The sequence below is a fragment of the Salvelinus fontinalis genome, chromosome 4 (assembly GCF_029448725.1).
Source record: "Salvelinus fontinalis isolate EN_2023a chromosome 4, ASM2944872v1, whole genome shotgun sequence".
NCBI classification, from domain to species: domain Eukaryota; kingdom Metazoa; phylum Chordata; class Actinopteri; order Salmoniformes; family Salmonidae; genus Salvelinus; species Salvelinus fontinalis.
The window spans coordinates 35,525,185-35,597,273 of record NC_074668.1 but is presented as its reverse complement, the minus strand read 5'-3'; the positions used below and the strand labels follow the sequence as shown (position 1 = coordinate 35,597,273).

The window sequence follows — 72,089 nt, the reverse complement described above, 5'->3', positions numbered from 1 at the left end:
CAGCCTCCCTCTCTGCTGTGAGGAACACGTCTGCCTGCAGGGGAGAGAGGGATAGAGACACTATCTCTTCATACTCTGGGCTTCTGTGCCTCAATGTGCAGAGCTCTCCTCTCTTTTCCTATCCCCAATTATTCTGTCTCTAATAGCTGAAATCGTAGCAGAGAGGAGGGGAAGATGAGATGTCACCCCCCCCCCCCCCCCCCCCCCACACACTCTGAAAGCATGGGGAAGCCAGCTGACAGGGGAAGAGAGGAGAGAAAAGGAGAGTGTCTTTCATAGCAGTGTGCCTCTTATTGTTTTCCTCTCTTCTTTTAATTGTGTTGGCATGGCGATGAACAGTGGTCATAATGGCAGCAGCTGGGGGTCATGTGGGAGGAGGGAGGGGGCATTGGCACTAGCAGGAGTGCATCTGATGGGAGTGTTACCTAACTTTGGGGGCAGGGACTCAGGGCCAAGCGCTCAGCATGCTGCCCCACATGTAGGATTTACATATCTATTGACTTGATCTGCGGTCTGTGTGGTATCGCACCATGTCACTGGGTTTAAACATCACTTCAGTTTTTTAAACAGTGTGTGTGCTTTTGTGTGTAAGTGTGTGCCCGAGTGGTTGTGTATGTGCACATGGTTGTGTGTTTGTACGTGTGTGTGCACTAAGCTTCATAGTATCAACTCTCTCTCTAGTCTTCATTATGAGAGTGCATGTGTGAATGGATGCTATGTTTGTCAGTGTTGTAACCTTGTCTCTCTCTCTCTCCTCAGGTCCTACGTACTCATGTGATGGTGCGTGTGGGCGGGGGATGGGACACGTTAGAACACTATCTGGACAAGCATGACCCCTGCCGCTGTGCCGCCTTCGGTGAGGTCACCTCTTCCCAAACAACCAGCCCTTTACACTCTATAGTCACTGAGTTGTATTGTATAAAATTGTACTCTATTGCATCTCATTCTCAGTCAGTATGGGGCTCACAATTGGTTTACATTGTATCCATTTGAGCAGGTTATGTGATATAACTCAGGTCAGGAGTGGTACACAAGCGTACACTGTAAGGTTTATGCAACCCTGGGATTATGAGATTGGTTCCTTTGACATAACCTCAGTACATTCACACACACAGTCTTCATATTGTTACCATAGTATTATCATAGTGTTATCATATTCCTACTATAGTGCTACCATAGTGCTACTATAGTGTTGCTATAGTGTTACTATAGTGTTACCATAGTGCTACTATAGTGTTGCTATAGTGTTACCATAGTGTTACCATGGTGCTACTATAGTGTTACCATAGGGCTACTATAGTGTTACCATAGGGCTACTATAGTGTTACCATAGGGCTACTATAGTGTTACCATAGGCCTACTATAGTGTTACCATGGTGCTACTATAGTGTTACCATAGGGCTACTATAGTGTTACCATAGGGCTACTATAGTGTTACCATAGGGCTACTATAGTGTTACCATAGGGCTACTATAGTGTTACCATAGGCCTACTATAGTGTTACCATAGGGCTACTATAGTGTTACCATAGGGCTACTATAGTGTTACCATAGGGCTACTATAGTGTTACCATAGGGCTACTACAGTGTTACCATGGTGCTACTATAGTGCTACCATAGTGTTACTATAGTGTTACCATAGGGCTAATATAGTGTTACCATAGGGCTACTATAGTGCTACCATAGTGCTACCATAGTGTTACCATAGTGCTACCATAGTGCTACCATAGTGTTACCATAGTGTTACTATAGTGCTACCATAGTGTCACCATAGTGTTACTATAGTGCTACCATAGTGCTACCATAGTGTTACCATAGTGTTACTATAGTGCTACCATAGTGTTATCATAGTGTTACTACAGTGTTACCATAGTGCTACTATAGTGCTACCATAGTGTTACTATAGTGTTACCATGGTGCTACTATAGTGCTACCATAGTGTTACTATAGTGTTACCATAGGGCTACTATAGTGCTACCATAGTGTTACTATAGTGTTACCATAGGGCTACTATAGTGTTACCATAGGGCTACTACAGTGTTACCATGGTGCTACTATAGTGCTACCATAGTGTTACTATAGTGTTACCATGGTGCTACTATAGTGCTACCATAGTGTTACTATAGTGTTACCATAGGGCTACTATAGTGTTACCATAGGGCTACTACAGTGTTACCATGGTGCTACTATAGTGCTACCAAAGTGTTACTATAGTGTTACCATAGGGCTACTATAGTGTTACCATAGGGCTACTATAGTGCTACCATAGTGCTACCATAGTGCTACCATAGTGTTACCATAGTGTTACTATCGTGCTACCATAGTGTTACCATAGTGTTACTATAGTGCTACCATAGTGCTACCATAGTGCTACCATAGTGTTACTATAGTGCTACCATAGTGTTACCATAGTGATACTATAGTGCTACTATAGTGTTATCATAGTGTTACTATGGTGTTACCATAGTGCTACCATAGTGTTACCATAGTGTTACTATAGTGTTACCATAGTGCTACCATAGTGTTACCATAGTGTTACTATAGTGCTACCATAGTGTTACCATAGTGTTACTATAGTGCTACCTCAGTGCTACCATAGTGTTACTATAGTGCTACCATAGTGTTACCATAGTGTTACTATAGTGCTACCATAGTGTTACCATAGTGTTACTATAGTGCTACCATAGTGCTACCATAGTGTTACCATAGTGTTACTATAGTGCTACCATAGAGTTACCTATTGTGCTACTATAGTGTTACCATAGTGTTACCTATTATGCTACTATAGTGCTACCATAGTGCTACTATAGTGTTACCATAGTGCTAACATGGTTTTACCATTGTGCTAGTTACCATAGTGTCACCATAATGCTACTTCTTTTTTAAATTAAATTTTCCCCTTTATTTCACCAGGTAGGCCAGTTGAGAACAAGTTCTAATTCACAACTGCGACCTGGCCAAGATAAAGCAAAGCAGTGCGACAAAAACAACAACACAGAGTTACACATGGGATAAACAAACGTACAGTCAATAACACAATAGAAAAATCTATATACATTGTGTGCAAATGTAGTAAGATTAGGGAGATAAGGCAATAAATTGGCCATAGTGGCAAAATAATTACAATTTAGCATTAACACTGGAGTGATAGATGTGCAGATGATGATGTGCAAGTAGAGGTACTGGGGTGCAAAAGAGCAATCAAATAATAATAAAAATAATAAAAAAAGAACAATATGTGGATGAGGTAGTTGGGTGGGATATTTACAGATGGGCTGTGTACAGGTGCAGTATAGTGTTACCATAGTGCTAACATAGTTTTACCCTTGTCAGAAGGTGAGTGTAGCTGGTGCATGAAGTCAGGCGCAGGAGAGCAAAATGAGTGAGCAACGTACTTTACTCAAAAATGAAGGCACAAGGTAACAATACACTTGACCCAAAATACAAACTGTAAAATATTATGCACGGGTGAAAACAGCACCCGTCACAAAACCAGCCATCATGTACAGAACTGAACATAGAAACAATCACGCACAAAAACCATAGGGGAAACAGAGGGTTCAATACATGAATATGTAATTGGGGAATGAAAACCAGGTGTGTAGAAAACAAAGACAAAACCAATGCAAAATTAAAGGTGGATCAACGATGGCTAGAAGACTGGTGACGTCCGAAAGCCGCCCGAACAAGGAGAGGGACCCGACTTCGGCGGAAGTCGTGACAACCTTAGTGTTACCATAGTACTACCTTATTCAGGATCATGTCAATGGCCTGTTCAACCTCACTTTCGTATCGTCTGAGATTCCCAAAGATTGGAAAGCAGCCGCGGTCATCCCCCTCTTCAAAGGGGGAGACACTCTAGACCCAAACTGCTACAGACCTATATCTATTCTACCCTGCCTTTCTAAGTTCTTCGAAAGCCAAGTTAACAAACAGATTACCGACCATTTCGAATCCCACCGTACCTTCTCCGCTATGCAATCGGGTTTCAGAGCTGGTCATGGGTGCACCTCAGCCACGCTCAAGATCCTAAACGATATTATAACCGCCATCGATAAGAGACAATACTGTGCAGCCGTCTTCATCAACCTGGCCAAGGCTTTCGACTCTGTCAATCACCACATTCTTATCGGCAGACTCAACAGCCTTGGTTTCTCAAATGTTTGACTCACCTGGTTCACCAACTACTTCTCTGATAGAGTTCAGTGTGTCAAATCGGAGGGCCTGTTGTCCGGACCTCTGGCAGTCTCTATGGGGGTGCCACAGTGTTCAATTCTCGGGCCGACTCTTTTCTCTGTATACATCAATGATGTTGCTCTTGCTGCTAGCGATGCTCTGATCCACTTCTACGCAGGCGACACCATTCTGTATACTTCTGGCCCTTCTTTGGACACTGTGTTAATTAACCTCCAGACGAGCTTCAATACCATACAACTCTCCTTCCATGGCCTCCAACTGCTCTTAAATGCAAGTAAAACTAAATGCATGCTCTTCAACCAATCGCTGCCCGCACCTGCCTGCCCGTCCAGCATCACTACTCTGGACAACTACAAATACCTAGGTGTCTGGTTAGACTGTAAACTCTCCTTCCAGACTCACATTAAACATCTCCAATACAAAATTAAATCTAGAATCTGCTTCCTATTTCGCAACAAAGCATCCTTCACTCATGCTGCTAAACATACCCTCGTAAAACTGACCATCCTACCGATCCTCGACTTCGGCGATGTCATTTACAAAATAGCCTCTAACACTCTACTCAACAAATTGGATGCAGTCTATCACAGTGCCATCCGTTTTGTCACCAAAGCCCCATATACTACCCACCACTGCAATCTCTACGCTCTCGTTGGCTGGCCCTCGCTTCATACTCGTCGCCAAACGCAATTGCTCGAGGTTATCTATAGGTCTTTGCTAGGTAAAGCCCCGCCTTATCTCAGCTCACTGGTCACCATTGCAGCACCCACCCGTAGCATGCGCTCCAGCAGGTATATCTCACTGGTCACCCCCAAAGCCAATTCCTACTTTGGCCGCCTTGCCTTCCAGTTCTCTGCTGCCAATGACTGGAACGAACTGCAAAAATCACTGAAGCTGGAGACACATATCTCCCTCACTAGCTTTAAGCACCAGCTGTCAGAGCAGCTCACAGATCACTGCACCTGTACATAGCCCATCTGTAAATAGCCCATCCAACTACCTCATTCCCATACTGTATTTATTTATCTTGCTCCTTTCCACCCCAGTATCTCTACTTGCACACTCATCTTCTGCACATCTACCATTCCAGTGTTTAATTGCTATATTGTAATTGCTTCGCCACCATGGCCTATTTATTGCCTTACCTCCCTTATTTTACCTCATTTGCACACAATGTATATAGATTTTTTTCACTTTTTTTCTACTGTGTTATTGACTGTATGTTTGTTTATTCCATGTGTAACTCTGTGTTGTTGTATGTGTTGAACTGCTTTGCTCTATCTTGGCCAGGTCGCAGTTGTAAATTAGAACTTGTTCTCAGCTAGCCTACCTGGTTAAATAAAGGTGAAAAAAAGGCCTTTCATACAACATTACACCTTACTCAAAGTACATGAGGTTGGTGGCACCTTAATTAGGGAGGACGGGTTTGTGGTAATGGCTGGAGCGGAATTAGTGGAATGGTATCAAATACATCAAACACATGGTTTGATGCCATTCCAATTGCTCCGTTCCAGCCATTATTGTGAGCCGTCCTCCCCTCAGCAGCCTCCACTGTCATAAAGCCCTTATCACGCCCTCATAAACATGACCTGACGGCTGCCATAACCATTCATATCACTTAATGTTTACCCTTGCGTGGTAGGCAGGCAGTAGTGGAATAATGCCTGGTGTCAGGGCTTTAAACCCTGTGGGTAGAAGAGCTCTTCCTTCTCCATGAGTCCACACTGCCAGACTGATGATGTCAGTGGCCTTGTGTCTGGACAGCTGACTGAGGCTGTAGTAATGCTTGCACTGAAGTAATGCTTGGCGTTGCATTTCTAACCCATGATCTCCTCAACTTCATAGATATGACATGTATTTACAGGTCTTCAGGTTATGAACTGTAGGTCCACTCCAAAGTCAAGATCATCATGCCTTAAATGATGAATCTGATTCCTCAGTTGCTTCATCTCCTGCAGTCATAAATCATAAGAAGTGCATATGCTCTGAGACTGCCACCAGTTGTGAGGGGCCTATGCTATGTTGATCCCTGGATCATCCCTCAATCTATTCTATTCTATTTCTATACTGAATGTTGTCTGTCTGATGCTGGAGTAATCTGCACAGTTGTTCTTATTATCTATGGTATGGAACCTAAGCCTTACTAATATTGTGGTATTGTGTCTGTTCTTGTTCCTTGCAGCTCACCGGTATCACCAGGCCAAAGCCAGCGGGCAGGGTGCCCACAGCAAGTCCTCCAGCGCCCACTCCTCCCGCTCCACCAGCCCAGGCCCACACTGGCGTAATGAGGGCATTGCCCCCTATAAGCCGCCTGACAGACGTTCCCAGGGCCTGGAGCCTCCGTGTGCCCCCTCGTCCACCCGGCCTGGCCGCTCCCACCACCCCTCCCTCCCCACGGAGCTCGACTCCAACGCAGGACGCACCCCCCTGCTACCACGACCACCACGGGACCGCTCAGAACCTCGACACTTCAACCCTCTCAGGTGAGTTGTGTTGAGCTAATGACACTTCATCATCTTTGTCTGCATCACCAGCACTGATCCACTTTTCACCACCCACCCACCCACCCACCCACACACCCATCCACCCATCCACACATCCACACACACAATCACAGCACACAAAACTAGGAAGCGACAGATTACACAAAGCAGATTTTCCTAATCTAATGTGACATTGCGCTGACACAGTCCTGCCCTACCAGCCATACCACTCTGCCTCCTGGTGGCCAGACTGGCACACACCTTGATTGCTGCTGTCACCCCCCCCCTCTCCCTCCCACTCGACCCCTCTTCTCCCTCCTTTCCTATGGCTCCATTAATTACACTAATGACTGCCTGAATTTAGATTGGATTCAACATCCAACAGTGTTGCAGTTGTTGATGTTTCTGTTCTCTCTTTCCAAGGCCCAGGGCTGATGGATAGAATTAGGGTGCTTGTTGACTGTACTAGAGGAAAAACACATCTCTCCCTTTTTCTGCTGATGTCTTTCACGGAAATGACACGACAGTCAGAGTGTTGGTATTTTATGGCCTATAAAACTTTTCTGGTTAGTAAAGAGAGTGAAATCCTTCAGCTCTCCACATAAGGTCCATTGAGTGTTGTTGGTCTTACATACCTCCCTCATACGTCAGTGTGTGGAGATGCCATTGATCAACACGATGAAAGCCTATGGGCTTGTTTAATTTGGCTCACGGCCAATCAGTGGCTGAGTATCCGGAGTGAGTGATGGCGTCATGGCAACAGACCCTGGTACAGGTTAACCCCTTCAGGGTCAGCACCTCCAAATGCACCAGACTAGATAAGGTTTAATCTGAATGACGACCCCCCAGATCCTGTTGGTCCCCCCGGAAGTAGGTCTCAGGTGGGCTAATCTGGAGGGAAAACCCCATGTGCTTCGTTATTTCAAGCTTTCAGAATGCTGTCATTCCAAAGTCAATATTTGTTTGACTAAGTCATTATTTTAAATGGCAAAGTCAATATTTGATAAAAATGTCAAATCGGGTCACTCATATTTATTGAGCCCTGTTTTATATAATGTGCAATACTAATTTCTTGGTTGTTTGCTATGGTTTCACAGAGCGTTATAGAAGTGGTTACATAAAGAATGTCAATAAAGAAAGCGGATAAAGTTCATGTTTAATACAGGATATTGCCAGAGAGCACATGTCTATCATGTTGTTGTGGCCACCGCTACAGAGCTCTACTGATTGTGTTCCTATCTTACTGTAAGTCAATGGTATCCTGTCTCGGATGGTAAATTGTCCTGAGGGGCCCACTGGTGCGTGACAGTGGTGTGGTGAGCTCTGGGAGTGCAGGCAGCGCTCTCTAAGGGTGTATGTGGGGTCAGTAAATCCACAGGGCCTATAATCCTGCCCCCACTTGCTCTCATCTTCCCTGTAATCCCTGAGCCTGATCTAGCCCAGTGTTTCCGAGAAGCACCAAGCCCTACGTGTGTCAGTCATGGTAGGCAGCATGATCCTCATGATCCCTGGAGGTCACACACAGGTCACAGGCCCCATCATGGACTGGAGGTGGATGGTGTTTACTGTAAACCTGTCAGGGCCAGGAGAGTGGGCAGACGCAGACACTGTGGTGCTCGGATGGAAAATGGGCATGTTGTTTTTCTCAAACTGTTATGAATGTTCAAAAAGTTGTGTTGGTCAGGATAATGTGATATTTATTTTATTGCAATGATAAAATGTACGAAGGCCAGAAATAAATCAAAGATAACTGTAAATAACTCATTGTCTGTCTTCCTCCCTCTGTGTTCTGCAGGTCTAAGGACTCGTCATTGATGCCAGTGACCCGCCGTCTATCAGGGGACAGCGACTCCTCTACAGCCTCCTCTAAGGGAGGAGGAGGGGCAGGGGGAGGCCGCTTCTCTCTGGGAGGCACCCGTCGCGCCGGAGAGGAGGTGGTCCTGCTGGTCAACAGGAAGGAGGGGAAGCATTTGATCGAAAGGCCTGGAGGAGGAGGAGGTCAGATCCCAGCCCTGTGCCCCCCAATGCCCCGCGCACGCAGCCACTCCCGGGAACGCCCTGCCCCTGCTGCCATCCTCAAACCCAGCCCCCCACAGGGACCCTCTGACGGGCTCAGGACCAGTCGTGGGGACAGAGGCCGCTCTCTGGGGCCCGAAGGCCCCCGCAGGCTCCAGGCCCCGCGTTCCCACAGCCAGGGGAAGATGCCCAGCCGGAGTCGAACCAACGATGCCAGCCCTGGATCTTGTCCCCGTCACGGGGCCTCTCAGCCCCCATCCTCTGACAGACGAGAGGAGCTGAGGGCCAAACAACTACCCCCTGCCTCCCCCAGAATCAGTGGAGGTTTCTCCAGGAGACAATCGTCCTCCTGCTCTAATTCGCCTATCAAAGGACTTCAGAGCAGCAGCCCCAGTAAGAAGACTATGGTGGCTCCCAGGCCCCCTGCTCCACGCTCCCCCTCAGTAGGGAAGAGTAGGCTGCTGCCCCCAGTCTCCCAGGCAGGCCGACGCTCTCCACACTCCACTTCCCCCCGCTCCTCTCACTACCATGGGCATGGACCCCGCTCCCCTCGAACCTCCCACGGCCCTCGCTCCAATGGACATGGCCACAGGGGGTTGGCCGGCTCTGAGCGACAGGAACCCGAGGAGGAGGGGCTAGGCTATAAGTTCCAGATGCTGCCCAATCTGGACCCCCAGAAGGAGCAGGACCTGTACCGCAGCTTCGAGGCTGAGTTCCTGGCTAACACAGGGCAGGGCAAAGTGGGGCCCAGCAGACCAAAGGGGGGAGGCAGCTTTCAGCTGCCCGCCTCCTCACATCCACAACAGGGGGTTGGGACCCAAAACCTCCCCACACCTGCCTCTGCTGACCCTAACGTTACTGACTCTGCCTACTCCTCATCCAACTCCTCCACCTCCTCAATCAACGTGGGGGGGAAGGTAGAAGCTCTGCCTGACCTCCGGGAGTCCAAGAGAACTAACCCACATTCCTGTGGAAGACTAGAGAATACCCTGGCCCCACTGCATGGCCATAGCCCGGGCGGATTATCTAACGGTGGTCACACAGAACCAGTGCGCTGGAGCGGGCGAGGTGGAGGTCTCAGGAAGCTCCCTGCCATCTCCAGTTCCATGGAGGAAGGGGAGCTCCTGTCCTTCCCTGGCCAGAGAGACTCAGAGCTGGGCATAGCTCTCAGCCATACCCCCTCACAACTTCCTTTCAACCCCAGGAGCATGAATGTGGGCCATGCCAGTGGTGCTCCAGCAGAGGTGCTGATGGAGAGCCAGCAAGGTCAGCTGGGCTGGGGCTCAGGGCCTGAGGGAGACGTTCCTCTGGAGGATCAACAACCAAGCTTCCCCTATGACCTGGAGGATGGAGACCCCAACGATGACCTCCCTCCCCCAGAGTTTTGTCCCTCACCCATCCCCCTTCCCCCCTCTGAGGACTGCTCATTCCAGGAAGACTCCTCCAGTGAAAGCTCCTCCATGTGCTTCAGCCTGAGTGAATCACGCTCAGAGTCCTCTCCTCCACCTCCCCCGCTAGCCAATAGGGATGCTGTTGATGGTGGTGTGGTCCTCCGGCCGAAGAGGGTAGGTAAGAAGGCTGACAGGATGCCCTCGATCTATAAACTCAAGCTGAGGCCCAGGGTCAGGCCCCGTACAGACAACCGGCCAGAGAACAGCCCATCACGTATCCCCACCCCAGTCAGCTACAGAGACCTGCAGGCCATGGCCAACCTCACCCCTCTCCATACCCCTACTCCGCCACAGTCCCCTCAGAGCTCACATTCCAACGGCCACCCAGCCTCACGCAAGGCCCTGCACCAGGCCTTCGGCGACCTAATCCACCACCAGTCATGCTCCACCGCCATGGGCAGCAGGGACCGCACCTACTCCGTAGAGTCAGGGAGCGGCCTGGACACTGAGGCCTGGATGTAACACACAACTAACTCATCATGATGATGCTGATACAGAACAGTTTGTTGTCAAATTAAAACTGACTACTGTCTAAAAAAGACTGGAGATCGGGCTGCAGACTATTTTTATAGAACATGTCACAGTCGCACACTCACTCTTTTTGTCACTTAGGCCCTTTCCTGTCTATAATGGTCAGGGTTTCACTATCCCGTTCTATTATTTGCACTCAAAACCAAATTATTTATTTCCAAAGGAACGATCCAGAATCTAAGGCTATTGTTTAAGTTGAATGGTTTCTTTGTAATTATGGGGATGTTTTGATGAATCATAAAGTGTCTAATACAAGGCAGGCAGCTGTCTTGAATGCCCCATGTTTTGCTGCCATACAGAGAGAGAGAGAGAGAACATATGTGCTGTTATATGCATCACTGAGGGGCATGAAGAAGTGCCAGGGCCGAGGAAGAGGAAAGAACCCCAGGCAGGAGCAGTGAATCACAAGCGTCATCAAGTCAACTGGACTGGCTCCCTCTAGTGGACAGTGTATGCCACAGCATCTCTGTCCGCTTTGATAAAATACTGGTGAGGTGAGCAGCACTGTAAAATATACTTTCTTGCTCTCATTCTACGTACTGCCACTCACCCTCTGCTAGTTACCCCCCGTCAGTGGACATCTTTACAGATCTAATCTGTATTGGACTCATATATAAAAACAATACTCTACGATACTTTACTGTACAATGTTCACAAATAACAGTCTTTTGGACTTTATATACACTACATATTCCATATGTGCACTGCTACTCACCTTCCGCCACCAACCCCCTGCATCCTGAGTTGTTCATTGTCATACATGTATGATGTCACTTTCTCACTGCCAATCCATATGGCCATGATTGAGTGATGTCTGTTTTTTGAGCTTTTAGTGTGAAAATATACAAAGCATTTTCTATGTGTTAACTGCAGTCTGGGGTAAGAGTAAGATGATTATGTGTCATTGTCACTGAAACAGCAATGTTGAATACTTCCAATGATCCAGAGTTATCTGAACTTGGAAATCAACACTAAAATATGTATACAAAAGTGGATGAATATGCATAAATGTGTACATGTGTATATACAGTTGCAAGAAAAAGTATGTGAACCCTTTGGAATTACCTGGATTTCTACATAAATTGATCAACAAATGTGATCTGATCTTCCTCTAAGTCACGACAATAGACAAACACAGTGTGCTTAAACTAATAATACACAAATTATAGTATTTTTCTTGTCTATATTGAATACATAATTTAAACATTCACAGTGTAGGTTGGGAAAAGTATGTGAACTCCTAGGCTAATGACTTCTACAAAATCTAATTGGAGTCAGGACTCCGATAACCAGGAGTTCAATCAATGAGACAAGATTGGAGATGTTGGTTAGAGCTGCCCTGCAATATAAAAACACTCACAAAAAGTGAGTTTGCTATTCACATGAAGCGTTGCCTGATGTGAACCATGCCTCGAACAAAAGAGATCTCAGAAGACCTAAGATTAAGAATTGTTGACTTGCATAAAGCTGGAAAGGGTTACAAATGTATCTCTTAAAGCCTTGATGTTCATCAGTCCATGGTAAGATAAATTGTCTATAAAAGGAGAAAGTTCAACACTGTTGCTACTCTCCCTAAGAGTGGCCGTCCTGCAAAGCTGACTGCAAGAGCACAGCACAGAATGCTCAATGAGGTTAAGAAGAATCCTAGAGTGTCAGCTAAAGACTTACAGAAATTTCTGGAACATGCTAACATCTCTGTTGACGAGTCTACGATACGTAAAACACTAAACAAGAACGGTGTTCATGGGAGGACACCACGGAAGAAGCCACTGCTGTCCAAAAAAAACATTGCTGCACATCTGAGGTATGCAAAAGAGCACCTGCATGTTCCAGTAGTTCTGTGGACAGATGAAACTAAAGTTGAGTTGTTTTGAAGGAACACACAACACTGGAGAAACAGCTCACCAGGCCTCGGCCTGGACAGCTTGCTACGCTATCATTGACGGAAAAATGAATTCCCATGTTTATCAAGACATTTTGCAGGAGAATGTAAGGCTCTGTCTGCCAATTGAAGCTCAACAGAAGTTGGGTGATGCAACAGGACAACGACCCAAAACACAGAATGGCTTCAACAGAAGAAAATATGCCTTCTGGAGTGGCCCTGTCGGAGTCCTGATCTCAAACCGATTGAGATGCTGTGGCATAACCTCGAGCGGTTCACACCAGACATCCCAAGAACATTGCTGAACTGAAACAGTTTTGTAAAGAGGAATGGTCCAAAATTCCTCCTGACTGATGTGCAGGTCTGATCCGCAACTACAGAAAACGTTTGGTTGAGGTTATTGCTACCAAAGGAGGGTCAACCTATTATTAAATCCAAGGGTTCACATACTTTTCCCACCCTGAACTGTGAATGTTTACACAGTGTGTTCAATAAAGACATGAAAACGTATAATTGTTTGTGTGTTATTAGTTTAAGCAGACTGTGTTTGTCTATTGTTGTGACTTAGATGAAGATCAGATCAAATTTCTTGACCAATTTATGCAGAAATCCAGGTAATTCCAAAGGGTTCACATACTTTTTCTTGCCACTGTACATGTATACTTGCATAAAGATGTGGGTATAGTGTATATAACAAAAATGAATTATGAAATGTGTAAATATTCACTGTATGGGGTTTTATGCTGCCTTAGCTATGCAATATTGCTGTTGGAAATGCCTTGACAATTCCCTTGGCCTTAAAATGTGTGTGAGTTTGGTTTGAGAACGTTGGTGCCCAACAACACCCATTCATTCTTGAGTGTGAATTCATTGTCATCGCCATCAGTTTTTTTCTCAATGTAGAATTGCCCAAAACATTCAATAAAAAGCACCATATTATTTGCAATGGATTTGTATGATAGATACGTAGACAAACCACTCTCTCATCAAAGGATATTTAGTGACATCTAGTGGTTGAAAAAATATGTTCTCATTTGAATGAAATTCCTTCACGGTGGAATGACAGGGACTGTGCTGCAGTGGGTTTTCAGTAAATGGATGGCACAAGCCGAGTGGAAAGAGTTTGTTTGTGTGTGTACGTCTTTCAGTAAACTGAATCGAAGTGTACATTCTGTATAGGATTATGTACCAGGTGTCAATGGGAATGTGGGTAGAGTTGAAGAAAAGCAGGGAGGGATGTTGTTGGTCTTGTTTATTTATGAATTGGTCTCGAGTGACGGGTGGGGCTCTAAGTGAAAAACAACACTGTATGTAGAATCTAAAGCCAGTGAGAGCCCAAAATAAGTTATAAAAAAATACATGAAAAAATGGTGTTAGAACTGTGGCTCTCGATTATCATAATGGTTTTAGCCAGAGCCAATAGTTTAGTAATGCACAAGGTTCCAGGGACCTAATCCAATCTCTGCAGACAGTTGAGACCATTTCTGAGGAAGTTTTCATGTATTTTTGTCTTTGACTTGGGGATTTTGATTGTTAAAAGATTTGCTTTTAACATGTTTTATTTTGCCAATTAATGTCCACACATCAACCAAATAGAAAATACAGCAGAAGCTGTTATGCTTTTAAAAGATCCAGAATCTGAATTTATTTGCCATATAAAGGGAACACTCCAGCAATGAATATAGCCAATCCAAGAGGGTCAAAGGTTTTGTTGATGACTACACAGGAATGAGCCAACCTACACACAGCCTAGGCTTTTAACTGCTCAAAGATACAGTTCAAACATAGTTAAACCTCCACTGCCATAAAGGCTCTGTTTGCATTATTAGCCAACGTACATTTTCTCTCTTCTCTGACCAATGAGAAGTTGATCAACCTTTTCATTTCATTGCTTTCACGTGTAGCTGTCTTTAAAAAAAAGATGTCTATATGTGTTTTATTTTCAATTAAATTGTTCAATTATGTAATATGTTTAAAATATTAAAACATGCATGAGTTAGCAGGTGACAGGTTTTACCAGTAGTTTTACATGTTTGTGACATTAAGAAAACCATAGGCCAATGATTGAATTTGTCAATTCAACTATGATTGCAAAATTATTATTTGGTAAAAAAATTATCTTAGTGTGCAAAGTTGCATGTCAACTCTTACATTGTGTGCTTGGTTTTTGTTTGTCAAATGCTGCTTTGTAAATTCCAGAACTTTCTCTCTCTCTCTTTTGAGCTCCCTTTTTATCTCTCTGAAATCTATGTCTAAATGGCATAACACAAAGTAATGAAATGAAACGGATCATAACATACATTTTGAATGTTCATTTGAATTTATTTTAGTGTTTAAGCGTTATCTGCTGATGTTATCTTCTATCAAACAATGACTTAATAAATGTACTGAAGAGTGCTTGACATTGTGCAATTTGTCTGTATTAATTAGCAATACTGCAATACCAAGACTTCATTTGTTCCTTGAAAATGAATTGCTGTCAAGTTGTTCTTGTAATAAAATATGTTCTTTTGATTTTGTTTATACATTTTGTATGGTCTTTTATTAACTGCATGTTTTGTTGTTGATTGATTACAACTTTCAGGGTAGTGAAATTGTGGTGAAAAGACCTCTAATTATTCCAGTAGTGACTGAGGTTAGAATCATCTTTTTAAATGAAACTAGAAAGTCTATATAGCCTTCGTGCAAACCACCGTAAAACTCCAGAGAAGATAAAGAGAATGAAGGGAGAAGCGTTTTCATACTTATTTAGTTTTATACATGTGCTGCATGTGTGTCCCCAGTAAGCAAAATTATGTTTAAAATAAGTATTTTCCAGACGTTGAAGTAAGGTTCATTTTAGGTTCCGATTTATCCAGAAAATGATGGAACGCCGTTTGGGTCTTTGCGTGTCAAAAAATATACACGTCAAATAACACTATTTGACGTGTCAAATAAGCTTGTTGACCAATCAGGACCTGAATATGACTGCACGTCACACAATAATTTAACGCGTTCATAATTTTTTTACGTAGTTATTACAAATGGATTACACTATCACTCGTATTTCATGTCACAACCTTGTTTAAACATTATCTAGTCTAAATATGGCATGATTCCACCAACTGTAACCTAATGCATCACTTTCAAATAGGTACTTTTATTTTAAAGGCAAACCGCAAATTCCACGATTGTGCCTAATCCTTGTTGTGGCTAGCATCACAACACATAACCCGGTCCGTTTCTACTTGTCATTGTTTTCAGTCTGGTTGTATTGGTGCTAGCTAATTTACACCAAAAGTTGCCGTCGAACAAATAATGCTTTATTACCAACGCGGTAATTTAAATACATCGTTCGTGGCCGGTGTTTGCAGAGTTTTTTGTACATCTTTGACAGTGCTGTCGATAGTAGTGATGACGCTTGGCTTGCTGACGTGTCAAATGATTTGACATGTATCTTTTTGACACACAAAGACCCAAACGGCGTCCCATAGAAAATACATAATTTCCGGATGTTGAAAATGCTTATTTCCTGGACGTTGAAAATATTTTTTTTCTTCCAGAATATGTAAATACATATTTTATTGTCATTGATTCTATGGCCAAATTTCAACTGCACATACATTGTCAATGAAGTAAGCATTATATCAAAATCATGTTTTTTATAAATCCATTTAATATAGGAACGCAGTATGGAAATAGGAACCAATTGAAGATTGCGACAGAATATTTACTATCGCTCCCATCTGTCACGTGCACTTATGTTAGCTTTTCCCAAAGCTTTTAAACTGGCAGCGAAGATGTTCAAAGTAGTCCAGCCTATAAAATAAACCAATACCACTTCAACTACAATAACATTCTCCGTAACTGTTACAGAAATGTTCTTGTTAGGACTGTGATATGTTGTTGTTTATACAGTGCATTCGGAAAGTATTCAGACCCCTTGACATGTTCCACATTTTTTTACATTACAGCCTTATTTTAAAATTGATGAAGAAAACATTTAATTTAATCAATCTATACACAATACCCCACCCATAATGACAGAGAAAAAACTGTTTAGAAATTCTTGCAAATGTATTACAAATAAAAAACAGAAATACCTTATTTACATATGTATTCAGAGCCTTTGCTATGGGCCTTCGAAATTGAGCTCAGGTGCATCCAATTTCCATTGATCATTCTTGAGATGTTTCTACAACTTGATTGGAGTCCAACTGTGGTAAATTCAATTGATTGGACATGATTTGGAAATGCATACACCTGTCTATATAAGGTCCCACAGTTGACAGTGCATGTCAGAGCAAAAAACAAGAAATGAGGTTGAAGGAACTGTCCATAGAGCTCTGAGACAGGATTGTGTCGAGGCACAGATCTGGGGAAGGGTACCAAAAATGTCTGCAGCATTGAAGGTCTCCAAGAACAGTGGTCTCTATCTTTCTTAAATGGAAGAAGTTTGGAACCACAAAGACTCTTCCAAGAGCTGTCCGCTCGGCCAAACTGAGCAATCGGTGGAGAAGGGACTTGGTCAAGGAGGTGACCAAGACCCTGATGGTCACTCTGACAGATCTACAGAGTTCCTCTGTGGAGATGGGAGAACCTTCCAGAAGGACAACCATCAATGCAGCACTCCACCAATCAGGCCTTTATGGTAGAGTGGCCAAACGGAAGCCACTCCTCAGTAAAAGGCACATGACAGCCTGGTTGGAGTTTGCAAAAAGGCACCTCAAGGACTCTCAGACCATGAGAAACAAGATTATCTGGTCTGATGAAACCAAGATTGAACTCTTATGCCTGAATGCCAAGTGCCACGTCTGGAGGAAACCTGGCTCCATCCCTACGGTGAAACATGGTGGTGGCAGCATCATGCTGTGGGGATGTTTTTCAGCAGCAGGGACTGGGAGACTAGGCAGGATTGAGGGAAAGATGAACAGAAAAGTACAGGGCAATCCTTGATAAACCTGCTCCAGAGCACTCAGGATCTCAGCGAAGGTTCACCTTCCAACAGGACAACAACCCTAAGCACACAGCCAAGACAGCGCAGGTGTGGCTTTGGGACATGTCCTTGAGTGGCCCAGCCAGAGTCCGGACTTGAAACCGATCAAACATCTCTGGAGAGACCTGAAAATAGCTGTGCAGCGACGCTCCCATCCAACCTGACAGAGCTTGAGAGGATCTGCAGAGAAGCGTCTTACCCAAGAATACTTGAGGCTGTAATTGTTGCCAAAGGTGCTTTAACAAAGTACTGAGTAAAGGGTCTGAATACTTATGCAAATGTGATATTTCAGTTTTATTATTAATACATTTGCAAACATTTCTAAAAACCTGTTTTTGCTTTGTCATTATAGGGTATTGTTTGTAGATTGAGGGGGGGAAACAATTTAATCAATTTTAGAATGAGGCTGTAACGTAACAAAATGTGAAAAAAGTAAAGGGGTCTGAATAGTTTCCTAATGCACTGTATACCTTAGTTGAATGCACTGACTGTACGTCACTCTGGATAAAAGCATCCGCTGAATGACCGAAATGTTTTTAAAAACTTGCAAAGCATGCTGGGTATAATTCTAATGAGCTTTGCCCCCAAAACAACTACCAAATCTTTACTAGTCATAGATGTCTAGGCTATGTTTCAGAAGTTTGAACAGTAAGTCACAGTTCAGTACTGTAGAGCAGAGTAGTATTGTACAGGACAGTAGTTGCATACAGTAGAGTTTAATTCAGTAGAGTACAGTTCAGTAGGATATTGTACTGTCCTCTACTGTATTTTACAATTTTTCTTTAATGTACTGTACTCTGCTGTGTTCTACTGTATTGTATGTGATGTACTGTGCTGTCTGGACCAGATCAAATCTGAACCAATCATAGATGTCTATGTTTAGGCCAACTCAAGTCCAGACTGCACCAAACATAGACATCTATTGTTGAGCCAAATCAAGGCCGGTCCAGACTGGACTAAATCTGAACAAAACATAGACGTCTAAGATCGGTTCAGATTTGGTCCGGACCAGACTAGATCAAATCTGAACCAATCATAGACAGGACTGAAAAAAGACATCCAAGAGACTTCGGCGTCGGTCCGTGCTCAGTGCGATGTGTGAGGGAGAGATTTGTTTTCCAGATACATTTTTTCCATATTTTTAAATCATACTGTGATCAGGCTCCATCTCAGTTTGGGCATATATCTAGTTGTTCAAGAAAATGGACTGATTGGTCTATACTGAACAAAAATACAAACGCAACATGCAACAATTTCAAAGATTTTACTGAGTTACAGTTCTTACAAGGAAATCAGTCAATTGAAATAAATAAATTAGGCCCTAATCTATGGATTTCACATGACTGGGAATACAGATATGCATTGGTCGGTCACAGATGCCTTAAAATAAGTAGGGGCATGGATCAGAAAACCAGTCAGTATTTGGTGTGACCACCATTTGCCTCATGCAGCGCGACGCAGCTCCTTTGCATTGATCAGGCTGTTGACTGTGGCCTGTGGAATGTTGTCCCACTCCTCTTCAATGGCTTTGCGAAAGTTGCTGGATATTGGCGGGAACTGGAACACGCTGTCGTACACGTCGATCTAGAGCATTCCAAAAATGCTCAATGGGTGACATGTCTGGTGAGTATGCAGGCCATGGAAGAACTGGGACATTTTCAGCTTCCAGGAATTATGTACAGATCCTTGTCACATGGGGCTGTGTATTATCATGCTGAAAAATGAGGTGATGGCGTTCATAACGTTCATAACGTTGACATGAGCAAACCGCTCGCCCACACAACGCCATGCACGTGGTCTGAGGTTGTGAGGCCGCTTGGACATACTGCCAAATTCTCTAAAACGATGTTAGAGGCAGATTATGGTAGAGAAATTAACATAAAAATATCTGGCAACAGCTAGCGCCGGTGGACATTCCTGCAGTCAGCATGCAAATTCCACACTCCCTCAACACTTAAGACATCTGTGGCATTGTGTGACAAAACTGCACATTTTAGAGTGGCCTTTTATTGTCCCCAGCATTGTCATGTTGTATAATCAGCTTCTTGATATGCCACACCGGTCAGGGGGATGGATTATCTTGGCAAAGGAGAAATGCTCACTAACAGGGATGTAAACCAATTTGTGCACAAAAGTAGAGAGAAATAAGCTTTTTGTGCATATGGAAAATGTCTGGGATCTTTTATTTCAGCTCATGAAACATGGGACCAACACTTTACATGTTGCATGTATATTTTTGTTCAGTGTATATCATGTGAAAATAGTGATCTGATATCCTAGTTAATTGAAGAAAGATATTATTCTCACCAAATGAGTCATGTTCATATAGATGGGTTGGTAGTTTGGCTACAAAACCAATGCATGCCCAACTATGGGGTAAAACAGATGGGGTTGGCTTAAAATATAGTTTACATGTTGTCAACAATTTATTTCCAATGTTTATTGAAAACATGAATAAATGTGCACAATGAGCACTTGTCTCTCAAATACATTGTTACAGCTGATGGTTAGCTAAGCTAGTGAATTTTAGCCATATTAGATTAGACATGACATCAATCAAAACACCTCAAAACAAGACATGGTATCATGTTGGAGTGGCAGGTAGCCTAGCGTTGGGCCAGTAACCAGAAGGTTGCTAGATTGAATCCCTGAGCTGACACGGTAAAAATCTGTTGTTCTGCCCCTGAACAAGGCAGTTAACCCACTGTTCCTAGGTGTCATTTTAAATAAGCACTTGTTCTTAACTGACTTGCCTAGTTAAAAAAGAACATGATGAAACAAGCCAGCTACGATTCCCCGCTTATTGTAATTGTTGCTAGCTGTCTCGTCATCCAGAATCCCCAAAACACACGGACTTCTGTCCCATTGAAGCGTAATAACCTTATTACGGAAGTCGGAAGTAAAAAAACAACATATGATGGCGATTTTCAAGTGGGAGGGAACGAACGAAGCCAGGACAAATTAAACACACTTCGCCACGGTAAGCTGCCTGTCGATTTTATGTTCCATTTTACTCTGTGTCGTGTCTAATTTTAACTTCAGTAGGTACGTTAATTCTGTGGAGTTGGATTTGAAAATAGGTCGATAGATTAAGAGCTTAACTATCCCGGCAAATGCTTCCTTAAGCCCCTACATTAGAAGGTCATTTCTTTAGCCAGACTGCAGAGCATCAGCTAGCTAGCAAATTGTACAGTCGTTTAGCAGCAGGTTCATTCAGCAAACAAACATGGAGTGGGCTAATCAATTATGCGTGAGTGATCAATCGAAGTTAGAAAGATAACTATGTTCAAAATCTAATTTGTGCCATTCCATTTGTCTTGATACAAGTTAGCTTTTGAGGTGAATGAGAGTAGAGCCGAGGTAATGCTAACCATTCTGGCTAACTAGCTAAATGTTGGCTAATGTTAGTTAGTAATCACAATGAGGAAGTGTGAACGTGTTAGTAGTTAGTTATGATGATCATATTTTGCCAGGGCTTTTAACATTGTACCTTATCCACATAAGTAGCTCATTTACAGGGTATTTCAATATGTTATGGCCCCGGGTTTATTAAACTAGCATCTGTTGTAGCTAAGCAGCTAGCGTGCCATCTAGCTAACACTATTAGCAACCTAGCTAGTTAACAGTTAGGTAAGTTTAATAACAATCGGTCAAACGCTTGATTTTGACAGCTGTCGAATGGCTCCTGTTCTCTGTCAGATGCCACGCATTGTTTGTTAGTTTCAACTCCTTTACTAAACCTTTGAAAACTAGCTAACTAGTTGTTAAAGAATAGTGATTAATTTACAGCAACTTGTATCTTTGAATAATTGACTTAATGCTAACGTTAGATGCAAAGGCAGTCTGTATCGAGGCAACATTTGCATTATGACAGCTGGCTGTTGACTGCCAGTTATTGCCATAACACAGCAATTAGGCCTTACTGTGAGCATACTCAGTTCATATATTTGTTCCCAAAGGGCCACAGATCTGGTGGTCATGATACAGTAGTAATACAGTTCCTACACATTTGAATGTAGGTAACAACATTTTATTCATGCACCTCAAACTATAACATTTTAGCTAACATTACTCTATCAGGGTTTGAGCTAAATCTAATCTCAGAGTAGTGACTTTTAGTCCCAGGGAATTTGAGGGTCCTGTCAAATGAACCACCACCACACAGCACTGCAATTTAGAAACTTGTCCAGCCAGTGTGACAGGGCGGTGGGCAGCAACATTTATCTTCCACCTGTCATTGTTCTCTTTGCCCATCCAGACGGCCTCTCAACAGGCATTGTGCTCTCTGCGTTATCACTGTGGGAGCAGGATGTGATAACATGGTGGTAGTAGTGGCATTTTTGTTTTTTTGTTCATACAGTCAAACTTTACATTGACGTCTATAGAGCTACCTTGTGCAGAAAAAAAGTATTAATACTGGGCGTTAATGATGATTGATGAAATGGTCCATGGAGTCAACGCACTGACTGCTACAGCACCATTCATATTGCATCAACATGTGAGACACATTGCCAAAACTCATCATATTGTTCTAAAGTTGGGGGGGTTCAGTGAAATAAGAGACAAATGCTTTTGTTTTCACAGCGTTGTTACTTTCAAAGCCTGCTACTTTCAGTGTTGCTTTTTAGTATAGAGTAGTGTTTTTTAGTTTTTGTGGGAAGACCTTTAGCATAAAGGATAAAGTGGAATTCAACAACAGGAAATGGATAGTGCTGTGCGCTGCAGGGCTCCAGGGCTGCTTACTGAGATTCTGTAGACCCCAGAGGACACCACCAGTCAGGCTAGCTGATTTGACTATGTGCTGTTTTTTAGTCGACCAATGTGTTTTTACACATTGTCCATTGTGTTATCTCATAGAAAAACATCACAGCCAAGTGTCCAAGTGATGGAAGAAAGAACGTCCTCCTATTTTGCCTACACTTGCACTTTTACAGTTTCCTGTCTCCTTTGTGGATCCCTCTCCTTTTAGGGAAAACAAGTTTTTCTCTCTCGTTCCCTTGCAGGAGAACCGACAATTTGGATCCAAGATGACGGACTCCAAGTATTTCACCACTACAAAGAAAGGTCTTATTATTTATTACTTTCCAAAGTGAATTTCAAGTTGGCCTATTTATTGTTAACCTTTATTCAGAGCTCAGCTTTAGGCTACTCTTGTCATATTAGTCATGAATCATGACTTGTTTTTAGGCACTAATCCAAATGTTGTGTAATCAGTCAGGGAGACCTAAAATGTTATAGAACAAAAATGGCTCCCAACCACAAATGTTTAAACAGTTCTATGTCAACCTAATCTCTATAATAATTAACGTGTTCGTGTCGTGTCTGGTTATATGCAGGGCACCCTACAGTGACTGGTTATATATACCAGTCTTGATCTGCCGCATTATGTATGACTACTCCACGTACACACACTTCTGCTATCTGTTATGCTCCGTTTTCATGTGTGCGCAGGAGAGATCTTTGAGCTGAAAGCCGAGCTGAACAGCGATAAGAAGGAGAAGAAGAAGGAGGCTGTGAAGAAGGTCATTGCCTCCATGACCGTTGGGAAAGATGTCAGGTGAATCCTGTTAGACGATGTCAGAAACTCATGGTCAAAACATGCGCTATAACATTGTCCATTGCCACCCTCAGATGGCACTGTGTCATCTCTGAACATGTGAGAATGTGGTCAATATTTATGGCCCATCCTGACTCTGCTCCCACATAGAGATCCTATAATTCACTAGTAGCTGATTTCATAGATCCTCATGATCTATGGCTCCCCCTCCCCCAGTGCCCTGTTTCCAGATGTGGTGAACTGCATGCAGACTGACAACCTGGAGCTGAAGAAGCTAGTCTACCTGTACCTGATGAACTATGCCAAGAGCCAGCCCGACATGGCCATCATGGCTGTCAACACCTTCGTCAAGGTAAAGCACAAAACCAGGGCAGGTCCGACAAACAGTACTGACCTATTGCTCTAAAGGGTTTTCTCACTGTCTGTTAAGTTAGAGGACTGGTAGCGACATCTCAATACTCCTCAGTGTGTGAAAACTAACATAGAGACTCTCCTCCCCCTTCAGGACTGTGAGGACCCTAACCCCCTGATCCGGGCCCTGGCTGTGCGTACTATGGGCTGCATCCGCGTGGACAAGATCACTGAGTACCTGTGTGAGCCTCTGAGGAAATGTCTGAAGGACGAGGACCCCTACGTGAGGAAGACTGCAGCTGTGTGTGTGGCTAAGCTCCATGACATCAATGCCCAGCTGGTGGAGGACCAGGGCTTCCTGGACACCCTCAAGGACCTTATATCTGACTCCAACCCTATGGTGAGGCTCCCATGGCAGGGTGACCAGCCTGCTAGACTACCTGACCTTGGGTTAGCCTACTGGCTCTAGAACTAAAGTCCTACTTTTCAAGAATGAGAGGTGTGGGGAAGTGTCATGGCTGCCATTCGGCAATGAATGACCTCTGTTACCCTAGTGGACTGCAATGAGATATGTGCTCTTGCAGTCTAACTTGCCCACTTTCTGGCCCTTTCCTTCTCTTTCAGGTGGTTGCGAATGCTGTGGCAGCCCTGTCTGAGATTGCAGAGTCCCACCCCAACAGTAATCTGCTGGACCTGAACCCCCAGTCCATCAACAAGCTGCTGACGGCCCTCAACGAGTGCACCGAGTGGGGTCAGATCTTCATTCTGGACTGCCTGGCCAACTACACCCCTCGCGACGACCGCGAGTCCCAGAGGTCAGAAAGCACCGGATGCCTCCTAGTTTATTGCTTTATCTGACACACTGATTCTCCCTGTCAGTGTCCACGTCCATCTGCTGTATATGAAGTGTACATTTCCCCACTCTCTCCTTCCCTCTATCTGTACTCGTCTCTTGTCTCATCTCTGTCCTCCCTCTCTCATTCTGTAGTATCTGTGAGCGGGTGACCCCCCGTCTGTCCCATGCCAACTCTGCGGTGGTGCTGTCGGCGGTCAAGGTGCTGATGAAGTTCATGGAGATGCTTCCTAAGGACCTGGACTACTATGGCACCCTGCTGAAGAAGCTGGCCCCGCCCCTGGTCACCCTGCTGTCTGCAGAGCCCGAGCTGCAGTACGTGGCCCTGAGGAACATCAACCTCATCGTACAGAAACGGTAGGAGGGACAGAGGGACTACTAGCAGAAATGAGTGTCGCAGCTTAATACAGTTATTCAGTGTGTGTGCTATCCTAATAGCGCTCTCGTCCCTATATCAGGGCTCTCCAACCCTGTTCCTGGAGAGCTACCCTCCTGTAGGTTTTCACTCCAACCCCAGTTGTAACTAACCTGATTCTGCTTATCAACCAACTATTAGAATCAGGTACGCTAAATACGGGTTGGAGTGAACCTACAGGACGGTAGCTCTCCAGGAACAGGGTTGGAGAACCTTGCCCCCCTATATAGTGCACATATTTTGACCTGGGCCCTGGTCCAAATTAGTGCACTATATATGGAATAGGGTGCCATTTGGGACGCTACCAGTGATTCCTCGGCACATTAAATAGTTTGGATGTGTTGGCTGTATTCTGCTAATTCCACCGTTATTGAAATGACAAATAAATGTTCTATTGATGGCAATCATACTTTTTTCTCTGCAGCCCAGAGATCCTGAAGCATGAGATGAAGGTGTTCTTTGTGAAGTACAACGATCCCATCTACGTCAAGCTGGAGAAACTGGACATCATGATCCGCCTGGCATCTCAAGCTAATATCGCCCAGGTGACCCACACACACACTACTGTTACAGTTAGAACCTTTAGAAGCCATGTTTTTTTAATTCAATAAGTAATCATTTGAGAAGTAACATGGACAAGCAGTAATGTGATTCCTAGACAAGATGAAAGCCAATATTGGTGACCCCATGCTGGTGTATTTTTTTAGGTGCTGGCAGAGCTGAAGGAGTATGCCACTGAGGTGGATGTTGACTTTGTGCGGAAGGCAGTCCGAGCCATCGGCCGCTGTGCCATCAAAGTGGAGGTGAGAGAGGGAAAGTAGATGTAGCTGTACAGTCGTGGCCAAAAGTTTTGAGAATGACACAAATATTAATTTTCACAAAGTCTGCTGCCTCAGTTTGTATGATGGCAATTTGCATATACTCCAGAATGTTATGAAGTGTGATCAGTCCCTCTTTGCCATGCAAATGAACTGAATCCCCAAAAACATTTCCACTGCATTTCAGCCCTGCCACAAAAGGACCATCTGACATCATGTCAGTGATTCTCTCATTAACACAGGTGTGAGTGTTGACGAGGACATGGCTGGAGATCACTCTGTCATGCTGATTGAATTTGAAAAACAGTCTGGAAGCTTCAAAAGTAGGGTGGTGCTTGGAATCATTGTTCTTCCTCTGTCAAGCATGGTTACCTGCAAGGAAACACGTGCCGTCATCATTGCTTTGCACAAAAAGGGCTTCACAGGCAAGGATATTGCTGCCAGTAAGATTGCACCTATAATCAACCATTTATCGGATCATCAAGAAATTCATGGAGAGCGGTTCAATTGTTGTGAAGAAGGCTTCAGGGCGCCCAAGAAAGTCCAGCAAGTGCCAGGACCGTCTCCTAAAGTTGATTCAGCTGCGGGATCGGGGCACCACCAGTACAGAGCTTGCTCAGGATAGGCAGCAGGCAGGTGTGAGTGCATCTGCACGCACAGTGAGGCGAAGACTTTTGGAGGATTGCCTGGTGTCAAGAATGGGAGCAAAGAAGGCATTTCTCTTTCCAGGAAAAACATCAGGGACAGACTGATATTCTGCAAAAGGTACAGGGATTGGACTGCTGAGGACTGGGGTAAAGTCATTTTCTCTGATGAATCTCCTTTCCGATTGTTTGGGGCATCCGGAAAAAAGCTTGTCCGGGGAAGACAAGGTGAGCGCTACCATCAGTCCTGTGTCATGCCATCATTAAAGCATCCTGAGACCATTTATGTGTGGGGTTGCTTCTCAGCCAAGGGAGTGAGCTCACTCACAATTTTGCCTAAGAACACTGCCATGAATAAAGAATGGTACCAACACATCCTCCAAGAGCAACTTCTCCCAACCATCCAGGAACAGTTTGGTGATGAACAATGCCTTTTCCAGCATGATGGAGCACCTTGCCATAAGGCAAAAGTGATAACTAAGTGGCTCGGGGAACAAAACATCGATATTTTGGGTCCATAGCCAGGAAACAAATTCTGACAAACTCCAAGCATTGATTATGCAAGAATGGGCTGCGTCAGGATGTGACTCAGAAGTTAATTGACAGCATGCCAGGGTGGATTGCAGAGGTCTTGAAAAAGAAGGGTCAACACTGGAAATATTGACTCTTTGCATCAACTTCATGTAATTGTCAATAAAAGCCTTTGACACTTATGAAATGCTTGTAATTATACTTCAGTATTCCATAGTAATATCTGACAAAAATATCTAAAGACACTGAAGCAACAAACTTTGACACAAATATTAATTTCCACATTCTCAAAACTTTTGGCCATGACAGGTCCTATACATAGTGTTTAAAGTCCTATACAGCAAACCCTCACGTTAACTGTAATGTTTTACTGCTAGCCTAATGAATGTGTGTCATGAGTTTACTGTGCAGTATATATATGTCTGTGAAATGTTGGCGCTTTTTCATGCTTGTGATGACCAAGCCAGATGATTGTCACCATAACTATTGAAAGCCTGAATAATGCCGATTTGGTAGGGTCTCTCTGGCCTGCTCTGTGTTTGGCTGACAGCATCTGTCTGTCTGTCAGCAATCAGCGGAGCGCTGTGTGAGCACCCTGCTGGACCTCATCCAGACCAAGGTCAACTATGTGGTGCAGGAGGCCATCGTGGTCATCAAGGACATCTTCCGCAAGTACCCAAACAAGTAGGTCACCTGTTGATGGTCCTGTCAGGTCCAGGCCTGGTTATTACACAGTGCATCCCAAATGGCACCCAATTCACTATATAGTATGCTACTTTTGACCCGGGCACATAGGGCTCGCAATCCTTATAACCCAATTCGTGTTTGGTTTTCCTATGAATGGATCCTCAAATCGTTTCACAATTATAAGGTGAAATGAATGACTGATGGAAGAGGCACTGCGTATATCACAACTTAGTTAATCAGTGAAGGAGCCTAACCAGGAAGCACTTACAGATGTAAGTAGGGTAGTGTTATTTTTCTGTGTGCAAGATGTTTACTGGGAAATCATTCCAACCATCAAGATAGATAGGCTGTTGAGATCTGACAGGCAATCTCATTAGTGTTTAAGGCAACCAGAAGTATAGCGATGGACTAAACCAGCCATGGACAATTTTGAGGGAGATTGATATTCAATGAGTCATACAGAGGTTGTATTACACCTCAGCAGAGATTGCCATGCTTGTTAAAATGGTTTATGGTTTCTCCTGTTGTCACTTAAGACAAGCATAGCGTACTAGCGCTAGCAAATGCATTTATACTCGCACATATCTGCACCCACACACTGGAGCCCTGTCTGTTCCGGCTCACTGCCACCCAGATCACATCTTGGCCTGAGAGGTAGGGAGAAAGCTCATTACTCTGACAGCGGGTTTTCTGCTTGGCTTTCATCGTGAAAGGCATGAAAATGAGCTTTTGGGCCGAGTGAAGACTCCTCTAACCTCTCTCACTCATAGCTATGCAAGGTGTCAGTTCGCAGTGCGTAGCGCTGAATCCCTGCCCCTGACAACGCCCAGGCAGCCCAAGTCAAAGGCAGCCAGAGCCTGACCCCTACTCTATCAAGGCTCAGTAGGCTGGATCCATGTGCCACATAGACAGACAAACCTCCTACCCACTGGAAACCCAGTCCATGTCACCCTGCACCTACTTAACTTACTGGACTGCTGTTTACTGAACATGACCTCACAGCCACGAGTCACTCATTGAACCTGCATTACTCTGTAATTAAGTTTGTTAGCTGTTGCTGTATATTCCTACATTCTATTTATGCCAGGGAATGGATGATTGCTGTTTGTCCTGTTTGGTAACTCTTTTCTTGGTCTTTTTAGGTGTTGGGTAGTGAATCATCGTAATTTAAGACATTCTGTTCCCTCCTTTTTTTTCTCTCTTTTTTTTCCAGCAAAAAGTGATGCAGAAAATAGCAGTTCATCCAGTATGAAGTTTTGTAATTGTGTTCGCAAGAAAGCCCACAAAATATTTTATTATGTGCAGTCATGTAAATACAGGGGCAAAGAGTAAAACAAAATAAAAGTCCTATAATTTAGTGAAGTGAAGGTTCAGAGGCTGTGAAATGTTTCTTTGTCTATGCAACAGCATGAACAGATTCTATTGCCTTGCCCTTGGCTCGCATTACTGCTCCAGCACAGCCTGTTCAGATGCTGTTGGCATTTATGCTAATACCATTCTTGAGGAATGCTGCAGAGTCGATAACATTTTATATTCAACTGACAACAGTTGAGAAATATGGTAAAACGAGAAAAAAAAATACAAAATGACTGCAAACCAATTTCCCATTTGAAAATGTTTTTCCGTCTGTGTGTGGACAATGACTTGGTACTGATTCATTAGTTCCTAACCATGGTCTGTTCCCAGGTATGAGAGTGTGATCGCCACGCTGTGTGAGAACCTGGACTCCCTGGATGAGCCGGAGGCCCGGGCAGCTATGATCTGGATCGTAGGAGAGTATGCTGAGAGGATCGACAACGCTGACGAACTGCTGGAGAGCTTCCTGGAGGGCTTCCACGACGAGAGCACCCAGGTCTGACTCACTCACACATGGGCCCTGTCCCAAATGGCACCCTATTCCCTATACAGTGCACTATTAGCCCTGGTCCAAAGTAGTGCACTACATAGGGAATAGGGTGCCATTTGAGACGCTGGCAATATGCCGTTTACTGCTCACTCTAAACAGGCTTCAATGGAACCGTTCTGTGAATACTGTGAGATATTGGGGGAGGGGGGGACTACATTTAGTAGCCTATAGCAAGAGAGAGTAGGCCTATACTTGACTGGCTGACTTTGAAAAGAGGGGCTGTTGTAGTCTCACAGGATAACTGCTGTTTTAGCTATCAAGAGGCAACAACAGCAGCTTTATGAAGATGCTGACTGGTTGGTTATGGCACGCTTAAAGGCACTGCTTGTGAAAGAGCATTGATTTACTGTAAGAATTCAAGCTGTTTTTGATGAAGTTAGGAAAAACTGTAGACTCATGGAGAGACATTTTAAGTACCTCGTCTTTGTTTCCTATAAACGTCATCTTCTAACCAGTCTCTCGATGATAATAATGGAAAAAAACATGACACTTTAATGGGAACACTACAGTAGAAATTGAAGTGTGTAGTGTTTCCTCCTTGAAGCAGTTGGTATTATATCCTCCTCTGTGGATCCATGTATACGGAGTAGTCTAGAGTATTCTGCACATGTTTTGTTTCGGGATTAGCTCTGCTTGTTTGGAAACCACAGGCTAAGCCATAGATTAATTCATTCTGCTCCATTTTAGTAGTAAAGATTTAGACATAGTATTGATGCATTGGAGAGAGATTTTTGTTCAGGCTGTTGAGTTGTAATTTTTTTCAGTATTAAACGCTACATGCCGAACTCTTTGTAGAGTACGTGTTTAGTTTGAAGTGTTGTGCAAATGTTGTTTAGTACATACTGCTTTTTTGTACTGCATGTATGTAAACTCAGCAAAAAAAGAAACGTCCTCTCACTGTCAACTGCGTTTATATTCAGCAAACTTAACGTCTAAATATTTGAATAAACATAAGATTCAACAACTGAGACAAACTGAACTAGTTTCACAGACATGTGACTAACAGAAATGGAATAATGTGTTCCTGAACAAAGGGGAGGTCAAAATCTAAAGTAACAGTCAGTATCTGGTGTGGCCACCAGCTGCATTAAGTACTGCAGTGCATCTCCTCCTCACGGACTGCACCAGATTTGCCAGTTCTTGCTGTGAGATGTTACCCCACTCTTCCACCAAGGCACCTGCAAGTTCCCGGACATTTCTGGGGGGAATGGCCCTAGCCCTCACCCTCTGATCCAACCAGACGTGCTCAATGGGATTGAGATCCGGGCTCTTCGCTGGCCATGGCAGAACACTGACATTCCTGTCTTGCAGGAAACACACACAAAATGAGCAGTATGGCTGGTGGCATTGTCATGCTGGAGGGTCATGTCAGGATGAGCCTGCAGGAAGGGTACCACATGAGGGAGGAGGTTGTCTTCCCTGTAACGCACAGCGTTGAGATTGCCTGCAATGACAACAAGCTCAGTACGATGATGCTGTGACACACCCCCCCCCCCCGGACCATAACGGACCCTCCACCTCCAAATCGATCCCGCTCCAGAGTACAGGCCTCGGTGTAACGCTCATTCCTTCGACGATAAACGCGAATCCGACCATCACCCCTGGTGAGACAAAACTGCGACTCGTCAGTGAAGAGCACTTTTTGCCAGTCCTGTCTGGTCCAGCGACGATGGGTTTGTGCCCATCGTTGTTGCCGGTGATGTCTGTTGAGGACCTGCCTTACAACAGGCCTACAAGCCCTCAGTCCAGCCTCTCTCAGCCTATTGCAGACAGTCTGAGCACTGATGGAGGGACTGTGCGTTCCTGGTGTAACTCGGGCAGTTGTTGTTGCCATCCTGTACTAGTCCCGCAGGTGTGCTGTTCGGATGTACTGATCCTGTGCAGGTGTTGTTACACGTGGTCTGCCACTGCGAGGACGATCAGCTGTCCGTCCTGTCTTCCGGTAGCGCTGTCTTAGGCGTCTCACAGTACGGACATTGCAATTTATTGCCCCGGCCACATCTGCAGTCCTCATGCCTCCTTGCAGCATGCCTAAGGCTTGTTCACGCAGATGAGCAGGGACCCTGGGTATCTTTCTTTTGGTGTTTTTCAGAGTCAGTAGAAAGGCCTCTTTAGTGTCCTAAGTTTTCATAACTGTGACCTTAATTGCCTACAGTCTGTAAGCTGTTAGTGTCTTAACGACCATTCCACAGGTGCATGTTCATTAATTGTTTATGGTTCATTGAACAAGCATGGGAAACAGTGTTTAAACCCTTTACAATGAAGATCTGTGAAGTTATTAGGATTTTTATGAATTATCTTTGAAAGACAGGGTCCTGAAAAAGGGGCGTTTTCTTTTTTTGCTGATTTTATGTATGTACAGTTGAAGTCAGAAGTTTACATAATTAGGTTGGAGTCATTAAAACTCGTTTTTAAACCACTCCACAAATTTCTTGTTAACAAACTATAGTTTTGGCAAGTCGGTTAGGAATTCTACTTTGTGCATGACGCAAGTAATTTTTCCAACAATTGTTTACATACAGATTATTTCACTTATAATTCACTGTATCACAATTCCAGTGGGTCAGCTTGGAAAATTCCAGAAAATTATGTCATGGCTTTAGAAGCTTCTGATAGGCTAATTGGCGTAATTTGAGTCAATTGGAGGTGTACCTGTGGATGTACTTCCAGGCCTACCTTCAAACTCAGTGCCTCTTTGCTTGACATCATGGTTAAATCAAAAGAAATCAGCCAAGACCCCAGAAAAAAAATGTAGACCTCTCTAAGTCTGGTTCATCCATGGGAGAAATTTCCAAATGCCTGAAGGTACCACGTTCATCTGTACAAACAATAGTACGCAAGTATAAACACCATGGGACCACGCAGCCGTCATACCGCTCAGAAAGCTCTGTCTCATAGAGATGAATGTACTTTGGTGCGAAAAGTGCAAGTCGATCCCAGAACAACAGCAATGGATCCTGTGAAAATGCTGGATGAAACCGGTACAAAAGTATCTATATCCACAGTAAAACGAGTCCTATACCGACAACCTGAAAGGCCGCTCAGCAAGTTAGAAGCCACTGCTCCAAAACCGCCATAAAAAAGCCAGACTACGGTTTGCAACTGCACATGGGGACAAAGATCGTTACTTTTTGGAGAAATGTCTGATGAAACAAAAATAGAACTCTTTGGCCATTATGACCATTATGTTTGAAGGTAAAAGGGGGAGGCTTGCAAGCTGAAGAACACCATCCCAACCGTGAAGCACGGGGGTGGCAGCATCATGTTGTGGGGTTGCTTTGCTGCAGGAGGGACTGGTGCACTTCACAAAATTGATGGCATCATGAGAAAGGAATATTATGTGGATATATTGAAGCAACATCTCTAGACATTAGTCTGGAAGTTAAAGCTTGGTCGCAAATGGGTCTTCCAAATGGACAATGACCCCAAGCATACTTCCAAAGTTGTGGAAAAATGGCTTAAGGACAACAAAGTCAAGGTATTGGAATGGCCATCACAAAGCCCTGACCTCAATCCTATAGAAAAGTTGTGGGCAGAACTGAAAAAGTGTTTGTGAGCAAGGAGGCCTACAAACCTGACTCAGTTCCACCAACTCTGTCAGGAGGAATGGGCCAAAATTCGCCCAACTTATTGTGGGAAGCTTGTGGAAGGCTACCTGAAATGTTTGACCGAAGTTAAACAATTTAAAGGCAATCCTACCAAATACTAATTGAGGATATGTAAACTTATGACCCACTGGGAATGTGATGAAAGAAATAAAAGCTTAAATAAATAATTTTCTCTATTATTCTGACATTTTCTCATTCTTAAAATAAAGTGGTGATCCTAACTGACCTAAAGACAGGGAATCTTTACTAGGATTAAATGTCAGGAATTGTGAAAAACTGAGTATAAATGTATTTGGCTATAGTGTATGTAAACTTCTGACTTCAACTGTAGCTATAAGCTGAGTTGGTGTGCGTAGTATGAGTGAGTTATAGCTGGTCTCGTCTGTTCTGGTTTCCCAGGTGCAACTGCAGCTGCTGACAGCCATAGTGAAGCTGTTCCTGAAGAAACCCACTGAGACTCAGGAGCTGGTGCAGCAGGTGCTAAGCCTGGCCACACAGGTGAGTGTCCCGGTGTGCACACACACAGTCAACAGCAGGGATCTAATCAGCCACAGTCTCACACCAACGCTTCTTATGCCAGGGCCTTCAGGCCATGTCAGTTTTCACTCTAATTGCCCAATAGAAGAACAGAAACCAGATTGTCTTGACTTAGAATTCCCAAAAGTAAAAGAGATGGGAGATGTATAGTCCTGTCTTCCAACAACTAGGCTACCATTTTCTCCAGAAAGTCTGGAGCACCTTCAAGTGTTATCCTAAATCTGCCAAGCAACACACCAGGAAAAAGGGAAGGTCAAAAATAAGGACATAAAGATTGATTGTGTTCTGCTCAAATGCTGATGGGAACAACCCAGTTTAAAAGATGGGAACAACCCAGTTTAAAAGATGGGAACAACCCAGTTTAAAAGATGGGAACAACCCAGTTTAAAAAGATGGGAACAACCCAGTTTTAAAAGATGGGAACAACCCAGTTTTAAAAGATGGGAACAACCCAGTTTTAAAAGATGGGAACAACCCAGTTTTAAAAGATGGGAACAACCCAGTTTAAAAAGATGGGAACAACCCAGTTTAAAAAGATGGGAACAACCCAGTTTAAAAAGATGGGAACAGCCCAGTTTAAAAAGATGGGAACAGCCCAGTTTAAAAAGATGGGAACAGCCCAGTTTAAAAAGATGGGAACAGCCCAGTTTAAAAAGATGGGAACAGCCCAGTTTAAAAAGATGGGAACAGCCCAGTTTAAAAAGATGGGAACAGCCCAGTTTAAAAAGATGGGAACAGCCCAGTTTAAAAAGATGGGAACAGCCCAGTTTAAAAAGATGGGAACAGCCCAGTTTAAAAAGATGGGAACCGCCCAGTTTAAAAAGATGGGAACCACCCAGTTTTAAAAGATGGGCTGTGATCTTGGTGGGGCAGTCTAAATGCTTGAAGCTCTTTTATTGGTCTAATTACTATGGGATGTCCTTGACTAACTTGACAACAAGGGCACCATTTTATTTACTGTGCTTCCTGTGGCTGTCACTAACGTCCTTCACTCCATAAATAACTAGCCTGCTGGGACGCTATTGAAATGGCTGCTTTTATTCGTGATTCTCCCCCTCCCACAAATGGAATGACGCATTCACGTGTGGCGTCTGCCTGACGATAGGGCTTAGCCATTCCAGCACTGCTGAAGCAATATGAAAAGTGGGATACTCATTGAAATGTGTCAAGTTGACAGCGTGTGACAACGTCACCATAAACGGTACCCTACTATTTCTGATGAGACGGCGTGTTTTTGAGTTTGAGTGTTGCATTATATGAACATCTTTTGTTTTGGGTGTTATTAGTGTGTTTTATGAGTAGTTCATCTCTCTCCTCAGACTGTGGGAGTTGTCATTAACTTTTGAGCTTAGTGCCAGGGGAGTTTCAACACTGCCAGGAAGCTGCCAGGACCAAAAATATATTCCCGATGTTCTGGTTTTTATGTCCTTGTACCGCGTGTCTTCTAAGCCATGCTGATGCTGTTCAAATCTTCCCTTGGATTTTCTTATTATTGACTGAGTAGATTATTCTAGCTATACCCCTCAGGGAATCGAACCTAACCTGACTCTTTAGATTATTTGCTTAGTATCTGACATGACATAAGTGAGAAAAACAGGCAGAGAGCGGAGTCTGTGAAGCAGTTAATATTTATTATGCACCACATCAGTCATCCTCTCAATCTCTTGTCTGCAGGACTCTGACAACCCGGACCTGCGAGACCGTGGCTACATCTACTGGCGTCTGCTCTCCACTGACCCTGTGGCTGCCAAGGAGGTGGTGCTGGCCGAGAAGCCTCTGATCTCAGAGGAGACGGACCTGATTGAGCCCACCCTGCTGGAGGAGCTCATCTGCCACATCGGCACGCTGGCCTCCGTCTACCACAAGCCTCCCAGCGCCTTCGTGGAGGGCAGCCGCGGTGTGATGCACAAAAGGCTCCCCGCCCGCACTGGATCGTGAGACACACACACACTTTTAGGGCCCACTTGAGTTTCCCTGACTAAACACCTTATTTGCACCTGAGTAATTCCCCTAAATAGTGTTATTTACCCCTAGAGGTACACCCAGTCTTTACTTTGTGTAAAGCATACCTTACTTTATACTGGCTTAAGCCACGTTCGATGAATCAGAGATGTCCGAAAGATCTCACATGAGGCTGTGTTCCCAGCAGACATGAAGTGCAGCACACAGCACTGGGCTGATTTTAAATTCAATCTTAATGCCATTTAATTGTTCTTTTCGTTGCATTTAAGATGTGCCAATGGTGTTCCCTTAAATAACCTTAGGACCAATTATTAAGCAGGGTTGGTTTATTGAATCAAGAGTTCTAGATAATTTAGCTTGGCTGAGACTAGGCTTCTCTTTACATTTTTAGGAATTCAAACCAGGTTAAACAAGTGAAGTTCTTAAATACCCCCTTTATTGTGGTGAATCTTTGCAGTTGTCTAACTCTCTCTGTCCTGGTCTCTCCATCCCCCAGAGGAGAGGGTACGGAAAGCCCAGACATGGGCAATACTGCTGGGGGCTCTGCCCCTGAAGCTGCCACCTCTATCATCCCCTCGCAGGGAGACCTCCTGGGGGACCTTCTCAACCTGGACATGGCACCCCAAACCACCACTGGCCCCACCCACCCCACCTCCGGCATGCAGATGGGGGGCATGGATCTCCTTGGTGGAGGTCTGGACAGCCTGGTAGGTACCTCATTGTAGCCTGCTGTGCTGCTACCCCTGGTCAACCAGTGAACATAGTCATTTTTTTTTTTTTTTGCTTTCTTATTTTTCTTTTTGACTGAGTGTTTTCCTCTATTTTTTTAATGCCACACCTGCAGATGGATGAGTCTGAACCGGTAACTAAAGTACAAGGAGGGAGAGAGGACATAGCTCTAGTCACACATCACATTACATCATCATTAGTTAGATGTAGTAGCTATGCTTGGGTGGTATCCAGACTTTTATATTGTCATACTGTCCTTCTCTCATACCTGGATTTACGGTAATACCGGCATAGCACACAAGGGAGCGCTAAAAATGCAAGAAAAGACCATTAGGTCTCTATTATAGAATGCTAACAAAATTTGCACAAACTAATTGTGAAATGACATAGATGTTGTTAGCTAAATGCTACTGAACATAAACTAATTGCAAATTCAGCAAATAAAATTATACACGCGTAGCTACAGAACGTGATTTTCGGTGAGTGTGGACATTTGCAAAAAGTTGTGATGAAGGTTTTTCTGAAGGAAGAGCAGCATGTATACACGGAGCAGATGGGAGAAGAACGGCGGGGGGGGGGGGGGCGACGATCGTAGGAAGCACAGGGAATAAATGGCAGCTGTACAGAATTCATCCAGAGTGCTTTGACTTCTGGCAGAAAGCTCTTACAAGATATCTGATGGTAAACATTTAGTAGTGAATTGCATACAAGTGTAACGTCATTACTTCATGTGCGCTGCACAACAGAGGCTCGCTGATAGCTATAGAATGCTATGTACTCCCCAGCTCGCTTTCTCCCGTTGTGCTGTTTACAAACATGTGACTGGCTCAAATGTTCTGGGGAACTATGGTAAGCTTCATCATTTAAAATAATGTGACAGGAGAAATGAAGAATGCAATTTCCTATGGTATTGCACAAGTTGACTGCAGGTAACGACTTAAAACGTAGCTACAAATATACACATTTATTGGAAAAACTACAAATAAATTGTTTTTTATTTTTTGGAAAAACCATCCTGTGGCTTTTCCAAATACCCTGGTATACTGCCCAAGCCTAGTAGTAGGGCATTATCATTGCTGTATCTACAAGTGCGTGTGTGTGTGTGTGTGTGTGTGTGTGTGTGTGTGTGTGTGTGTATGTATATACATACTGTGTGCTGTATTCACCTCTTCAATATTCTTTCTCTGTGCTTGATGCATCCTGATTGTTCCATGTCAATGAATACATCTAACATGACAACCCTACTGTATTCATCCTGCCATCAGCCACACGTTCCCCCGCGGACGGACCCTCCACAGTCTCCGTAACCTCAGCCCCTGTCGCCAGTGTACACCCACACTGACTACACTGACTACAGTCACACTGACAGCCCCCCTGACCACAGCTCTACTGAGCACAGCCCCCCTGCTGAGGTTGGTTGAGGGGCATCAGTAGAGGCTCCTAGACAGACTAGACTGGAGTCCCCTTATGGTACCCTGTGCTGTACTATGACCTCTCTCACCATCTCTAGCTGCAGTGTCACTGTCTGTTGTAGTAGATCAGAGATGTTTCCTATCGTCTCAACATGTTCCTTTTTAAGTTTATTTCAGGCCTCTGAGACCTTTTGTAGGTCTTGTTGTGTTTGTTGTTCCAAAAGCCTTTACTATAGCTAGCTGTATTTGTTATGATTTTAACACGCTACTCTAGATGTTTAGGCCCTATTCATTTCTGGTTTCCATTTGCACTCATCTCTTCATAATATTTTTTTTTTTGAGAGATGTATTTCAATACTGATTTTTCTGTGTAACCACCTAACTGACCACTGTGCTGGCAAACAGTTGGTATTTACAGTTTCTGAGGTATCTGAATGAAAGCCTGAATACATGATGCTCGTCCTGCGCTCTTCGACCTCCATATGACCCTTCAGTAGCTCTCATCATAGATATAGAACACTGTTCTGTATGCTCTCATCTCACCTTCCCCAGTTTAAAAACCATGCTTTTCATATGTCATGGAACAGGGTTATCTTAGCAACCCCTCATCACACAACCACCTCCCTCCCTCAGTCTTCCTCTAGCATCTCCCTCAACCTGCTGGAATAAGGTGTACCATTCTAATAATGTATAAACTGAACTCCTGTCTCTCTTCCCTCAGCTTGGAGGAGATATTGGTGGGAGTCCTGCGGTAAGCCTGGTTGTTTAAACATTTAATTTTGAAAAATAATATTTCTGTGCAATTTTTTTGATGTTCAGCTCTTTTAACATGGTCTCTCATCCAAAGATGGGGGCTGGTTTTGGCGCGGCTCCCGCTGTGATGCCAGCCTCTCTAAACGCTCCTGTGGGAGGCGGCCTTGGAGACCTCTTTGACCTCGGAGGGGGGGTTGGCATGCCGATGGGAGCATACATTCCGCCCAAGACAGTGAGTGTCTATAGATAGAGTATGATAGTATTGATACTACTTTGTTACGTTACAGCCTTATTCTAAAATGGATTAAATATCAATCTACCCACAGTACTCCATAATGGCAAAGCAAAAACAGGTTTTTATAAATTGTATTAAAAATTTAAGTATTCAGACCCTTTTGCTATGATACTTGAGCTCGGGTGCATCCTGTTTCCATTGATCATCCTTGATGTTTCAACAACTTGATTAGAGTCCACCTGTGGTAAATTCAATTGATTGGACATGATATGGAAAGGCACACACCTGTCTGTATAAGGTCTCACAGTTGACAATGCATGTCAGAATAATTGTCCGTAGAGTTCCGAGACAGGATTGTGTCGAGGCACAGATCTGGGGAAGGGTACCAAAAAATGTCAGCATTGAAGGTCCCCAAGAAGACAGTGGTCTCCTTCGTTCTTAAATGGAAGAAGTTTGGAACCACCAAGATTCTTCCTAGAGCTGGCCGCCTGGGCAAACTGAGCAATCGTGGGAGAAGGGACTTGGTCAGGGAGGTGACCAAGAACCCGATGGTCACTGACAGATCTACAGTTCCTCTGTGGAGATGGGAGAACCTTCCAGAAGGACAACAATCTCTGCAGCACTCCACCAAATAGGCCTTTATGGTAGAGTGGCCAGACGGAAGCCACTCTTCAGTAAAAGGTACATGACAGCCCGCTTGGAGTTTGCCAAAAGGCACCTAAAGGACTCTGACCATGAGAAACTAGATTCTCTGGTCTGATGAAACCAAGATTGAACTCTTTGGCCTGAATGCCAAGTGTCACGTCTGGATGAAACCTGGCACCAATCCCTGCAGTGGAGTATGGTGGTGGCAGCATCATGCTGTGGGGACGTTTTTCAGTGGCAGGGACTGGTAGACTAGTCAGGATCGAGGGAAAGATGAATGGAGTAAATTACAGCGAGATCCTTGATGAAAACCTGCTCCAGAGCGCTCAGGACCACCGACTGGGGTGACGGTTCACCTTCCAACAGGACAACAACCCTAAGCACACAGCTAAGACAACACAGGAGTGGCTTCGGGTCAAGTCTCTAAATGTCTTTTGAGTGGCCCGAACTTGAACCCAATCAAACATCTCTGGAGAGACCTGAAAATAGCTGTGTAGCGACGCTCCCCATCCAACCTGACAGAGCTTGAGAGGATCTGCAGAGAAGAATGGGGGAAACTCCCCAAATACAGGTGTGCCAAGCTTGTAGTGTCATGTCCAGGAAGACTCAAGGATGTAATCGTTGTCTAAGGTGCTTCAACAAAGTACTGAGTAAAGAGTCTGAATACGTATGTAAATTTGATATTTCATTTTTTTTTTTAAATAAATTTACAAAAATTCCGAAATAGTTTTTGCTTTGTCATTATGGGTTATTGTGTGTAGATTGAGGGGGGGAAAACAATTGAATGCGTTTTAGAATAAGGCTGTAACGTAACAAAATGTGAAAAAGTCAAGGGGTCTGAATACTTTCCGAATGCACTGAAACTACTAGGCCTATATGTTCCTAGATGATCATGCTGAAGACACTCCTCGCTCTCCACAACCTGATACCCACCTACCTCTCTGATGTTCTCCCAGTCTCTGCACCCTTATGCTCCTCTGGTGGGCTCCTTGTCAACGACCCCCCCCCCCCATTCCGCATCTCCAACTCGGCACCCAGGCTCTGGAATGCACTTTCCCCATACATACAACATGCAGATAGCTATCTCATTAAAAAAAACTCCTGAAAACACACCTCCAAGGATGCCTATGGTCTATGATTGACACTGTCCTACATCCCTTCTGTGCTCTCCCAGTATCCCTATGTGTCCCCCCCCCAACAAACCTTACCCTAAACCATGTTTGAATCCTCTACCCAACCCTTCCCTGTTTCGTGTTGTCCTGTTGATTTTAAATTGTACTTTGATTGATGCTCTTGATTTTCTGACCTGATGTATAGATTCTACTGTTAATGTGATATTTCATTGAGTGCCCTGAAAGGTGTCTGACAAATAAATTGAATTATTATTATTTAATACAAACTGTAGAGACGTTCCTCTTATGGTATCCTCTTTCCTCAGGTGTGGCTCCAAGCCATGAAGGCTAAAGGTCTGGAGATCTCTGGGACCTTCGCCCGGCGTGCTGGGGTCATCCAGATGGATCTGGTCCTCACCAACAAGGCCATGAGCATCATGACTGACTTCGCCATCCAATTCAACAGGAACAGGTGAGAGGAACATCCGTCACAGTCTATATGACTGTCATAAGGAAACCATCTCTGGTGTGAATGTAATTTAAAAAAAAATCTAGTTCTGACTGGGACTCTTCTCTCTCTAGTTTTGGACTGGCCCCTGCCGGCCCACTCCAGGTCCTCACCCCTCTCGGCCCAAACCAGACCATTGAAGTCAGCCTCCCCCTCAGCACTGTTGGGCCAGTCATGAAGATGGACCCTCTCAACAACCTGCAGGTAACTTTCCCACAACGTTAGTTGTACAGGATGTTTCAGGAGACTAGGCTGCTTCAGACCAGGGTTGAATAGTGGGAACCGGGTTACCGAGATATCCAGCCCAAACGCACTCCCTTTTCCCAGGATAAATAACTGCAAGAAACCGGTAAATTTCTAATAAATTATTTATATGAACAGCATGACGTGAAATGGCACTGTTAAATGATATGCGCTGTCTAAATCTGGCTTCTCAACGGCCTCCTCTCTGCTATCTGCATGACCAATCATCAACACTCATGGTGGGGACACTGCTTCTCACTACGGAGTGTAGTTCAATGTGTTTATCATCTCATCATGGTAATTTTTTCTTGTGAAAGGAAGGACTACATTTGCTACAGTAATATAATGACAATGCGTGTCTAATTTACTCTTCTCCATCTGGCTTTCGGGGGTCACCTTATTCTTTCATTGTAAAGAGTTTTAGAACAGCCTGTCACTCAAATATCGTTGCCGCTGTCTTTCTCTCTCCATCAATTCCATTCAAATTGCATCCAAAATAGATCGGCCTAATCCTGGTCAAGATTGAGATGCACTGAGTGTACAGAACATCCTGCTCTTTCCATGACTAAAGCCCTATTCACACGGGACTAGTATTACTATAGAATGTAGGTGATGTAATTACTACCCCAGCATGTCAGTTTTTCCAGTGGACGATTCGGATGGGATTAGCTTTACCCAAATGCCCAGTAATAATTGTTTTCCTCATTCAAAATGGATAATTATGACGGAAGCCTGGAGGCTCTTCTAGGTGGGAAGATGTTTTAAATGTCTAGGGATGGCCTAATATTGGCCTAATGGCCTTCAGTTCGAAGAAAGTCAAAATGATAAGACCTATCAATAACAACCATGAACTGTAACCTATGCACAAATTGAATTAACTGACGTATTTGGCGAAAGAGGAATAGGCACTTGAAAAGTTGATATGTGACAAAACATATCCATTTGTAGACTACATGCATAGCATTATTGTTTTAAGCATTAATTTGTTCCCATGTTCTTATCCAAACTGGGTGCAGCACCTGTTAAACTCAGTAATATCCTTCAATACACAGGGATGATTCACACGGGATATGTGTTATCAGAGGACGTGAGAGTTTGCCCGAAAAACTGTAGGTTTTTAAGGATGGGATAATAACCTTCCTGCCAAGTAAAAATGACTTGCATGGAAGATTCGGACGGGACTAAAATACGGATGTGGTGATTTGGGCTCATGCACATAATTACATTACCTGAGCTCCCCCAGTAAAACCTATCCCGTCCGAATAGACTGACCAGGTGAATCCAGATGAAAGCTATGATCTCTTATTGATGTCACTTGTTAAATCCACTTAAAATCAGTGTAGATCGGTTAAAGAAGGATTTTTAAGCCTTGAGACATGGGTTGTGTATGTGTGCCATTCAGAGGGTGAATGGGCAAGACAAAATATTTAAGTGCCTTTGAACGGGGTATGGCAGTAGGTGCCAGATGAACCAGTGTGAGTGTGTAAAGAACTGCAACGCTGCTGGGTTTTTCACACGCAACAGTTACCCTTGTGTATCAAGAATGGTCTACCAGCCAACTTGACATAACTGTGGGAAGCATCGGAGGCAACATGGGCCATCATCCCTGTGGAACACTTGTAGAGGACATGCCCTGATGAATTGAGGCTGTTCTGAGGGAAAAAGAGGGTACAACTTAATATTAAGAAGGTGTTACTAATGTTTTGTACACTGTGTGTGTATATATAGTTGTCCTAGCCTACCTCTTTAAGGTAATACATTCAATGCAGTATTGGCCTTATATTTAGCTAACGAATGATGTGTTATGCATAAGCTTCTAAATTATAGCCTCTGTCTCTTGCGCAATACGCACCTCCGCTCCGTTGCCGTGTCTACTTAAAAAAACGCTACTTAGCTCTTGGAGTCCCAGGAAAAGCTAGACTAGAATAGCTTGGTGGACATTTTTTCTTTTAGCATTTCTTATACTAATAGACTGTTCGAAGAGAGATTCAAGCTCTTGTTTGCTGAATGTTAAATACAGCAGCCATTAGAACTTTAAAGAAGAGAACACGCAATGGCAGTTATTTATTCAGAATAGGGCTGTCCCCGACAAAAAAAAATCTTGGGCGACCAAGAGTCTGTTCTTTCGATTGGTCGAACTTTTTAAATGTGTATTTTTCCATATAGACACATACTATGTGTTTTAATCAAATCAACTATATGCACTGAGCTTGTCTGATGCTTTAAGTGAACTGTTTGTTGAAATAATTAAGACACACAAATGATTAGAGGGAGTCCGACCACAATTGATTTGATTGTGCTTGTCCTGGCTTAATTGCTGTGTTCAAAAAACCGCTAACAACTGTGTGACTAGCACACGTTGTCTCTCCTCCCTACTGCAGCGACCACCACAGAACGTCAACAGTGTGTTTTTTGGTATTTTATTAGGATCCCCATTAGCTGTTGCAAAAGCCAAAATCTCAAATGCCGATAACAAAACATATCACGATATAGCACATTTTTTGTAAATTCAATGAATAAATAGTTTATATAAAATGACCACATGTAAAGGCCTATTTCTAATTACATTTTGAATTCTACTCAACAAATACAAGGTACTTCCTCATATTTGATTATTCCTCCTTTTATTTAGAACCTTTGTGAAAATGTTCAATTAAGCATGTAACAAAATATTAATATCTCTAAAAAGGTAAATAGAAAACACTTCAACTATAGTTGCAAACAAAATAAATATAGGCCTAAAATATATTTTTGGGGGCTTGCCTGTTTTGCATGTTACTTTGGCATTAATACGTGTCACGTATCAATTTGCATTTGGTACCTTGGGTCGAGTGTTAGCACCAACTCACGAAACCCCTGTTTCTCGACTGTGTAAATTGGGGCCATGTCTTTGCAGATATAAGTTGTAAAGGCAGCTGTTATCTCGTTTCATCTTCATGATTCTTTGCCATATGGTGTGCCGCGGGCAAAAGCCTGTTGCAACGTCTGAGTCGGGGGTTTGTTTTGAGCACTGGACTGTACTTTTTTGGGTCTCATCCGTAGACTCTCTCCGTACTGTTTCACATGATTCTTGCATAGGTGGTAAAAAAGGTTAGTGGTGTTTGAGCCTGTTGTCGGGGCCGGCCTGCGGCATATTTTGCAGAGGACGGTTTTCTGGTCCGTGTCAGACTTTTCATACCCAAATCACGTCCATGCGACCAAAGTAGCCCCTCTCTTAGGTACGAGTTCCGTGTCTCCGTGCCACGTTCACTCTCCATGTTTGTTTGTGTTGCAGCCGTGTGGAAGAAAGCAAAGCGTCGTCCAATTGACTAAAAATATTGCCGTAAAGAGTGTGATTTGCGACACAACGAAATAAACGATAGCGCGTAATATGAAACGTTAGAAAAACATCTATCGTCACACAATATATATTGTCCAGCCCTTTATAATAAGCAAGATTAGACCAAACTAGAGCCTGTAGAACTTGCTTTTTGGAGTGTGGTGTCAAAAAAGCAGAGCATCTCTTTATTACGGCTAGACCTCTCCCCATCTTTACAACCATTGAATCTATGTTTTGACCATGACAGTTTACAATCTAAGGTAACGCCAAGTAATTTAGTCTCCTCTACTTGTTCAACAGCCACACCATTCATTACCAGATTTAGCTGAGGTCTAGCACTTAACCTCTCTTGGGCACGTGAGACGGTAGCGTCCCACCTCTTCAACAGCCAGGGATCTGGTGGGCGCCAAATTCATATACAGAAATACTCATTATAAAAATTCAGAAAACAAAACATATTTTACATAGGTTTAAAGATGAACTGCTTGTGAATCCAACCACGGTGTCAGATTTTTTTAAATGCTTTATGGCGAAAGCATACATTACGATTATGAGAACATAGCCCACTAAACAAATCATTACAAACAGTAGCCAGCCAGCTAGAACAGTTACACAATTTAGAAATAGAGATAACATTAATCCCTTACGTTTGATGATCTACATATGGTTGCAATCAGCAGACATTCATTTACTCAATAAATGTTCTTTCTGTTCATTAAAGTATCTTTATACCCAAAAACCTCAGTTTTCTTCAGTAATCCACAGGCTAAAACGCAGTAAAAACAGGAAGACAAAAAAATTCAAATTGTATCCGTAAAGTTCATAGAAACATGTCAAACGATGTTTATATTCAAACCTCAGGTTGTTTTTAGCCTAAATAATCAATAATATTTCAACCGGACATTAACGTCGTCAATATAAAATGTAAACAAGAAACGCACTCTCTTGGTCTTGCGCAGGAAAAAGCTCTGTGACACGGCAGGGTCCACTCATTCAAACTGCTCTTACTTCTTCATTTTTCAGAATACAAGCCTGAACATTTTCTGAAGACTGTTGACATCTAGTGGAAGGCATAGAAACTGCATTTTGAGTCCTACGTCAATGGATACTGTATTGGCATTGAATAGAAAACTACAAAACCAAAAAAAAAACTACTTCCTGAATGGATTTTTCTCAGGTTTTTGCCTGCCAAATCAGTTCTGTTTTACTCAGACACTATTTTAACAGTTTTGGAAACTTTAGAGTTTTCTATCCAAATCTACCAGTTATATGCATATCATATATTCTGGGCCCGAGATGCAGGCAGTTTAATTTGGGCATGCATTTCATCCAAAATTCAGAATGCTGCCCCCTACCCTAGAGAAGTTAAGGAATGATTTGTACCAAATACAATGCTCTTAGTTTTAGAGATTTTCAGGACCAGTTTATTACTGGCCACCCATTCCAAAACGGACTGCAGCTCTTTAAGGGTTTCAGTGACTTCATTAGCTGTGGTTGCTGATGCGTATATGGTTGAATCATCAACATACATGGACACACATGCTTTGTTTAATGCCAGTGGCAGGTTATTGGTAAAAATAGAAAATAATAGAGGACCTAGAGAGCTTCCCTGCAGTACACCACACTTTATGTGTTTGACATTAGAGAAGATTCCATTAAAGAAAACCCTTTGAGTTCTATTAGATAGATGGCTCTGAATCCACATTATGGCAGAGGTTGAAAAGGCATAGCACAAGATTTTTTTCAACAACAGGTTATGGTCAATGATATCAAAAGCTACACTGAAATCTAACAGTATAGCTCCCACAATCTTATTATCGATTTCTTTCAACCAATCATCAGTCATTTGTGTCAGTGCAGTACATGTTGAGTGCCCTTCTCTATAAGCATGCTGAAAGTCTTTTGTTAATTTGTTTACAGGGAAATACAATGCTATTTGGTGAAACACCATTTTTCCCCAACAGTTTGCTAAGAGCTGGCAGCAAGCTAATTGGTCTGCTGTTAGAACCAGTAAAGGCTGCTTTACCACTCTTGGGTGGCGGAATTACTTTGTCCTCAGGCTTGGAGGGAAGTCAAATACTTTCCTCTAGGCTCAGATTAACAATATGACAGATAGGAGTGGCTATAGTCAGCTACCATCCTCAGTAGCTTTCCATCTAAGTTATCAAAGCCAGGAGGTTTGTCATTATTGATTGCTAACAATAATTTTCCACCTATCCCACACTAACTTTACAAAATTCAAACTTGCAATGCTTTTCTTTCATTATTTGTTTTTTTATGCATGAATACAATTGCTCACTGTTCGTTGTTGGCATATCCTGCCTAAGTCTGTCAACTTTATTTAATTGGCAATTATTAAAATAATTTGCAACATCAAATGGTTTTGTGATGAATAAGCCATCTGATTCGATGAAAGATGGAGTTGAATTTGTCTTTCTGCCCATAATTTCATTTAAAGTACTCAAGTTTTTTTTCATCATTCTTTATATCATTGATCTTGGCTTCATAATAAAGTTTATTTTTCTTTTTGTAGAGTTTAGTCACATAATTTCTCTATTTGCAGTAAGTAAGCCAGTCAGTTGTGCAGCCAGACTTATTAGCCACTCCTTTTGCCTCATCTCTTTCAACCATACAGTTTTTCAATTCCTCATCAATCCATGGAGCCTTAACAGTTCTAACAGCCAGTATTGCCCTGTCTGTGTTTCTGAAGGTGCAACATAATTACAGCCATTTCTGACTGAAAAGTAATGTTACTGAAATCCCTCATTTTGTTTAGGAATGACCTCAACCCTTACTGTTTTTACGTGACACGTATGCATCGCATGCATGTGACCAATAGGGCCTGACCTGTAGCATATCATAATCGCATCTATTAAATAGGTTATAACAAACTCTGAACACATGTCCTCTGCATACATTTTGCTGTCACGTGACAAACTTGAAACAGGGTAATGTTTACTGGTTCCTCAGGAGGTAAAGGGGAAGTTGGATGTGTGGAATAAATTTCACTAGTGGAAAATACTGGAGATCAAGAGAAGGAATGTAAGGAGCAAGCGCTACGTGCATATGTGTGCCAAACAGGTGCTGTTAGATTACAATATACACTACCGTTCAAAAGTTTGGGGCCACTTAGAAATGTCCTTGTTTTCCATGAAAACATACATGAAATGAGTTGCCAAATGAATAGGAAATATAGTCAAGATGTTGACAAGGTTAAAGTAATGATTTTGTGTTTAATTGAAATAATAATTGTCCTTCAAACTTTTGCTTTTGTCAAAGATTCCTCCATTTGCAGCAATTACAGTCTTGCTGGCCTTTGGCATTCTAGTTGTCAATTTGTTGAGGTAATCTGATTTCACCCCATGCTTCCTGAAGCACCTCCCACAAGTTGGATTGACTTGATGGGCACTTCTTACGTACCATACGGTCAAGCTGCTCCCACAACAGCTCAATAGGGTTGAGATCCGGTGACTGTGCTGGCCACTCTATTATAGACAGAATACCAGCTGACTGCTTCTTCCCTAAATAGTTATTGTGTAGTTTGGAGCTGTGCTTTGGGTCATTGTCCTGTTGTAGGAGGAAATTGGCTCCAATTAAGCGCTGTCCACAGGGTATGGCATGGCGTTGCAAAATGGAGTGATAGCCTTCCTTTTTCAAAATCCCTTTTACCCTGTACAAATCTCCCACTTTACCACCACCAAAGCACCCCCAGACCATCACATTGCTTCCACCATGCTTGACAGATGATATCAAGCACTCCTCCAGCATCTTCATTTTTTTCTGTGTCTCACGAATGTTGTTTGTGATCCGAACACCTCAAACATAGATTTGTCTGTCCATAACACTTTTTTTCCCATCTTCCTCTGTCCAGTGTCTATGTTCTTTTGCCCATCTTAATCTTTTATTTTTATTGGCCAGTCTGAAATATCGATCAACTGTATTTATAAAGCCATTTTTACATCAGCCGATGTCACAAAGTGCTGTACAGAAACCCAGCCTAAAACCACAAACAGCAAGAAAGGCAGATGTAGAAGCACGGTGGCTAGGAAAAACTCCTTAGAAAGGCAGGAACCTAGAAATAAACCTAGAGAGGAACCAGGCTATGAGGGGTGGCCAGTCCTCTTCTAGCTGTGCCGGTTGGAGATTATAACAGAACATGGCCAAGATGTTCAAATGTTCATAAATGACCAGCATGGTAAAATAATAATAATCACAGTAGTTGTCGAGGGTGCAGCTCCTCAGGAGTAAATGTCAGTTGGCTTTTCATAGCCGATCATTAAGAGTATCTCTACCGCTCCTGCGTTCTGTAGAGTTTAAAACAGCAGGTCTGGGGTAGGTAGCACGTCCGGTGAACAGGTCAGGGTTCCATAGCCGCAGGTAGAACAGTTGAAACTGGAGCAGCAGCACGGCCAGGTGGACTGGGGACAGCAAGGAGTCATCATGTCAGGTCGTCCTGAGGCATGGTCCTAGGGCTCAGGTCCTCCGAGAGAAAGAAAGAGAGAATTAGAGAGAGCATACTTAAATTCACACAGGACACCGGATAAGACAGAAGTACTACAGATATAACAAACTGACCCTAGCCCCCCGACACAAACTAATGCAGCATAAATACTGGAGGCTGAGACAGGAGGGGTCCGGAGACACTGTGGCCCCATCCGATGATACCCCCGGACAGGGCCAAACAGGAAGGATATAACCCCACCCACTTTGCCAAGGCACAGCACCCACACCACTAGAGGGATACCTTCAACCACCAACTTACCATCCTGAGACAAGGCCGAGTATAGCCCACAAAGATCTCCGCCACGGCACAACCCAAGGGGGTCGCCAACCCAGACAGGAAGATCACCTCAGTGACTAATGTACTTGTCCTCTTGCTCAGTTGTGCACCGGGGCCTCCCACTCTTTCTGTTCTGGTTAGAGCCAGTTTGCGCTGTTCTATGAAGGGAGTAGTACACAGCATTGTACGATATCTTCAGTTTCTTGCCAATTTCACGCATGGAATAGCCTTCATTTCTCAGAACAAGAATAGACTGACGAGTTTCAGAAGAAAGTGCTTTGTTTCTGGCCATTTTGAGCCTGTAATCGAACCCACAAATGCTGATGCTCCAGATACTCAACTAGTCTAAAGAAGGACAGTTTTTTTTATTGCTTTTTTAATCAGAACAACAGTTTTCATCTGTGCTAACATAATTGCAAAAGGGTTTTCAATGATAAATTAGCCTTTTAAAATTATAAACTTGGATTAGCTAACACAGCGTGCCATTGGAAAACAGGAGTGATGGTTGCTGATAATGGGCCTCTGTACGCCTATGTAGATATTCCATAAAAATTCAGCTGTTTCCAGCTACAATAGTCATTTACAACATTAACAATGTCTACGCTGTATTTCTGATCAATTTGATGTTATTTTAATGGATGAAAAATTTGCTTTTCTTTCAAAAACAAGGACATTTCTCAGTGACCCTAAACTTCTGGTTTTCTGACTATTTGGAACAATGTAAACGACAATTATAAGTGTACCAGAGAGTCTCTTGTAATGTTTTTTTCCCGAAAGCCTTTTTTACAGTAAAGACTAAAAACCAGTCGCATTCATTCGTGATTGCAATTTCAGAGATGGAACTGTTTAGGCCTATTTATTGTTTTTGCTAATTATGCAATGGTCGCTTTATTACATTTTAAAACTGAAATGCTTGATTGCATTTCAAATCATGAATGACTCCTATGCTGTGTGATGACATTAACAAATAAATGATTGATACAGTAGCCTATATAAGTATCGAAATATAGACCTAAGTAAGTTACAGTATTAAGACTAAACAGTATGCTCTCTTAGGCCTACAGCTCGATGGTGGTTATACAAGGCTGCTATACTAAGCCTACTAATGATAATGACATTACTTATTATACTGAACAAAAATATAAATGCAATAATTTCAAAGATTTTGTTGAGTTACAGTTCATGTAAATCAGTCAATTGAAATAAATTCATTAGGTCCTAATTTATGGGTTTCACATGACTGGGCAGGGGTGCAGCCATGGGTGGGCCTGGGAGGGCATAGGCCTGGGGAGCCAGGCCCAGCCAATCAGAATGAGTTTTTCCTCACAAAAGGGCTTTATTACAGACCGAAATACTCCTCAGTTTCATCAACTGTCTGGGTGGCTGGTCTCTGATGATTCCACAGGTGAAGAAGCTGGATGTGGAGGTCCTGGGCTGTTGTGGTTAAATGTGGTCTGAGGTTGAGGCCGTTTGGATGTACTGCCAAATTCTCTAAAAGGACGTTGGAGGTGGCTTATGGTAGAGAAATTAATATTAAATTATCTGGCAACAGCTCTGGTGGACATTCCTACAGTCCGCATGCCAATTGCACGCTCCCTCAACTTGAGACATCGGTCATTGTCCATTTGGAAGACCCATTTGTGACCACGCTTTAACTTCCTGACTGATGTCTTGATGTTGCTTCAATATATCCACATATTTTTCCTCCCTCATTATGCTATCTATTTTGTGAAGTGCACCAGTTCTTCCTGTAGCAAAGCGCCACCCACATGATGCTACCACCCCTGTGCTTCACGGTTGGGATAGTGTTCTTCGGCTTGCAAGCCATCCCCTTTATCCTCCAAACATAACGATGGTCATTATGGCCAAACACTTCTATTTTTGTTTCATCAGACGAGAGGACATTTCTCCAAAAAGTACGATCTTTGTCCTCATATGCAGTTGCAAACCGTAGTCTAGCTTTTTTATGGTGGTTTTGGAGCAGTGGCTTCTTCCTTGCCCAGCGGCCTTTCAGGTTATGTCGATATAGGACTCGTTTCACTGTGGATATAGATACTTTTGTACCTGTTTCCTCCAGCATCTTCACAAGGTCCTTTTGTTCTGGGATTGATTTGCACTTTTCGCACCACAGTACGTTCATCTCTGAGACAGAACGCGTCTTCTTCCTGAGCGGTATGACAGCTGCGTGGTCCCATGTAGTTTATACTTGCATACTATTGTTTGTACAGATGAACGTGGTACCTTCAAGCGTTTGGAAATTGCTCCCAAGGATGATCCAGACTTGTTGAGGTCTATAAAAAAAATTGAGGACTTGGCTGATTTCTTTTGATTTTCCCATGATGTCAAGCAAAGAGGCACTGAGTTCGAAGATAGGCCTTGAAATACATACACAGGTACACCTCCAATTGACTCATGATGTCAATTAGCCTATCAGAAGCTTCTAAAGCCATGACATAAATTTGAGAGTGCACTGACCCTGGTGCTACAGGGGGTACGCAGCTGGAGGTTGAATGTTTGAAGGGGTACGGGACTCTAAAAACTTTGGGAACCACTGGTCTAGGAAAATGCATCAATTCAACAGCGCACTGATGTTACAGAACCGCACACAGCGACCACTATCCAATGCAAAATAATGATTTGTATTTGTGTTGCACCATTGTTCTTACATAATATAACCATATACCATTTTAGTGGCACAGTCCATCAGACTGACAATTGCTATCTCCTCCACCTCCACAATGGATCAGTCCACTCAGACAGGTGTCTCCTACACCTTTTTATTGAAAACATTTTTGCTACTGCTCGACTGAAATCTGTCAATCAGCCTATCAACCAGCCGACTAAATGGGGTCAGCCATAATTCAGACCCATGTAACCATTCAATGTTCATCAAGAGATACCCCGCTGCATTTTATTCTACTCCTATATTATTCAAGCATGTCATTACAATGATGACTATAAGGACAATGGAACTTATATACATTTAATTGTTGAAAGAGATGAAGGAAGCAACAGAGGGAAAGAGGAGGTAGGCTATAATACGCACGTCGCACAACATTAGAGGAAATATTTTTGAAAGCTAGGCCTATATATGTGTCAGCCTACAAATGATAAAAATGTCAAATTTAAAATCACATTCACTAGCCTATAATTGTAACTTTGTAGGCCGCATGTCCTGGACCAGCATCACGTTCTCCCCCAGCGTCATGATTTGAACGAGGTGCGTAATTCCAGTCCATATAATACAGTACAGTAATGCAGTCCACAGTCAAAGATTAGATTAGCCTACTCTGTGCTTTTATGTTTTTCTGTCCTGCGTAGGCTGTGTGGTAGGCTACGTATTGGATAACGGCACAATCATTTGGGCTTGCTTGGGCTCATAATGTCTTTAATGTATGTCTCATCAGGCTCAGCTAGCATCAGACTTGAATTTTCATGCTGATCAAAGCTGTAATCAAATCCAGACATTTATATGCTTTCGAATAACACTTCCGGTTTTGGTGGGAGATACCTGTTTACCCGGGAGAAAGGTGATTTTATTCTCGGGATGGAACATTTGTAACATATTCAACCCTACTGCAGACACACGCTTGTTTTAACTGTCAGGTTGACATAAGTGTTACTACATGGGATGGCAGCTTTGGCCTTTTACATATGCTTTGTTAATGATAAAACAGCCCCCAGTTGAATTTGTTCAGCCTCATCGTCTTAGCTGTGTCTTGGCTTCACCTCAAATCATGTTCAAGTACTGTCTGGTTGTTATTTAAATTCCTGACCTATAGAAACAGGATGAAATGTGACATGAGAGAGCCCCTGGAACTTTAGTTATTGGTTGAGAAACAGAACTGAGAGAGACGGGGCCTCTTTGGATCAGAGCAGTCCTCTGACTTGGGGGGGATGGAACATTGTGCAGCTGGTAAGAGAAAATAAGGGGTTCCAGGAGAGATGAGAGGTGGGGATGGTCATTAGCAGTCACCTCACACTGTGCTGCTCTAGTCTACGCCACAGCTCTGTTCTGTTTCCCCTGACCCCAGCACTCCTCCTCCCAAACAGCTGTATTCCTACAGGAGGAGGAGTCAGTAGTGGAAAAGTACCCCGTTTTCATACTTGAGTAAAAGTAAAGATACATTCAAAGAAAATTACTCCAGTAAAAGTGAGTCACCCAGCAAAATACTACTTGAGTAAAAGTATTTAGTTTTAAGTAAACTTTATTGCTTTATTATTGCTCAAATAACAAACAACAATAACGGAACCCCCATCAGAAGCTAACTAGCTAGTAGTCAGTTAGCCACTGTAAGCAGTCATCACCGTTAACTCGGACATCAGCCAGCCTCAGCCCGGTTAATTCCTGCCAGTCTGCACAGCGCGATATCAACCCAGAGCATAGCAGACTGCTTTTTCTCTACCACATCTCCTGATTCCTACCGCAAGCTCTGAACCTTTACACTGGCTTATCGCAGCTAGGTAGCTGCTATTAGAGTGGCTACTCCTGGCTAACGTTTCCAGTTAGCTTGGAGCTAGCGTTGAGCTAGGCCCATCTCCCAGCTAGACGAAGAGATCCATCAGACAATTCCTGGGCTTCAATACCTCTTTTGCCAATTGGCCTGGACCCTTCACTGCCGACACAGAGCCCCGCCGATCCATCATGACTGGTCTGCCGACGTAACCGTCCGAGGGGGTTTCAACAGGCTCTTCCGTCGCGACGTCCCCCTGAGGCCCATTTGCTAGCCTGCTATCCCCGGCCTGCTAGCTGTCTGAATCGCCGTGTCTCCAGCTCGCCTAGCTACTCACTGGACCCTATGATCACTCGGCTACACATGCCTCTCCCTAATGTCAATATGCCTTGTCTAGTGCTGTTTTGGTTAGTGATTATTGTCTTATTTTACTGTAGAGCCACCAGCCCTGCTCAATATGCCCTTTTGTTCCACCCCCCACACATGCAATGACCTCTCCTGGCTTAAATGGTGCCTCTAGAGACACCTCTCATCGTCACTCATCGTTTACCTCCACTGTACCCGCATCCTACCATACCCTTGTCTGTACATTATGCCTTGAATCTATTCTTCCGCGCCCAGAAATCTGTTTCTTTTACTCTCTGTTCCGAACGCACTAGACCAGTTCTTATAGCCGTACCCTTATCCTACTCCTGCTCTGGTGATGTAGAGGTTAATCCAGGCCCTGCAGCCCCCAGCATCACTCCCATTCCTCAGGCGCTCATTTGTTGACTTCTGTAACCGTAAAAGCCTTGGTTTCATGCATGTTAACATTAGAAGCCTCCTCCCTAAGTTAGTTTTATTCACTGCTTTAGCACACTCCGCCAACCCAGATGTCCTAGCCGTGTCTAAATCCTGGTTTAGGAAGGCCACCAAAAATCCAGAAATTTCCATCGCTAACTATAACATTTTCCGACAAAGAACTGCCAAAGGGGGTGGAGTTAGCCTGCAGAGTTCTGTCATACTATCCAGGTCTGTGCCCAAACAATTCTAGCTTCTACTTTAAAAAATCCACCTTTCCAGAAATAAGTCTCTCACTGTTGTTGCTTGTTATAGACCCCCCTCAGCCCCCAGCTATGCCCTGGACACCATATGTGAATTGATTGCCCCCAATCTATCTTCAGAGTTCGTACCGTTAGGTGACCTAACTGGGACATGCTTAACACCCCAGCCGTCCTACAATCTAAGCTAGATGCCCTCAATCTCACAGAAATTATCAAGGGAACCTACCAGGTACAACCCTAAATCCGTAAGCATGGGCACCCTCTTAGATATCATCCTGACTGACTTTCCCTCTAAATACACCTCTGTTTGTCTTCAACCAGGATCTCAGCGATCACTGCCTCATTGCCTGCGTGCGTAATGGGTCCGCGGTCAAACGACCACCCCTCATCACTATCAAACGCTCCCTAAAATACTTCAGCGAGCAGGCCTTTCTAATCGACCTGGCCCTGGTATCCTGGAAGGATATTGACCTCATCCCGTCAGTAGAGGATGCCTGGTTGCTCTTAAAAAGTGCTTTCCTCACTATCTTAAATAAGCATGCCCCATTCAAAAAATGTAGAACTAAGAACAGATATAGCCCGTGGTTCACCCCAGACTTGACTGCCTTTGACCAGCACAAAAACATCCAATGGCGTTCTGCATTAGCATCGAATAGCCCCGCGATATGCAACTTTTCAGGGAAGTCAGGAACCAATATACTCAGTCAGTTAGGAAAGCTAAGGCTAGCTTTTTCAAACAGAAATGTGCTTCCTGTAGCACTAATTCCAAAAAGTTTTGGGACACTGTAAAGTCCCATGGAGAATAAGAGCACCTCCTCCCAGCTGCCCACTGCACTGAGGATAGGAAACACAAACCACTGATAAATCTACAATAATCGATCATTTAAATAAGCATTTTTCTACGGCTGGCCATGCTTTCCAGCTGGCTACCCCTACCCCAGCCAACATTTCAGCACCCCCTTCAGCAACTTACCCAAGCCACCCCCCCCCGCCTCTCCTTCACCCAAATCCAGACAGCTGACGTTCTGAAAGAGCTGCAAAATCTGGATCCCTACAAATCAGCTGGGCTAGACAATCTGGACCCTCTCTTTCTAAAATTATCCGCCGAAATTGTTGCAAGACACTCTAGACCCTAACTGTTATAGATCTATATCCATCCTGCCCTGCCTTTTCTAAAATCTTCGAAAGCCAAGTTAACAAACAGATCACCGACCATTTTGCATAGTGGAGAAGGTACGGTGGGATTAAATCTGGTTTCCGGGCTGGTCATGGGTTCACCTCGCCACGCTCAAGGTCCTAAACGATATCATAACCACCATCGATAAAAGACAGTACTGTGCCGTCTTCATCGACCTGTCCAAGGCTTTCGACTCTGTCAATCACTGCATTCTTATCGGCAGACTCAATTGGCTTTGGCTTCTCAAATTACTGCCTTGCCTGGTTCACCAACTACTTCTCTGATAGAGTTCAGTGTGTCAAATCGGAGGGCCTGTTGTCCGGGCCTCTGGCCGTCTCTATGGGGCTGCCACAGGGTTCAATTCTCGGGCCGACTCTTTTCTCTGTATACATCAATGATGTCGCTCTTACTGCTGGTGACTCTCTGATCCACCTCTACGCAGATGACACCATTCTGTATACATCTGGCCCTTTGGACACTGTGATAACAAACCTCCAAACGAGCTTCAACGCTATACAGCACTACTTCTGTGGCCTCCAACTGCTCTTAAACGCAAGTCAAATTAAATGTATGCTCTTCAACCGATCACTGCCCGCACCCGCCCGCCCGTCTAGCATCACTACTCTGGACGGTTCTGACCTAGAATATGTGGACAACTACAAATACCTAGGTGTCTGGTTAGACTGTAAACTCTCCTTGCAGACTCACATTAAGCATCTACAATCCAAAATTAAATCTAGAATCGGCTTCCTATTTCACAACACAGCCTCCTTCAATCATGCTGCCAAACATACCCTCGTAAAACTGACTATCCTAGACTTCGGCGATGTCATTTACAAAATAGCCTCCAACACTCCTACTCAGCAAACTGGATGTTGTCTATCACAGTGCCATCCGTTTTGTCACCAAAGCCCCATATACTACCCACCACTGCGGCCTGTATGCGCTCGTTGGCTCGCCCTCACTACATATTCGTCTCAGCTCACTGGTCACCATAACAACACCCACCCATAGCACGTGCTCCAGCAGGTATATTTCACTGGTCATCCCCAAAGCCAACACTTCCTTTGGCCTCCTTTCCTTCCAGTTCTCTGCTGCCAATGACTGGAACGAATTGCAAAAATCCCTGAAGCTGGAGTCTTGTTTCTCCCTCTAACTTTAAGCATCAGCTGTCAGAGCTGTACCTGTACACAGCCAATCTGTAAATCGCACACCCAACTACCTCATCCCCATATTATTACTTACCCTCTTTCTCTTTTGCACCCAGTATCTCTACTTGCACATCATCTGCACATCTATCACTCCAGTGTTAATGTTAAATTGTAATTATTTCAACTCTATGGCCTATTTATTGCCTACCTCCCTACTCTTCTACATTTGCACATACTGTACATAGATTTTTTTCTATTGTTATTGACTGTACATTTGTTTGTAATTCTTGTTTTTGTTGTACTGCTTTGCTTTATCTTGGCCGGGTCGCAGTTGTAAATGAGAATTTGTTCTCAACTGGCCTACCTGGTTAAATAAAGGTGCAATAAAAAATATATATACTCAAGTAAAATAATAAATAATTTCAAATTCCTTATATTTAGCAAACCAGACGGCACAATTGTCTTGTTTTTATTTTATTTGCGGATAGCCAGGGCACAAACTCATAATTTACAGACAAAGCATTCTTGTTTAGTGAGTCCGCCAGATCAGAGGCAGTAGGGATGATCAGGGATGTTCTCTTGATATGTGTGTGAATTGGACCATTTTCCTGTCCTGCTAAGCATTCAAAAGGTAACGTGTACTTTTGGGGTTCAGGGGAAATGTAAAGTAAATGTTGTCAAAAATATCAATCGTAAAGTACAGATACCCCCAAAAACTACTTAAGCAGTACTTTAAAGTATTTTTACTTAAGTACTTTACACCACTGCTGACAGTTATTTAACCAACAGTCACTTTCTCACTTTACCTGATGGAAATGCTGTACTCATCACTGCTTAACTATTTGTTCCATACAGGCCCAAGACCTGTATGATTGTACTGTAGGCTACAAACACACATAGTTTAGCAGCAGTGATGTTTCCATTAAGCAATGTACTTTTATGATCCAGAAGTTGTGTGAAGGTTAGAGAGAGACGTAAGGGAGACCCAGGGATACAGTGTACCCCCACTGCAGTCCAGACAGCCTGGCAGGCAGGCACTGCATCAACAGAGCACCAATATTCCCTCATAAATTATTCAGAGAATTTCTCTTGTCATCCCCCTCCACCCCGCAGGCTTAACTCAACCTCATTGTCCTCATCACTCTTCTATAGAGCAGTCCGATCGATACGGTGACCGCTCCACAAAGTTCTTAGAGTAGACTGTGGATGTGTCCCAAATCGCACCCTATTCCCTATATAGTGCCCCTATGGGCCCTGGTCAAAGGTATTGCACCATAAAGGGAATAGGGTGCCATTTGGGATGCATTCTATGTTAGGTTTCAATGACGATGTAGTCAAATTGCCTTTTTAGGCATCATCTGGTCTAAGGCCAAATAAAATCATTTGTAGCATGGTATCTTCATTCTCATAGAAAACAGAAGGGATGGAACTAAGGGAGGAATAAGAGATGTTGCCTTAAACAGGCCTGACAGATCGAGAAAGGGAGGGAGAGAGCATCTCCTTGTGTAGTGGAATATGGAGTGCAGCGTATGCTATCGTGTGTGTCATATCCACAGGACAATAACATCTCTTGTTCAATAACCCCACGCATGCCCTGCAGTGTGTATCCTTTCAGACTACTTGAAAACAATGAGTCATTGATTGCCCCTTCATCTCTCCATCCCCCCTCCCCTCTATGTAATCACTCTAACAGGTGGCTGTGAAGAACAACATTGACGTCTTCTACTTCAGCTGCCAATACCCCATCAGCATGCTGTTTGTGGAAGATGGAAAGATGGGTGAGTGTACCTGAATGGACTACTCAGTGAATCATGGTTTTGCTGTCTTTTCCATAGCTTCAAGCCAGGCCGACGCCAACCCGTGACTATTACGTCAATCTCAGGAAAGCCTTTTGTCTGAGTTCCGTGTGCAGAAAACAATCTAGTCATGCATTTGCTCTCAGATCACACATCTGTGACATTGGTTCCAATTTCCCCTGTTGTGTTCCTACTCTGGTTGATTCAACCTGGGGGAATGTGGTGGTGTTTGTCCCCCTGTGGAGGTTCCAGATGGGGCGAGCAGTAGGAACGCTGCTGGAGGCTGGGAGCTAATGCTCCGGATCCTAAAAGCACAGCAGGACCGGCGTTGTTCAGCACAACAACAAACTGTTTACCGTTCATTTGTTTCTTATTTCCGTTTGCTTTCTCGTTCAGTCTCCCTCTCATTCTGCTCTCTCTCTCCCTCCTTTCTTTCTTTTTTCCTCTTTCTCATTCCTGCCCCCCGTCTTCACTCTTCTTTGTATCTCTCCCCAGAGCGACAGGTGTTCCTGGCCACATGGAAAGACATTCCTAGCGACAACGAGTCTCAGTTCCAGATCCAAGACTGTCATCTCAACTCAGGTGAGACAGACCGAGACAAAGAAGGGTTTGCAGGGATAAAAGGAGAGGAGAGAGGAGGAGAATGTGCACCACCTGCTTTATGTGTTGAGACAGCTTGGCATGTGACCTCTGTGGAAACAGACTGGGAGCTCTGACAGAAACACGCACCATCTACAGTGCCTTCAGAAAGTATTCATACCCCTTAACTTATTCCACATCGTGTTATGTTACAGCCTGACTTCTAAACTTTCTCACCCATCTATTCACAATACCCCATAATGACAAAGTAAAGACATGTTTTTAGAGATTTTTGTAAATGTATTGAAAATGAACTACAAAAATATCAAATTTACATAAGTATTTACACCTCTGAGTCAATACATGTTCAAATCATCTTTGGCAGCGATTAGAGCTGTAAGTCTAAGAGCTGTGCACACCTGGATTGTACAATATTGGCAAATTTTTTAAATAAAAAAATATATTAAAAAAAGAATACATTCAAGAAATGTCATGTTGGTTGCTGATCATTGCTTGACAGCCATTTTCAAGTCTTGCCATAGATTTTCAAGCAAATTTAAGTCCAAACTAACTAGGCCACTCAGGAACATTCAATGTTGTCTTGATAAGCAACTCCAGTGTATTTGCTTTTGTATTTTAGGTTCTTGTTTTGCTGAAAGGTGAATTTGTCTCCCAGTGTCTGTTGGAAAGCCGACTGAACCAGGTTTTCCTCTAAGATATTGCCTGTGCGTAGCTCTATTCCGTTTATTTTATCCAAAACTAAAAACTCCCTAGTACTTGCTGATGGCCAGCATACCCATAACATGATGCAGCCACCACCATACTAGAAAATATTAAGTGGTACTCTGATGTGATGTGTTGGAATTGCCCCAAATGCATTGTGTTCAGGACATAAAGTAAATTTATTTGCCACATTTTTTGCAGTTTTACTTTAGTGCCTTATTGCAAACAGGATGCATGTTTTGGAATATTTTATTTATTCTGTACAGGCTTCCTACTTTTCAATATAGTTACTCTATAATACTAACCTAAATGACAATGTTGTTGATCTAGCTTAATTTTCTTTTATCACAGCCATTAAACTCCGTAACTGTTTTAAAGTCACCATTGCCTCTTGGTGAAATCACTGAGTGCTTTCCTTCCTCTCCGGCAACTGAGTTGGGAAGGACATCTGTATCTTCGTAGTGACTGGGTGTATTGATACACCATTCAAAGTGTAATTAATAAGTTCACCATGCTCAAAGGGATATTCTATGTATGTGTTTTTATTTTTACCCATCTACCAATAGGTGCCCTTCTTTGTGAGGCATTGGAAAACCTCCCTGGTCTTTGTGGTTGAATCTGTGTTTGAAATTCACTGCTCGACTGAGGGACCTTACAATTATCTGTATGTGTGGGGTGCAGAGATGAGGTAGTCATTCAAAAATATGTTAAACACTATTATTGTACACAGAGTGAGTCCATACAACTTATTATGTGACTTGTTTAGCACATTTTTACTCCTGAACTTATTGTCATAACAAAGGGGTTGAATATTTAATGACTCAAGACATTTTCGCTTTTTATTTTTAATGAATTTGTAAGAAGTTCTGAACCTAATTCCACTTTGACATCTTGGGGTATGGTGTGTGTGTGTGTTGGCCACTGACATCTCAATTTTAATACATTATAAATTCAGGCTCTAACCGCAAAATGTGTAAAAGCCGAGGGATGTGAACACTTTGACAGCACTGCGTCTGATGGATATATTTAGTTAACTTATGGCCTGCTGGCCTTATTTACATGTGATAATCTGGTTTTACACCACCATGAAAACCGCTATGTCTGAGCTAAATGACTAATGACGGCTCATACTATATTACCCCGAATAGATTGAATTTCCTTTTAAGGTGAAAATGTATGATTAAGACATTACTGTAGCGTGACAGTGAGACAGACACGCACCTTGGACAAGTTAATTGAGTATATCTTTGCCATGCAGGTAGTTTGAAACAGTCACTGTTACTGAAAATGTAGTTACCATTTTGAATGCAAAGGCAAGGGCTTAGACTATGGCAGCGTTTCATCAGTGCTCTCTGCAGATGAGTAAAGTCACAGCCCATGAAAAGTGAATTCTGTGAGAAATAGAGCTAGGACAGTTTATAGAGTATGAAGTGAGAAAGGACCCAGACTTTAGTCTACTGCCTGCCTTCCCAGAGCCGATGATGATTAATGACAGCAGCCTGGTTTTCATTATGGTCCTGATTGCAATGCCGTCCCCAAGCCCCTTCCCATTAAAGCTGAACAGTAGTATGGCTGAAGGTCCAGGTTCAGCTCTCTACATGGAGCCATCATATTGCACCGGTCTGATCCCCTCATGTACAGTTGACCGCTTGTAACACAAGCCTACCGACACTCCGAGGCTAATTATCAACACTTGGAGAACACTGTTTTCACATCATCTGCAGATGGAGTTGAACCGTTGTTTGCCTGGGAGTTTTAAAATGTTAACGGTGTATTTCAAGTTTGAGAAGAAGTGACCATTGTGATTTAAGGGCTATTCTCTTGTCCCCCTAAACAGAGGCAGCCAGCAACAAGCTGCAGGGCAGTAACATCTTCACCATAGCCAAGCGCACGGTGGAGGGCCAGGATATGCTTTACATGTCCATCAAACTGTCCAACGGCATCTGGGTGCTGGCTGAGCTGAAGGTGCAGGCTGGAAACCCCAACTACACGGTGAGTTCAGGGACAAGGAGGGACGGATAACAACATTACTAACGGAAAGAGAAATCTATGAAAGCGTGGAGTGGGCAGTGTTGTAGTTTACCAAGCTACTAAAGCTACCCTTAAGAATAGTATAGTTTACTTAACTACTTTTTCAAAGTAACGGCACAGCCAGAAGAGGACTGGCCACCCCTCATAGCCTGGTTCCTCTCTAGGTTTCTTCCTAGGTTCTGGCCTTTTCTAGGGAGTTTTCCTAGCCACCATGCTTCTACACCTAAATTGCTTGCTGTTTGGGGTTTTAGGCTGGGTTTCTGTACAGCACTTTGAGATATCAGCTGATGTAAGAAGGGCTTTATAAATACATTTGATAGTTAACCACACCACCATTCAAAAGTTTGGGATTGCTTAGAAATGTCCTTGTTTTCCATGAAAACATACACTACCGGTCAAAGATTTTAGAACACCAACTCATTCAAGGGTTTTTCTTTATTTTTTTACTATTTTCTACATTATAGAATAATAGTGAAGACATCGAAACTATGAAATAACACACATGGAATTATGTAGTAACCAAAAAAGTGTTACAAAAATCAAAATATATTTTGAGATTCTTCCAATAGCCACCCTTTGCCTTGATTACAGCTTTGCACACTCTTGGCATTCTCTCAACCAGCTTCATGAGGTAGTCACCTGGAATGCATTTCAATTAACAGGTGTGTCTTGTTAATTTGTGCAATGTCTTTCCTTAATGCGTTTGAGCCAATCAGTTGTGTTGTGAGAAGGTAGGGGTGGTATACAGAATATAGCCCTATTTGGTGGAAGACCAAATCCACATTATGGCAAGAACAGCTCAAATAAGCAAAGAGAAATGACAGTCCATCATTACTTTAAGACATGAAGGTCAGTCAATCTGGAAAACCATCAAGCGCTATGATGAAACTGGCTCTCATGAGGACCGCCACAGGAATGAAAGACCCAGAGTTACCTCTGCTGCAGAGGACAAGTTCAGTAGAGTTACCAGTCTCAGAAATTGCAGCCCAAATAAATGCTTCAGAGTTCAAGCAACAGACATATCTCAACATCAACTGTTCAGAGGAGACCGTGTGAATTAGGCCTTCATGGTCGAGTTGCTGCAAAGAAACCACTACTAAAGGACAACAATAAGAAGAAGAGACTTGCTTGTGCCAAGAAACACGAGCAATGGACATTAGACCGATGGAAATTTGTCCTTTGGTCTGGAGTCCAAATTGGAGATTTTTTGTTCCAACCGCCGTGTCTTTGTGAGACACGGTGTGGGTGAACGGACAATCTCTGCATGTGTACTTCCCACCGTAAAGCATGGAGGAGGTGTTATGGTGTGGGGGTGCTTTGCTGGTGACACTGTCTGATTTATTTAGAATTCAAGGCACACTTAACCAGAATGGTTACCACAGCATTCTGCAGCGATACGCCATCCCATCTGTGTGCTTTCGGGAGCTTTTAACAAAATGTGTCTGGCAGAACGGGTGGAGGATGAGGGCTGCAGTAGATATCTCAGAGGGGAGTGAGGCCTATGAGGGTTTTATAAATAAGCATCACCCAGTGGGTCTTGTGACGGGTATACAGAGATGACCAGTTTACAGAGGAATATAGAGTGCAGTGATGTGTCCTATAAGGAGCATTGGTGGCAAATCTGATGGCTGAATGGTGAAGAACATCTAGCCGCTTGAGAGCACCCTTACCTGCCGATCTATAAATGATGTCTCTGTTATCTAGCATGGGTCATCTGAATCAGGGTTAGTTTGGCAGCTAGGGTGAACTACCGCTCTTTGAGAGCGGTAGTTAGCAAACCAGGCCAAAGACCCCTCAGACACCAATACCCACAAGAATGAAATGGTCTACCGTATCAAAAGCTTTGCCTAAGTCAATAAAAATAGCAGCACAACATTGCTTAGAATCAAGGGCAATGGTGACATTATTTAGGACATTTAAGGTTGCAGTGACACATCCATAACCTGAGCGGAAACCAGATTGCACACCAGAGAGAATACGATAGACATCAAGAAAGCCAGTCATTTGATTATAGACAAGTTTTTCCAACACTTTTGATAAACAGGGCAACATAGAAATAGACCTATAACAGTTAGGATCAGCTTGATCTCCCCCTTTTCAATAAAGGACGAAGCGTGGCTGCCTCCCCAGAAAGGAGAGACAGGTTAAAAAGATCGGAGATAGGCTTGGCGACGATAGGGGCAACAACCTTAAAGAAGAAAAAACCAGATGATTTTTTTGGGGGTCAAGTTTTAGGAGCTCCTTTAGCACCTCGGATTCAGTGACTGCCTGCAGGGTGAAGGTTTGTTGCTGTGCTTTGGGTTTGGAGCTGTGCTTTGTGTCATTGTCCTGTTACAGGAGGAAATTGGCTCCAATTAAGCGCTGTCCACAGGGTATGGCATGGCGTTGCAGAATGGAGTGATAGCCTTCCTTCTTCAAGATCCCTTTTACCCTGTACAAATCTTCAATTGTTGTGAAGAAGACTTCAGGGCGCCCAAGAAAGTCCAGCAAGCGCCAGGATCGTCTCCTAAAGTTGATTCAGCTGCGGGATCGGGGCACCACCAGTACAGAGCTTGCTCAGGAATGGCAGCAGGCAGGTGTGAGTGCATCAGCCCTGTGTCATGCCAACAGTAAAGCATCCTGAGACCATTCATGTGTGGGGTTGCTTCTCAGCCAAGGGAGTGGGCTCACTCACAATTTTGCCTAAGAACACAGCCATGAATAAAGAATGGTACCAACACATCCTCCAAGAGCGACTTCCCCCAACCATCCAGGAACAGTTTGGTGACGAACAATGCCTGATGGAGCACCTTGCCATAAGGCAAAAGTGATAACTAAGTGGCTCGGGGAACAAAACATCGATATTTTGGGCGGTGTTGCCAACTAATTTTCAGGGTAAGTTGCTAGAGGCAGGTTGATTTGTTGCTAAATGACGTTGTGATGTCATTGCGGGATAACGTAAAACTGCGTCATTATGTAGAATACACAATAACATTACTCAAATTGACTGGCCAGCTCGACAAAAAATATGATTTGACATTTGTTCAGGTACAGACTCCCACACTTTACTGTACTTCTGGCTGTACAATTTTGATTGAGACATGTTGATTGATGTTGTAAGTTCTGTTCAAGATCAAACATTCGTGACCAACTATATTCATTGGGTTTGGCTCATCAAACCCGTACTACTGCTGCAGTCAGCCAACAATGATTTGCAATTTGCTGAAATTGCTGCTGCCTGTGCACGAGCTGAGTGCCTGCTGCTCACGTCACTCACAATGCACTTTTGCAGCCCGGCAGATGTGTTGTGACTGAGTGTGTGACAGAGAAAATCGTTTTTGTGTCATTTAGAGTTTAAATGCGTGCATTTTAGCGTTTGAGTCACTTTTCCAAATACAATTTTAAAAGTAGCTAAATTTGTTGCTAGGTGCTGTTTGGAAGAAAAGAAAGTTGCCAGGTTAGTCTGAAAAGTTGCTAAATCTAGCAACAAAATTGCTAAATTGGCGTCACTAATTTTGGGTCCATGGCCAGGAAACTCCCCAGACCTTAATCCCATTGAGAACTTGTGCTCAATCCTCAAGAGGTGGGTAGACAAACAAAACCCCACAAATTCTGACAAACTCCAAGCATTGATTATGCAAGAATGGGCTGCGTCAGGATGTGGCCCAGAAGTTAATTGACAGCATGCCAGGGCGGATTGCAGAGGTCTTGAAAAAAAAGGGTCAACACTGCAAATATTGACTCTTTGCATCAACTTCATGTAATTGTCAATAAAAGCCTTTGACACTTATGAAATGCTTGTAATTATACTTCATTATTCCATAGTAACATCTGAAAAAAATATCTAAAGACACTGAAGCAGCGAACTTTGTGGAAATTAATATTTGTGTCATTCTCAACTTTTGGCCACGACTGTAGTTACATTTACATTTGAGTACTTTATCCAGAGCATACATTTTCCTACTTTTCCAAACTGGTCTCCCATGGGGCATACATGTAGATCACTACTCCTGAACACTGGGAGTGAATAAGAATAACTTCAGCAACGGCAGAGAGGGAGGGGAAAGGTTGATGGGGATGAGAAAGGAAACTGATCAACAGCGTGTATGAATAAGAATGAATGGAAAAAGGTAGATTAGAATGAAAGATGTGGGAACATGTGAGTTGAACATGAGTTAAGGGGGTTAAGACATGAACTAATGAGAAGAAGGATGGAGTGGTGAAGTGTGATGAGGAGATAATGATTGATAGCAGAGTGACAGGGGCACGTATGAGTGTTTCTGGTTGGCGATTCATCATCATTACCATCTCTGTTCTTCATTAAGTCTCTATGCTAGGTCTTTCTCCTGAGGAGTCTCTTTGTTTGTGTGTGTGTGTGTATGTTTCTGTTGTGATGCATGTGGGTGTGTCAGTATACCGCTGTCTGCTCACTTGTTTTAATAGCTGTAGCCCAGATTATTGTGCCTGACTAGTTCATAACAGTGACCTTGATGTGACCCCTCAGTCTCATGTTTTTATTCATGAGGAGAAAGCATTTACTGTCCCTCTTTGTTTCCCCCAGTTCAGATGACTCCATTTATGGCATTCAATCTGTCTTAGACTATCTGTTTCAAATGTAGATTTTAAATTGAAATCCTCCACTGTTCATTATTGGGGATTCAGCTTGACTCATCCATCAGTGGTTTAAGCCTCTGGATTTGGCTAATTTGGTATTTTATTTTCATTCAGGAGATACAAGGCTTTTCAGTCAGACATGAAATGACTCAAGTGAGGTGTTTGATCAATCCCTGACTGTTTGTCTTATCATTTTTGTTTGGTGTTTTTGTTTTTCTGTCTCTGATGGTGATTGGTTTAGTTTCTTTCGTGTCCCACTCAACCTGAACTATCTGGATTCACCCTCTTTCTGTCAGTTGCCTCCTTCCGTGTGTCTGTGTCTTTCTTCTGGTCTGTCTCGGTCCGCTGGGCTGAGGCCCATAAGACTCTCTTCCTCCCTACAGATGGTCACCATCAGAAGCTCTGTGTCCAACACTAAAGATGCTACATCTGCCTGTGTGCAGAATGCATGCTCTCTCTCCTCCCTGTGCTGCTGCACGCTCCGTACGACATGTGAATATCAACCAGACGCACCCTTGTGTTGAGCGGCTATTTTTAGCCTGTGAAAAGAACACTTTTTGGATTTTACTCAGCCTGTGGGAAGATTCCACAGCTTCCTTTAGAAAGGCAGTAAAGCTAAGAGCTATGCCAGGGATCATTATGGCGATAATGACCCTAACTCTATACTAACTTCGTCTACTCTAACCTGATGTTGCTCAGCCCAAGGCTCCTCCAGCACCCTACCTAATTGGTCCCAGTTGTCCCATGATACTTAGCGCTACCTTTTGAAGTGGAGCGGAAGACCCTCGCCTCCTGTCCCCATGGCAATGGCATGACCAATGGCAGAGTGGCTAATTGCAGTGGTGTGGGAGAATGCTGAATGCTGCTCTGGCACAGCCACCATCACGACCGTGCCATCTTTCATCTCTCCTTTCTTCTCTCTCGCTCTCTCTCATATCCACTTATATGGTTCAGCAATCTGAGCATCTTTACGTTTTCCTACGTCTCCTGCACACCTCCAACCGTTCCCCATCCACTACCCACCTGTCATGTTTCTACCAATCCCTATTCTCCAACGCTAATTCTCATATTGACTCAGACAGGAAAATTATTCAGCAGCATTTACAAAGCCTTAAGCAGAATGCCCACCATGTAACCTTGCTGATCAGACCTTTTCTACAAACTGTCTTAATAAGCTGATCCAAACACCTGCCAGCATAGCCTTGTTTAGAGAGAGAAGAAGAGAGAGATTCTGACTAATCACACCAGCAGTGCTATGCATTAGTGCAGAGCCGGGGGGGGGGGGGGGGGTTGTGCAGTGGTCCTACTAGTCTAGAGCAGAGCTGTGGAATGTACCAACGCGGTGCTGGAGGAACTGCCATTGCCTATGGCGCATCAGTGTGATCTCCTGTCCTATTGGCCAGAGAAGGACCAGGTCCCTGTCTGATGGGACTTCAAATGCCTCTGGCCAGTTTACTGATAACTGTTAATAGAACTGGTAAGCACGAGCCAAACGGAACTCTCTAGATCAACACACAATCCCTGGCACCTCAAACACACAGCTGCTGCAGTAGTACTGCATCAAACACATGACTACAGTACTGCCAGCATGTGCTCCCTTTCAAAACACTGCGCTGGGAATATATTCGTTTTCCTGTGTGAGCTCTGATGAAAAGGAAACCGCCTCCCACAGCCGTATTAGATCCTGCAGCAACAGACTCACTAAACATCACAAGCTGAAGGGGGGTTGAGAGGGAATGAGGGACAGTTATTTATTTTTCTTCTCTTTTTCCGCTCCAAGCTGATAAGATGTAATAAAAGGCAGCATTTATAATGCTAATGAATTCTCCCCTGCAAATAAAATGAAATGCCTCTGCTAAAATCGGGGGAGTAAGTTATTCACCCTTTTTTCTCCTCTTCACACATGAGTAGGTGAAGCTGCTGAAATAATTACAGCGCTTGTTAAACAGACAGTGCTTAAACTCCAGCCATTACAGTTGCAATGGACTAGCTGACTAGACTAGCATATCTAAAGGAGCTTTTCTTGAAGGTATGAAAGAGTGGCCAGGCGCATTAGCCTTTATCCCGTCTATACAGCTTTCATCATTCCTGAAGCGGCTCTCGCTGTTAAAAGGATGTTCGGTCGCGTAATGACCAGGAAAGTGTGATTCTGTTTTATTTCACTCGACTATAGTTAGTCTCTCAAAGCACTTGACTCCTGAGAAAGACGAGGGCAGCAGTTGCTCCACCGGGATGATGATGATTAGCTGTTTTTGTTGGTTTTGTTATTAGATAGAAAATGTATATTGTTGACTGTGTGCCTAGCTTTTCTGTCTTTCTAAAAGAAAATGAATGGTTTCTACCTGTTTGTTCTCTGGCATGTCAAAGTGTATCTGAACTAGAGGTCCTCTCAACACGTAACACCTGGCTAACAGAAACAGACCAGCATGTCCTTGACCAGCCAGACCATGTCTCTTCTCTCCTCAGATCTCTCTGAAGTGCAGAGCCCCAGAGGTGTCCCAGTGTGTGTTCCAGTGCTACGAGGCAGTGCTGAACAACTGAACCCCTGACAGGGCTGAAGTAGGGGGGAATCCTGAGGCATGGGGACTGGCCCTGACTGGAAGGAGCTCCTGGACCCCCAACCCCCCCTCTGACCCTCTCCTCCCCCTCCTCCTGACCTACAGGCTTCTGAAAGGCCCTTTTTCTTTGTAGAATCTCCAACCCTGCTGTCTGTGTGCCCTCCCTGGGATCCCTGGTTTCTGTTTGTTCTCTGTCTGTCACCCAATCATTTACCCTCCTCCTCTCTACAAGTCCTTATCTGATTCAAACTATGTCCATTTTTAAAACTGCTGACGTCTCTGGCCCACATGATCCCAAAGCTTTCTATAGACCCATTTTTTTTTTCACTCACGTCAATAGTTGGGACTGGCCTTTGACTTCACCTTCACCTGTGGTTGTATGTGGGTGGGTGTTTCCCATTAACCCACCCAGTCAAGTCTGTTTTCAATGAGACATCACCACCCAGTCAGATCTCCCTTCTCCCTTATATGATGGCTTAACCCCAGTTCAACCCCTGCTGCTCTGATCCAGTCCACCCTCCTCCCATGAGCCTCTAGTCTGATGGGACACCTGGGAGATGTGTTCAGACCGTGCTGTTAGAGGAGGAGGCTGGGATGCGATTCTATCTCGTTGTGACTGTTTCTCCGTATCTCCCCCCGATGCCTCTTCTCATGATTATCTCGCCTTGCATCTCTGCAAATTAGTACCTATATTTAGTGTGTGTGTAATTAGCAGTTCAATCTCCACTGTCAGCAAACCTCAGTGCTTCACATTAAAATGTGACAGTACAGACTGTTTTTCCACATCTCTGGGCTGTGAAACACTTGCTGTGTTGCTGTTCTGTCACCTCACAACTTCCTCTCAATGTCTCCACACACAATGCTCTCTCAGATACGTTCCTCCTTCTTGTTTTAAAGGGAATTTGATGTCCCAGCTAGTAAAAGACACTAAATGGTCCATGTGTGGCTAGTTTGTTGTTGGCTCATGCCATTGGTGTGCCCATTGTTTTTTTGTTGTTGTACAGAACCTCTGCTGTTTCTCGCTCTCTCACTATCCCCCCCCCCCCCCCCCCCCCCCCATGTGTGTGCATGTATTTGTGTGTTGGGTTGTGCATGTGTGCTAATTGTTAATTCCGAGGGTTGGAGCAATGTATAATCATCACTACTATATACAATACCTGTCTCTCCCAAATGCCTTGCACCTTTCCTCTCCTCATTCCATTATCTATTCCTGACTTTGTTTGTAGTGTAATTAGATGTTTAACTCTGGGCAGGCTAGTGAGGGCCACAGAGGTTTGGGGATGTTTCTGCTTTGTGCTCTGTCAATCAGTGTTCCATGGGCTCTGCCACTTTGTTGCCTTCTCCCCTCTTAGCTGGTCAAATACCTCTGCCACCTGTCATAAAGTGGCTTCTAACCACCTGTATGTTCTGTACTTGACCTGTATAGGAAACTACATGTATAGGTAGCACACATCATGAAGTCTTTTGTATGAAGAAAATCAGAACAACTCAACTTCACCAGTCTTGTTTTTACCTAGTGTCTCTTTGGGGAAATAATTGGATATTTAAACTTTTGAGTAATTGAATCAGAACTCTCTGGAACAGCTCCGAGGGAACTCACTATTTTACTGCATGGAGATTAGTGGATTTACATCTATCTGTCTGTCTGTCTGTCTGTCTGTGTGTGTGTGTGGCAAAAAGCTGACGTGTGTGTGTGATAAGCTGTAAAATAGCTGAAGGCGAAATCAATGTTTTTTTGACTGACTGTACATCATTTGAAACAGAACTATTAAAAATCAGATATATTCACAAATGCTTCAATTGTGATCTTTTCTGAATTCACTTGAGTCATCCATCAAGAATGGTATACCACATTGTTAAATAACCATTACGTAGGATGTATTATATTGTAAGAGTGAAGTAAAAAATAAAAAATAAATAAAAAAAGGACTAAGCCGATCACAACAGTGGTTAGTATTGTACTAGTGGAATTTACACTATCATGAGCAACTCTTCCACATTCTGCCACCTATGCAGACTGCTTGGACTGGCAGTACAGGACAGATTTAAGTCTTAAAAAAGGGGAAGACAAACAGAAGTTGTTTTTAAATTGTATTTTATGTACATGTTTCCAGCATAACTGGGTTCATGTGCATTATAGGCATTTTACCGTGACCTTCGAAAGGTACAGGACTGTCCACACTTGATTGAGTAAGTACTCTATTTTTACAGCATCGTTGGTCACCCTTCAAAAGAACAGCTTTGCATACTAATCCGATGCTCCCTCTTCTCTCATCCATGCGGCCATGAGTCCAGAGTGACGCTTTATCTGGAGCTCAGTGCTTTATTTATCCCCATGACGGACTGGGAGCTAGAAGATGGTAAGGTTTTGAAATGAATGCAACATGCAACGATTTTACTGAGTTGCAGTTCCTATAAGGAAATCAGTCAATTGAAATACATTCATTAGTCCCTAATCTATGGATTTCACATGTCTGGGAATACCGATATGCATCTGTTGGTCACAAATGCCTTTAAGTAGGAGCGTGGATCAGAAAACCAGTATCTGATGTGACCACCATTTGCTTCATGCAGTGTGACATCTCCTTCTCATAAAGTTGATCAGGCTGTTGATTGTGGCCTGTGGAATGTTGTCCCACTCCTCTTCAATGGCTGTGCAAAGTTGCTGGATAATGGCGGGAACTGGAACACACTGTTGTACACGTTGATCCAGAGCATCCCAAACACAGTCAATGGGTGATGTGTCTGGTGAGTATGCAGGCCATGGAAGAACTGGGACATTTTCAGCTTCCAGTAATTGTGTACAGATCCTTGCAGCGTGGGGCCGTGCTTTATCATGCTGAAA

The 72,089-nt window shown here is 43.5% G+C and overlaps 2 protein-coding genes across 7 annotated transcripts in view; both read left to right on the top strand.

Moving 5' to 3' along the window:
• LOC129853635 (GAS2-like protein 1) overlaps nucleotides 1-15,082 on the top strand; it is a 42,786-nt gene extending 27,704 nt beyond the window's left edge. For all 3 annotated transcript variants that reach the window (XM_055919896.1, XM_055919898.1, XM_055919897.1), the window contains 3 exons: nucleotides 760-856; nucleotides 6,379-6,679; nucleotides 8,475-15,082. In XM_055919896.1, coding sequence (XP_055775871.1) covers nucleotides 760-856; nucleotides 6,379-6,679; nucleotides 8,475-10,608 — 2,532 coding nt within the window. In that variant the 3' untranslated portion in view covers nucleotides 10,609-15,082. The remainder of the gene's footprint in view (nucleotides 1-759; nucleotides 857-6,378; nucleotides 6,680-8,474) is intronic.
• A 5,174-nt stretch (nucleotides 15,083-20,256) lies between these two features.
• On the top strand, nucleotides 20,257-71,036 carry LOC129853634 (AP-1 complex subunit beta-1-like). Of its 4 annotated transcripts, none has more exons than XM_055919894.1 (23): nucleotides 20,257-20,514; nucleotides 22,538-22,598; nucleotides 22,986-23,091; nucleotides 23,308-23,443; nucleotides 23,597-23,842; nucleotides 24,067-24,257; nucleotides 24,431-24,652; nucleotides 25,135-25,255; nucleotides 25,418-25,513; nucleotides 27,272-27,387; nucleotides 29,077-29,242; nucleotides 33,304-33,402; nucleotides 35,116-35,375; nucleotides 35,900-36,110; nucleotides 36,248-36,265; nucleotides 38,266-38,295; nucleotides 38,392-38,529; nucleotides 40,616-40,761; nucleotides 40,872-41,001; nucleotides 58,658-58,742; nucleotides 59,256-59,342; nucleotides 61,900-62,054; nucleotides 69,153-71,036. In XM_055919894.1, exons 2-23 carry the CDS (start codon nucleotides 22,562-22,564, stop codon nucleotides 69,225-69,227), a joined length of 2,871 nt encoding a protein of 956 aa, XP_055775869.1. In that variant the 5' UTR covers nucleotides 20,257-20,514; nucleotides 22,538-22,561; the 3' UTR covers nucleotides 69,228-71,036. The 4 variants fall into 4 exon arrangements, with proteins under 4 accessions (XP_055775869.1, XP_055775870.1, XP_055775867.1 ...); XM_055919895.1 differs by lacking the exon at nucleotides 20,257-20,514 and adding an exon at nucleotides 20,557-20,579; XM_055919892.1 differs by lacking the exon at nucleotides 20,257-20,514 and adding an exon at nucleotides 20,636-20,784.
• Nucleotides 71,037-72,089: the final 1,053 nt, after the last annotated feature.

Bases quoted from the DNA above. Each gene is read 5' to 3' on its own strand.
- LOC129853634 (XM_055919892.1), top strand. From the start codon at position 20,761: ATGGAGTGGGCTAATCAATTATGC. The intron at 27,388-29,076 runs GTAGGTCACCTG...GTCTGTTCCCAG, and splicing joins TTCCGCAAGTACCCAAACAA to GTATGAGAGTGTGATCGCCA. The intron at 59,343-61,899 runs GTGAGACAGACC...CCCCCTAAACAG, and splicing joins AGACTGTCATCTCAACTCAG to AGGCAGCCAGCAACAAGCTG.